Source organism: Antechinus flavipes, chromosome 1 (genome assembly GCF_016432865.1).
Source record: "Antechinus flavipes isolate AdamAnt ecotype Samford, QLD, Australia chromosome 1, AdamAnt_v2, whole genome shotgun sequence".
NCBI lineage: Eukaryota > Metazoa > Chordata > Mammalia > Dasyuromorphia > Dasyuridae > Antechinus > Antechinus flavipes.
In genome coordinates, this window is record NC_067398.1 from 223,317,594 (window position 1) to 223,374,236 (window position 56,643).

The 56,643-nt window shown below is 34.6% G+C and overlaps 1 protein-coding gene and 1 long non-coding RNA gene across 2 annotated transcripts; both read left to right on the forward strand.

Annotated features, from left to right (window-relative positions):
• Positions 1–23,718: 23,718 nt before the first annotated feature.
• ZNF367 (zinc finger protein 367) lies at positions 23,719–56,379 on the forward strand. The gene is made up of 5 exons (XM_051996830.1): positions 23,719–24,713; positions 37,053–37,203; positions 44,509–44,628; positions 45,244–45,382; positions 53,472–56,379. Exons 1-5 carry the CDS (start codon positions 24,264–24,266, stop codon positions 53,692–53,694), a joined length of 1,083 nt encoding a protein of 360 aa, XP_051852790.1. The 5' UTR covers positions 23,719–24,263; the 3' UTR covers positions 53,695–56,379.
• On the forward strand, positions 25,270–25,936 carry LOC127561652 (uncharacterized). Its single transcript, XR_007953502.1, has 2 exons — positions 25,270–25,375; positions 25,598–25,936. It is a non-coding gene; the product is annotated as an uncharacterized LOC127561652 (long non-coding RNA).
• Positions 56,380–56,643: the final 264 nt, after the last annotated feature.

Below are 56,643 nucleotides of genomic sequence, written 5' to 3' on the forward strand. Positions count from 1 at the left end.
ACAATTTACTTAACCATTCTCCAATTGATGGGCATCCATTCATTTTCCAGCTTCTAGCCACTACAAACAGGGCTGCCACAAACATTTTGGCACATACAGGTCCCTTTCCCTTCTTTAGTATCTCTTTGGGATATAAGCCCAGTAGAAACACTGCTGGATCAAAGGGTATGTACATTTTGATAACTTTCTGAGCATAATTCCAAATTGCTCTCCAGAATGGCTGGATGTGTTCACAATTCCACCAACAATGTATCAGTGTCCCTGTTTTCCCACATCCCCTCCAGCATTCCACATTATCTTTCCTTGTCATTCTAGTCAATCTGACAGGTGTGTAGTGGTATCTCAGAGTTGTCTTAATTTGCATTTCTCTGATTAATAATGATTTGGAGCATATTTTCATATGTCTATAAATAGTTTCAATTTCTTCGTCTGAGAATTGTCTGTTCATATCCTTTGACCATTTATCAATTGGAGAATGGTTTGATTTCTTATAAATTTGAGTCAATTCAATATATAGAGAATTTATAAGAAATTTTATTTGGAATTTATAATTTATAAGAAATCAAGCCATTCTCCAATTAATAAATGGTCAAATGATATGAACAATTTTCAGATGATGAAATTGAAACTCTTTCTACTCATATGAAAGGATGTTCCAAATCACTATTGATCAGAGAAATGCAAATAAAGACAATTCTGAGTTACCATTACACACCTATCAGATTGGCTAAGATGATAAGAAAAGATAATGATGAATGTTGGAGGGGATGCCGGGAAAACTGGGACATTGCATTGTTAGCAGAACCAGGAGATCATTATACACTTCAACAATACTGTATGAGGATGTATTCTGATGGAAGTGGATATTTTCGACAAAGAGAAGATCTAATTTAGTTCCAATCGATCAATAATAGACAGAATCAGCTACACCCAGAGAAGGAACACTGGAAATGAATGTGGACTACTTGCATTTTTGTTTTTCTTCCCAGGTTATTTTTACCTTCTGAATCCAATTCTTCTTGTACAACAAGAAAATGTACGGATTTGCACAAATATATTGTATCTAGGATATACTTTAACATGTTTAACATGTATGAGACTACCTGCCATTTAGGGGAGGGGGTGGAGGGAGGGAAGGGAAAAATTGGAAGAGAAGTGAGTGCAAGGGACAATGTAAAAAAATTACCCATGCATATGTTATGTCAATAAAAAGCTATAATTTTTTTAAATAGAGCCCCCATTGTTTTCTACTAGAGTGATGGCTATCACTTCTAAACTCACTGCCAAACTAACTCAAGCCTTCATTGATATCACCTCCCTCAGTTTCTTCTCCCTCTGATTGGAGGTCTGGAGGGCAGAACACAAAGTCTTCTACCAGTGCTTTCCTTTATGGAGAAGAGAAAGTGTTCTTTGTTCACTTCACTTGGCATCTGCTCCCCCTTTTAGTTTCGACTCTATGGGGAATTGGATACTTCCACACTGGGTACTCTCTGGTGTCCTCTCCCATTATCCCCCACCAAGTTCCACCCTTTTCTTCTATTTATATGTTGTCTCCCTCTTTAGATTGGAAGCTTATTGAGGGCAGGTATTGTTGTTATTCTTTTAAATAATTATATGCTGGGGATACTTAGCATAATGCCCAGAATAAAGTAGGCATTAATGGATTGTTGAATTATTGGAGTGGGTTGTTTTCTCCCCTCCATGAATATTTATACCTTGACTACAATTGGAAAAGATGGCATGGTGAGTGATATAAAAAATCATTTAGGAAGGAGTAAATTAGAAAGGAATGTCTTCTTGCAGTGAGGACTCATTTGAGATTGGGATAGCACTTGTAGTTTCAGAATACAATAAATTATCCAGTTCCATTCAAGAGCATGGCACATCACTTAGCTTCAGGTCTACATGTAGAAATTCTTACATCAATAATACTTTAGTCTATGATGTAGATGTTAGCAGTCTCATAGGCCATTAGAAACCCAGGATATAGCTGAAAAGAGTGAACATCCGCCATAGTGGGGAGAAGAATGGGTGCCAGTGTCTTAAAGCTGGGCCACGGGAAGACTTAACCAGAATCTATCTAATCTAAACTAATTCTGTATATAGTTAGCATTTTTCCTTCTTCAAGGTCAAATTGGTGTTCTTTTTGTCGTTGTTAGTTTTTGTTTTATATCATTAAGGTCTGGATAGTTTATAGACAAAGAGTACTTGGTCTAATTTGGGAAAAATTTGTAGGTTACCAATTAAAATTGGTTGTTTTAATGAATTTGTTTTATTTCTTTTAAATAGTAAAATTAAATAACTGTCTATAACTATATGCTTTTGTGAATTACTTCATTTGAAATTGCAGCAAGGTAGAAGACTTTTTTTTCTATTGGGTGAAGGACACTATAAGTCTAATGTCTATTTCAATAAATATACAATAAATTTTTGTTTTTTTTCTCCTGGTGATTATTACTATCTGCAAAAAAGATATATGAAGGGGAGAGAGAAAACAAATTCTCTGGCATTACCCTAGAGCATCCTCTGGTGTTGGGTGGCATGTATAACTGCTGGGAATTCATATCAGATTGATAGGATTTGTTTCTCATTACTTCTTGTGGTTATAAATGATTTAATAATAGTATTTATTGAGAAGCAACCTTGATGTAGTAGAGTATTAACAAAACTGTTTTGATCATGTATACCTACTGGTAAAAAAAAATTTAGAGGCACAAAATCTTAATCCTCAATCTTATTTCCTTCCTTCTGAGATTATCCTAAATTTATTCTATATTCTATACCTTGTTTGTATAAAATTGTTTGCATGTTGTCTCCATTAGACAGAGAAAAGATTGTCATTTTCCTGTCTTTGTATCACCAGCACATTATCTGACATATAGAAATTGCTCATTAAATGCTTGGTGAGTAGCACAATCCCAATATTTGTGTAATTATTTATGTTTTATTCATATAACTATATGGATTGTAACAGACATTATAAAATTATGTAAACATAATTTGAATTGTAGATGAAAAACTATTTACAGTTAACAGACATCTATTAGAACTTAAGTAGAACAGTGACAAGTTTAGAGCTATGGAACAATCTTGAAGCAGGGAGACCAATTGAGAGGCTATTTTAATAGTCCAAATGAGAAAGGATTAGGAACTGAACTTTTGAATGATAGGTCTATGATTGAAGATTAAGGCATGGATGTGAAAGATGTTGTAGAAGACAAAATTTGGTAATTGAGTTTGTGGAGTGAGGGATAAGGAGTTAAGGATAAAGATAGTTTTCAACATTTCAACATTGGAAACCTTGTGTTCCAAATTTTTGTCCCTCCTTTTTACTTACCTAGACAGCAAGTAATCTAGTATAGGTTAAACATGTACAGTCTTTCTTTCCACATTTATCCTGCTGCACCAGAAAAAAATTAGGAAAAAAGGGGAAAAAATGAGAAAAAAAACACAAGCAAACAATAATGGAAAAAAAAATGTGTTGCGATCCACATTTAGTCCCTATAACCCTCTTTATGGATATAGATGGTTCTCTTTAACACAAATCTATTGGAATTAGCCTGAATCATCTCATTGTTGAAAAGAGCCAAGTCCATCATAGTTGATCATCACATAATCTTGTTGCTATATATAATGTTCTCTTGGTTCTACTCAATTTACTTAGCATCAGTTCATGCAAGTCTCTCCTGGTCTTTCTGAAATCAGCCTGTTAGTCATTTCTTGTAGAGCAATAATATTCCATTACATTCATACACCATAACTTATTCAGCCATTCCCCAACTGATGGGCATCCACTCAGTTTCCAGTTTTTTGCCACTACAAAAAGGGTTGCTACAAATATTTTTGCAAACGTGGGTCCTTTTCATTTTTTTTTTATGATCTCTGGGATATAGATCCAATAGAGACATTGCTGAATCAAAGGGTATGCACACTTTAATAGACCTTTGGGCATAGTAATTGATTTCCAGAATGGTTGGATCAGTTCACAACTTCACCAACAAAGTATTGTATCCCAGGTTTCTTACATCCCCTCCAACATTATCATTATCTTTTCCTGTCATCTTAGCCAATCTGAGAGATATGTAGTTGTAACTCAGCATTTGTTCAGTATTTTGAGTGTGTTAAATATGAAAATGAAATCAAATCAAAACTTATTTTCTTATCAGGGAAGGCAAACACTAGTCATCGCCTGACTATAGTATTTTTTATTACTAAGTGTTCTAAATAAAAATCACTTATAATTACTTTCCAATAAAAGATCAAAATTTTTTAGAAATTCTGTTAACTTTTAATGATGTCATTGGGAGAAAATATTCCTCTGAACTTTCATAAGGGTTTTTATTTTGTCATTTTATTCCCAAAGTGAGAGAATCACAATTGTCATTAAAAATATGGAAAATATCTACTCCAAATGTATATGACTCCTCTAAATATATTTACTTTCTGCCCCTTGCCCCACCTGCACAAATCTTCTCAGTCCCTTTACTAAAAGCAATTCCAAGAAGGATATTATTAATTTAGAATAAATTGGAAAGGACAGCAATTAGATTATATAATTCCAACCCTAGCAATTATGAAGCATTTCCTAGAGTCACACAACTAATAAGTATCTTAGGTCAGATATGAATTCTATCCTTCCTGATTCTATAATCAGCACTATTCACTGTGCCATCTAGTAGCCTCAAATGGAAGATTGGTATTTTTCCCCATATTTTTCAAATGCCACTGTGTTCCTTCATTATGCCCCAAGAATAATATGAAGAATGGTTATTATATATACTATATGATGTTCAGTTAACTGGACAGCCGAAAGAGTTCATAGTTCATCTTAGTTTTATGTACACATACACACCCACACCCACCCACAACCACACCTATACACACCCCAGAAACTATAGTCTTCTCAATTGAACTAGAAAAACCATATATTAACTTTGATGTTTTATTGTATTTTTGTTTTATTAATTTCCCAGTTATATGTTAATCTAGTTTGAGTAGATTAATTTGAGTTGAGTTGAGTAAAATAAGTTGAGTAGAATAGTAGTATTATAGGTCCTGTATGTTTACTCGTACTTGTAGAGAAAAATTTTAAGTGAAGAAATTGTTCTATCAATGCAGATTAGCAACTCTTCTGCAAACCTGTTGTCTTAGAAAATTAGTTGAGACACTAAAAAATTAAGGATCTGTTCAAGACTACACAGCTAGCATGCAGCAGAACTGAGACTAGAAACTAAATCTTTCTGATTGTAGTCATCATTTCACTAAATCAAATGACTTGATAACAGAGATTAAAACTGTCAGAGTGATGTTGTAAAAGATGTAAGATTTAGAATCAAAAGATCTGGTTGCAGAGATCTGTTCTGACACTAGCTTCTGTGACTTTAGCCAATTCAATGTTGACCTCTTATCCTGAGTCTTCTAAGGATAACCAAACATCTTCATAAATTCTACATTCAAATGCCTATAATTCTTCACTAAGGCATTAATATAAATGCCTATTCTTCATTAAGGATCCATTCAATACAAGGTAGCTCTCCCTAATTTTCAAATGATGTTCGCTACCTAGGTTTTGTTGTAGTCTCGTTCCAGTATTTCAAGGGACTTTGCAAAAGCATCATATTAAGTTGATTGAATTGCAGGGTTTATTGACCCTAAATTGATTGAATTACAGGATTTATTTACAGTATATGAAATGATTCTATTCAAAAATGTTCCAGATGTGTATACTTCACCTTCATGCCAGGTATTTGATTTGGTCTGATGCAAGGAAATAAAGCCATACACACAGGTAACAATACCAGAAAACTTACTTGATCTGGGAAATTAAGGGATTTTGTTTATCCCAAAGGCTTTTAGCTTCCCCTGCCTATTCATGGTAGTTGTGGGATAGTTTTTGTTGGTAGTGATGAGGAATACAACCTTTTTTCCAAAAGGGTTGGATATGGGAGCTGGGCTGGAAGCCAGGCAAGTACTCTGGGGGCCACTGGTATTCCAAAAACTTTTCAATTCAAGTATCTTGGACTATCTTCATAAAGGTCTCAGATGAAGTGGTGGTTAAAGTTGTGACTGTAGTTTCAATTTAAGGTTCAGCTCACTTGCTAGTGCTCCCTTCCTCCTCATCTCTGTATTTTAGACTAAAGCTTCTTAAACTGTGGGTTGAGATCTGATATGAGGTGTGCAATTGAATGTGGAGGTCACAAAAATGTTGTTTCAGAACCCAATGATCAAAAATTAATTCAAAACCTAACAATGAATCTGAGGTGTTTTTGGAAGCACTTGCCCATGTTGCATTGCATGACTTCATAGTCATAACCTTGGTTCTGAACACACAACATGTATACTTTGCACTGTGCGTGTAGAATATTGCCAGGAACACCTCAGATCAGATTCTAGATGGGATAGCATAAAAATGTCTCAGGTGAAAAGGGGTCATGCATGGAAAAACTTTAAGAAGCCTATTTTTAAACAATCTATCAAATAACTCTAGAATTTAAGGTTCACCAGTTTTCAAATTCCAAGTCTCATCTGTTCTCTCATGTAAATAAGTGGATGGGGAAATGACACAAAGACAATGCTAAGCTTCCAGGACAAGGATACTGTTCTCCACCTCTTTGCTCTTTCATTAAAAATACCTTAAAATGGTTTTGTGGCCCATTGGGATGCAAGAGCCAAAATAGTATCCATGTAATGGTAAAAAGACAGTAAGAAAGCATCTTTGGATAGATCCTCTATGGGGAAATTGTGGAAATATTTAATCAAAAACTTCACAAGATTAGAAAGTGCTCATGAGCTTCCGTCTCTAACACTGAAAGAAGTACTTAGATCCATGAGAACACTGTGTATCATAGTATCAAATAAATTCTACAATTCTTCCAAGCTCAACTCAAAATGTTATTTTCTCATGAGTCTTTCCCTGATGGCCCTGAAACTAGAAGGGATTTTTTCCTGAAATTTTATTATCAGTGTTTATATCTTTCTTATCTACTTATAACACTTTCCTTTCTCTTCCCTTAATATCAACAAATGACTTCTGTTCCTACCTAAGGGAGAATATATGAGGCCATTCAAGAAAAAATCTATCAACTATATTATCTTCCTTTTCCCTTTCATCTCAAAGAAAGTGTCTTTAATTCTAGCCAAAGCACCAGGACTCCAAACAAAAGCCTTCCCTTGATTTCAATACTCACACAAACTATTACTCTATCTCTTATTTTTCACAATTGGACTACAAAGTCTTCATTTCCTGACCATTCATTACTAAAAACTGTACAAATTAGCTCTCCTCTATACCTAAAAATGATCTAATGAGCTCCTAGATATAGTCTCCTTTACTGAATTCCATGATACTACACATCTTTAGCTCTCCTCCCATTTCTCCTATTCTTTATTTCCTTTGCTGTCTTATCCTCAAATATTAGTGCTCCTCAAGGTTATTTCCATAACCCCTTTTCATATTTCTACATCCTCTTTATAAATTTCATCTAATTTTACCAATTTAATCATTGTCTCTCCTCAGAGCTCCAACTCTATCTCCATTATCTTGGTGGATATCCTTTTAACCCATTCAAAACTCAGTATGTTCAAATTTGAATTAACCAATAACTTTATCAAATATTCCCTTCCCCCTCCCTTTTCCATTCTGATAGTATTATCTTATCCTTTGATTCTTGAAGACATAACATCTTTTGATTCTTGTCCTCTCACTTCACATTAAATATTTCTACTTCCTCAAAAACATTTCTCTCATCATTTTGCTCTTTTCTACATTCATTGAAACCATTCTAGATTAGCTCTCCCATTGCTTTTCACTTAGGTGACTATAGGAGTTTCCTAAGTGATCTGTTTCTAGCTTATTAGTTTCCTGGTAGCATGAGCACAGCGGACTCAGGGAATCAAGGCTACTTCCTCAGGCTTTGTGTAAGGTTCTGAACAGGTACTGTGGCAAATGTGGAGAAAGGGAAGCTGAGAAGTGAACCAATGCTATTTTTTGAATTTTTTTTCTTTTAGTGTTCACTGCTCTTTAAATGGCTCATTTTGTTCAAATCTCAAACCTAAACCAAATAACCTGAATCAGGCTAGTTTTAAAACACTTGTTATTTTTCTACTCTTTCACATTTTCTTGCTTTTGCTTACACAAAAATCACATATAATACTCCTCTAGCATTTCCTCTACACACTTAATAATCAAGCTCAGTCCCCATAAAATGAACTCACTCCTTCCTTTGACATACAACTTAGTAGCTACTTCTAGGAAACTTTCTATGCCATACAGCTCCACTCCAGTGAAAAATAATCTCTGTTATCTTTTATTTCTCTTCATGCATTGCTGGAAACTCTGCAAACATCCTGCTTAAATATAGTGTTTTAGTATTTTTCTCTTCTCCAGTTACATGTAAAACATTAAAAATTTTTTTTTTAATTTTGAGCTCCAGATTATTCCCTTTCCTCTCCATACCTTGCATTGAGAAGACCCATGTGAAGTTGTGCAAAACATTTCCATAAAAGTCATGTTGCAAAAGAAAACCTAGTTCTTGCTCGCTCCTGAAAAAAAAAAAAAAACCCTTGAGAAAAAATTAAATAAAAAAAGTATGCTTCAGTCTGTATTCATATATAATCAGTTCTTTCTCTGAGTGTGGATAGCTTTTTCATCATAAATAGTTTTGGAACATTGACTGCTGAGGATAGCAAAGTTATTCACAGTTGATCACTCCACAACTTTTGCTATCATTACATATACAATATATTTCACTGCTTGATTTCATGGAGGCTTTTTCAGATTTTCCTGACAGCATTCTGCTTATCTTTCTTATAGAATAATATTCCTTGATAATCACATAATACAATTTATTCAGCCATTCCCCAATTGATGGGCATCCCCTCAAGGTTCAATTCTTTGCCCTAAGAGCTGCTACTAATATATGCATCTTTTCCTTTTTAAAAAAATCTATTTTGTGATTCATGCCTAGTAGTGGTACTGTTAAGTCAAAAGATATGCATGATTTGTAACTCTTAGGGCATTTTAAACTTTTTTGGGCATATCTTTTGATCATTTATCAATTGGCAATGGCTATTTTTAAAATTAATTTGACTAAGTTCCCTATACATTTGAGAAATGAGGCCTTCATCAGAGAAACTTGCTTCAAAATTCTTTTCATAATTAACTATTGCTAACTGTATATCCCCCTTTGTTCTATTTTTTCTTTCCTTTTTCCCTGTCCCTCTTCAGAGGTGTGTGCTTGACCAGTCCCTCTCTCAATTCATCCTCTCTTTTCCATCCCCCCTCCCTTCTCATAGACCCTTTTCATCCTATTTTCCTGAAGGGTAATGATGTGGTTAGTAGCAATGCTACTAAGTTGAGGAGTGAGAATCCCCTTCTGGTCAGCACAGATTCAACATGAAAGAATTCACGAACCCTAAATATTAGTCGCAAAAAAAGAAGTTTAATTGTTGGCGTTGCAGAAGTCAGCTTTTGCTAGGAAGACTGACTTCTGAGTGACAAGGTTCTGGTAGAGACATAACAAAAGGTTTATTACTGAGAAGAGAATGTCTCTTTACACCGGGCAGGGGTCCTGGCAGGTAGCTATGCCAGGGAGAAAAGTTCTTTGACAAGGCATAGTCCTGCTTCAGGCCTCTGCAAAGAAATGAGTTTAAAATTGCCCTTTAATAGAAAATCTGATACTGAAGTTTCAATTGAATGAAATTCCTTCAATGCTGTCACTGCACCTAGGCCTAGATACTTGGGAGTTTCAAGCCATATCAGACCCAGATCTTCCAATTAATTGAATGAAAATCATTTTGAAGGTTTTAGAGTTTCCTGAATGAGGATGCCCCAAAAGATTATTGGGGTGTGATTAACCCTTGAATGATACTGCTTATCTGTGTCTGGAGAATATGCCTTCTTTCCAGACTTTCTGGAGCCTGGGAGACCCCAATCTCTCTTTCTTTACAGATCAAAGGGGACACAGTTTCAGTGTTTATTTTACAGATTAAAAGGAACACAATTTTTTACAGAATTTACCCGTTTCAGTAAGATAGATTTCTATACCCATATTGAGTGTGTATGTTATTTCCTCTTCCAGTCAATTTTGATGACATTAAGTTTCATTTCCTCTTTCTTTCCCTCTATTGTAAAAGGTTTATTTTATTTATTTTTGCCTCTTTTATGGAAGATAATTTATACCATTCCACCTCTCCCTTTCCATTTCTCCCCATACATTCCTCTCTCACTTCTTGATTTTTAGATATACCTTCATATTCAACTCACACCTGTGCCCTCTGTCTACATATACTTCTACTATAACATTGAGAAATTTCTTATGAATGCATTACCACTGATTCAGCTTTCTCCAGATAGCAAGTAAAACTTCTTCTTCAGAATTCTCTTCAAGTTTCTTTACAAGATGAATTAAAAACAATTTGCTTTCTTTCTTTGTTGGCATTTTAATATTTCTATTTTCCCCAGTTTCACGTAAAACATTTTATTTTTATTTTTAAAAACTTGAGTTCTATCTAGATTCTCTCCTTTCCTTCCTACCCCACTTCCCTTGAGAAAGTCCATGTGAAGCTGTGCAAAACATTTCTATACAAGTCATATTGCAAAAGAAGACATAGCTCTCTCCCTCCCCCAAAAAAACTCTCAAGGAAAAAGAAGTTAAAAAAAAAAAACAGCACCATCTTTTCATGTCGTAATGTAAACAGATAAGCCTTGTTTATCCTTTTCTTGATTACTTCCTTATGCTTCTCCTGAGTTCTGTATTTGAAAAGTCAGATTTTCTATTCTGTTCTTTTCTTTTTATCATAAATGACTGAAAGTCATCTGTTTCATTAAATATTCACCCTTTCCCCTGAAATATTACCCTCATTTTTGCTGGGTAGATGATTCTCAGTTGCATTCCTAGCTCTATTGCTCTCCAGAATATCACATGCCAAGCCCTCTGATCCTTTAATGTAGAAGCTGCTAAATCTTGTGTTATCTGGAGTGTGGCTCCTCTATACTTGAATTGTTTCTTTCTAGATGCTTGTGATATTTTCCCCTTGATTTGGGAATTCTGAAATTTGAATATAATATTCCTGGGAATTTTCATCTTGGAATCTCTTTCAGGAGGTAATTGGTGGACTCTTTCAATTTCTATTTTACCCTCTGGTTTTAAAATATCATGACAGTGTTCCTTGATAATTTGTTGAAAGATGATATTTAGGGTATTTTTTTTTTTTGATCATGGCTTTCAGGTAGACCAATTATTATTAAATTATCTCTCCTAGATCTATTTTCCAAATCAGGTTTTCCAATAAGATATTTCAAATTGTTTTCTATTTTTCCATTTTTTTGGTTTTGCTTTATTGTTTCTTGATTTCTTTTAACATCATTAGTTTCCATTTACTCAGTTCTAATTTTTAAGGAATTATTTTCCATATGAATGACTGAGCTTTTGTACCTCTTTTCCCATTTGGCCAATTTTTGCTTTTTAAAGCAGTCTCCTCATTATTTCTTTGGATTTTCTTTTGCACCACCCATTTCTCTTCCCAGTTTTTTCTGTACCTCTCTTATTTGATTTTCAAAATTTCTTTTGAGCTCTTCCATGGCCTGAGACCAATTCTTATTTTTCTTGGAGGCTTTGGAAGTAGGAGTTTTGTCTCTGAATGTACATTTTGATCTTCTTTGTCACCATAGTAGCTTTCTATGGTCAGAAAATTTTTCTGTTGTTTGCTCATTTCCATAGTCTATTAGTCAGTTTTTAACTGTTTCTTAAAATAGGGCTCTGTTTCTAAGATGGAGGGTATAATGTCCCAAACATCGGGGGTTTTGTGCAGCTGTTTTCAGAGATCCTTTTAGGAACCTATACTGTGAGCCACCTCCTAGATCTGAGTATGAGCAAAACAACAGAGTCCAGCTTCAGTGCCAGAAAAAGAGACCCCCTCCAATCTCTTTTTCACCAGCTGTTGCAGCCCTCCTACCTGTGTGCTGAGATTTCCAGAAGTTGCTACAGTTGCGGTGCTGTCACTGCCACAGACTTTTTTTTGCCACTGCTGTTGATTCAGTGATTCCCAAAGCCTGATTCCTGGGCTAGGGTTTTCTTAACACCCTAGAATGACAAATCTTTCCTGCTGAGTTGTCCTTGGTCTCTGTGATCTGAGAGATTTTGAGTTGCTGTCATTGATGCCAATTTAAAGGTCCCAGGGCTTGTTCCCAGGAAATCTGGGTCTCAAGTCAACTACAATTGTGCTTTAGACCCATCCTAATACAACAGACTCTTCCTGCTGACTTTTCAAGTTTTCTTTGGCTGGAAAATTGTTCTACTCCATTTTTTGTGGGTTCTGACATTCTAAAATTTGTTTTGAGTCATTATTTAAAGGTTTTTGGAGAGATTTGGGGGAGAAGTCAAGCAAGTCCCTAATCTTATGGCACCATCTTGGCTCTGCCTCCTCAAAAACACTTTTCTCTTGACAACAAAGTTAGTCACTTTCCCTCTGTTCTCTGTTTCTTTCGATGTATCACTATTAATATTCTCCCCAGAATCATAGTTAAACTGTTAAGTCTCCTAACAGACTCCTCAAATACTGACAGTTAAACTGTAATTCTCTTAAGATTCCATCGACTCATATATGTATATAACTATCTATTCTAACTTTGGGAGAAGCTGTTGATGTTGGTGTTTCGGTTACATTAGAAAGGAAAAAATTGGCAAGACCTATTGGTTGTCCTCCCAGGCATTAAGTGATCAGAAGATACTTCTCTCAAGGAATAATCTCAAACAATTTGCAAGGATTTTGTGAGGTTTTCATTTATGCTAGTTTAGGTTTTTAATCAAAGACAAGGTTATATACTGGATGAGTCATTAATGAAATTTCCTGTATCCTGTAAGACCAGTTCCTACAATTGAAAAGCATAAATTACTCACATCATTGAAATATTGTCAGTAATTGCTTACTATAGTTTTATTTATATTCAAATTAAAATTATTTAAATTAAAAATTATTTATATTAAAAATAGGATGGCATCAAAGCCACCCTATTCTGAGTTAATAAAGCTGTTATAATGTCTTCTCAGATACATGAATTTGTCTTACAATATATCTGTGATTAAATAACGATGATTTAGTTTCATATAGTGATAGTTTTTATTTTTGCTGTTTCCCTCAGAAATTCTTTGATGTAATTTTCCTTGTAAAGTTCTCATTAAGGGTGCATATTTTTTGATAATGGCTTATGTATTGCCCATTTTAATTTAAAATGTTGGAGACATTTAGGCAAAATTCTATTAGGAGGCTCTTTAGTTTATGTTACTAAACTTTTGTAGTTTGCTGTAGGAGTTTATTCTGCTTCTCATCCAATCTCTCAGCCCTGGAGGAAAACTTTTCACACATTAGATATTTTTTTGAACACTAGTCAAAAACAAAAACAATCCAAAGCCCCCAAACAAAACCAAAACCAAAACCAAAAATCTAAAGTAAAAAGCTAAGAGAAATGCCAGAAGACTGTTGAAAGTTAGGTTTAAGCATACTGGAGAATATATCCATAGTAGCCATTAAACAAAACACTTAAAAGGGGAGTTGGGGAATATGTGCATGAAAATTCTTCATTTCTTACCTTTTTCTTCCCTGATCTCTGTTTTGAAATATCTGGCCCAACTTAGCTTAACTAGACTCTTTAATGTAGAAACAGTGCTTGTAATGTAGTACAGTAGAAGAGTGCTGGCTTAGAATCAGGAAGACCTGAATTCAAATTTAGCCTCAAACATTCACTGGCTGTGTGACCTTGGACAAGAGAGGGGGCATGGTACATAAAATGGAGGTAATAACAGCATCTGCCCCTTAGAGTGGTTGTGAACATCAAATGAACTAATATTTGTAAAACAGTTACCACAGCGTCTGGCATATAGTAGGTGTGATGATGATGATGATGTTTCTATCAGGGCCAATGAGATGATAATGATTTTAAAATCTATACAGGCAATAAGGGGTTTGCTGAAAAGTTTTAGATTTCTCAATTCTGTAAGGTCTTTACTTGCCAGAGGAGTACAAAATCTAGCTAACAGAAGGCCAACCTAGAGATGAGAGGGACTTCTGTGAAAATTAGCTAAGAGAATCAAGCTTCTTCAGGGAAAGATTAATCCAATGGAGGGAGCTAATTGCAAGTTATAAATTTTAGCAGGAAAGAGAAGCCCACTGAGATACATATGAAGAAAGCAGTAGTGTCTGAATGGGTGTGTTCAAAGATTGATACATTGTTTCCTCGTCCCTTTTCCTCCCAACAGCAAAGTATTTGTTTTCTTAATTATCACATTTGATGTATCAAAAATTTTAATTAACTGATCATGCTCTAAACATCAAAATACTGAACTGAAAGGGAAAGGGAAGGAATCCTCCACTCTCAACCCCAAAGAATAAGATAATGTTTTATTGTTTAAATGGCAAGAATTGTACATTATAAATCTGACTGAATTTAATAATTTGTTTAAAATTAGTCATGTCACTATACCAAGATAAGATTGAAATGGGTTCATGATTTAGACATAAAGGGTGATACTAATAAGCAAAGTAGGAGAACAAGGATAGTCAACCTCTCACATCTATGGAGAAGGGATGAATATCATCCAAGAAGAATTAGAAAATATTATGAAATTAAAAATGGATAATCTTGTTTAGATTAAATCAAAAAGTTATAACACAAACAAAACCAGTTTAGCCAAGATTAGAAGGAAGCTGGGGAAAATAATTTATACAGCCAGTTTCTTATAAAGGTCTCATTTCTAAAATATATAAAGTATATAAAGAATTGACTCAAATTTAAAAGAATACAAGCCATTCCCCAGATGACAAATTTTTAATGACAAAAATCATTAAAAGGATATGAACAGGGGCAGCTAGGTGATGCGGTGGATAGAACACCAGTCCTGAAGTCAGGAGGACTTGAATTCAGATCTGGCCTCAGATACTTAACACTTCCTAGCTGTGTGGCCTTGGGCAAGTCACTAAACCCCAATTGCCTCAGGGAAAAAAAAAAAGGAACAGGCAATTTTGGGACAAAGAAATTAAAGCCATCTTTGGTTGTATGAAAAATGCTCTAAATCACTATTGATTAAAGAAATGCAAATTAACACTCGGAGATACCACTTTATACCTCTCTGATTGGCTAAGATGACAGGAAAAGATAATGATAAATGTTGGAAATGCGGGAAAACTTAGGTGAACTGATGCTAAGTGAAGTGAGCAGAACCAAGAGAAAATTGTACACAGTAATAACAAGGTTATATGATGATCAACTGTGATGGACTTGGCTTTTTTCAACAATGAGATGATTCAAGGCAATTTCAATAGACTTGTGATGGAAAGTGCCATTGGCATCCAGAGAGAGAACTATGGAGACTGAATGTGGAGCAAAACATAGTACTTTCACCTTTGTTGTTTGTTTGTTTTTTTTACGTTTTTTCCCCTTTTGATCAGGTTTTTCTTGTGCAGCATGATGAATATGGAAATATATTTAGAAAAATTGCACATGTTTAAGTTAGAGTGGATTGCTTGATGTCTTTGGGAAGGGAGAGAGAAAAAATTGGAACACAAGATTTCATAAAGGTGAATATTAAGAACTATTTTTTCATGTATTTGGAAAAATAAAATACTATTAAAAATAAATTTATGTCTTAAAACAGTGTCATTTACCTGTAATTCAAATTTCTGTTAAGTGTCAACTTTAAAAATTTTAATTAAATAAGTTAATAGAGATGCTACTCACTTTTCAAATATATGAGCATTATTATGCCATAATCTCCTACCACAAATACACCTTTCCCATTTTCTTTACCTATAAAACTCGTACTCATTCTTCAAGAGCCATGTCCAGTTTTGTAGTCAGTATATATTAAATGCCTGCTATGTAGCAGGAACTGTACTAAGTACTGAATATACAAAAGGTAAAAGCTAGTCATGGTCCTTAAGGGGCTCACAATTTAATGGAAGAGACAAGAAGAAAACAAATTTGTACAAGCAAGCTACATAGAGAATAAACAGGAAATAAAAGAGGCAAGGCATTAGAATTAAAATGGATTGGTAAAGGCTTCATTTAAAAGATGAGCTTCCAGGTGGAACACGAAGCCTGGGAAGCCAGTAGGCAGGAATGAGGAGGAAAGGCATTTCGGGCATTGGGGAAAGCCAGAAAAAATATCCAGAGCTGAAAGCTAGAGTGTCATGTTCATGAAACAGAAAGGTGTCACTGGATCATAGAGTATGGGGTAAGAAGACTGCAAAAGTTGGAGAGGGCTAGATTACAAAGGCCTCTGAATGAATGTCCAAAAGAGGATTTTATATTTGATCCCGGAAGTGATTGGGAACCACTGGAGTTTATTGAGTGGTAGGGAAGGGAGGAAGATTTCACTAGAGATGTACTTTAGGAAAATCACTTTTGTGGCAGAATGGAAAATGGACTAGACTAGGAAGAATGTTTAGGAAGGCAAATCCACCAGAAGGCTATTGTAATGAGGGGGTGAGGGCCTACACCAGAATGTAATATCAGAGAGGAAAAAGAAGATGTCAGGATGAAATCAACAGACCCTGGCAATAGACTGATGGCATGTGAGAGATAGTAAGGAGTACAGAATAATTCCCAAGTTATAAATCCAAGGAACTGGGAAAATTCTGGTCTTGCTCTTTAGAGTAAGAAGGAAGATAGGAGGAACAGTCTAGGGGAAAAGATGAGTTCATTTTTGGAAATGTTGAGTTTAAGATGTCTGCTGGGCAGACTGAGATGACTGAAAAGGAGCTGGAAATGTGAGATTGGAGGTCAGATTATATCAAGATAGATTTGAGATTCATCAGCATAGAGATGGCAATTAAATATATTAAAGTTTATGAGTTCACCAAGTATAGTAGTATAGGAGAGAAGAAAAGGGTAGAAGATAGAATCTGGGGGCTATTTTCTGGATGAAGATCCAGCAAAAGAGACTGAAATGCAGCCAGATAGGTAAGAGGAGAACCAGGAGAAAGTGATATCTGCCCCACCCCCAACAAACAAACAAATAGGAAAGTATCAAGGAGAAGAGGGTGATTAATAGTGTACAAGACTACAGAGATGGGGAGAAGAATGAAGATTGAGGAAAAGGCCATTGAATTTGGCAAAGAGATCACTGGAAACTTTGGAGAAAATAATTTTGGTAGAATGATGAAGTCAAAAGCTGAATTTTATGGGGTTAAGAAGATAGTGAGGAGAGAAAGTAGAGGCCTCTTTAGTAGAAAATGAATGCATCTATTAGGGATGACTCTCCCGAGGAGTTTATCCACAAAGGGCAGAAAAAATATAGGATAAGAGTTAGAGAGGATGAAAGGACTGAGAGTTTTTTTTTTTTTTTCCAGGATAGAAGAGATATGGGCATAGTGTATTTTCCATGAAGCCTTTCTAGATTCCTCCAGTATTCACAGATATATCTCTTTTTTTTGAACTCTTATCAGTTGAGCAATTATCTACACAGGTGACTTAGAGTTACTTTTTTTTTTTTTCATTAATTAGTGCCTTATTTTGACTGCTAAGCTCTACCTCAGTGCTCAAGGTGCTAGTGAGTTTTGAATTTTGACTTGGAAAAAGTGAGGTAAAGTGATGGTTTAAGCCAGCAATATTACTATTATTATTAATATTATTTCTACTTGTATATTGAAACTGCAAGTTACTTCTTATATTTTAGGAGCTTTCTTTCCTAAGATGAAGAAATTTTTTTGTATTAAGATTTACTTATATACATGAAACCAAAGAATTTTAAAATATTGAATTATAGTAATAAAAGCTAACATTTGTACTTGTAAACTTTAATTTATAGTACATGGAAATACTCCAGTACATAGTACATAGAGATGATTACAATCCTTACACCCATTTACACCCATTGCAAGAAAACATTTGATGTGAAGTTACATGGCCAAGGTCACAAAGTCAGAAGTTGAACCCAGGTTTTCTGACTTGAGCTCAATGTACATCTCCAAGGGAAGGAGAACAAGAGGAAAGCACAAAACGTATATGAAGCATGGTTCAGAATATCATACAAGACTAGAAGTATATTTATTTTTAAGTATTTATACTTGATATATAAAGTATAACAAATAAATAGATTATATCAGAGAGGACATCTAGGTGTTCTGTCTGATCCTGGAGCCAGAAAACCTGAGTTTAAATTTGTCCTGAGACACTTACTAGCTGTATGACCTTAGACAAGACACTTAACCCTGTTTGCTTTAGTTTCTTCATATGGAAAATAAACTGGAAAAGGAAATGACATATCATTCCAGAATTTGCTGAAAAAAAAATGGGGTCATGAAGAGTTGAATATGGTTGAAAGAATCAAACAACAATTATATTATAGATTACAGAATATTTTGGATTCTATCTAAGTACATCCATCAACTAACTCAGTGATGAGCTCTTTCAAGTTTAATTAGGGATTTTTTTTAGAAAATAGACATATGCCTCTTCACTGAGCTCCAAGCACTTCCAGCTTATTAAGAGCTACTAGAACCTGAACTGATGGTAGTCTTCTGAAACCAAAGGTTACCTCCACAATAGTATCGGATATTGATATAGAACTTTAGTACAGAATTAACAAAAACATGCTTGAAAAGGCAAGCAGAGGACAAGTCTATATTTTTAGTAATTATCCATATTTTCTTGTTTTTAATTTTTGCATCTCTTATTTAATAACCTCATCAGCTTCCATGGTTGTGACTATTTTCTCTATGCAGGCAACTCTCAGGGTACTATATTCAGTTCTATTTTCTTTGTCCATAGGTGTCTTAAGTTCAACATGTTTAAAATAGAACTGATTATTTTTTGTGGGTTTCACATGACCAAAACAGAACCTAATCCTCTTCCAACTTCCCCATTATGGTTGAGGGTATCACTATCCTTGGCAGTTAGGTGGCACAATGGATAGAGTATTAGACTTGGAATCAGGAAGACATTTTTTGAGTTTAAATCTGCCCTCAGATTTAAACCTGAGCAAATCATTTAACCTTGTTACCACTTAACCCTGTTTGCCTCAGTTTCTCATCTATAAAATGAGTTGGAGAAATAAATAGCAGTGTATTTTTGCCTAGAAAACCCCAAAATGGATCATGGAGAGTCAGACATGACTGAACAATACCTCCATCCTTCCAATTATCAGGTTTGAGATCTTGTGTCATCTTTGATTCCTCAGCTCTCTCATCCTATATATCTTAATCAGTTGTCAAAAATTGTTATGTAACATTGCTTTGCACATCTCTCTTTTTCTCATATAGCTACTATCACAATTTGGTCTTTTGTCACTTTTCATCTAGACAATTGCATTAGCTTCCTAATTGGTCTCTCCTTTCTCCAATCCATCCTCTAAATTTCCCCAAGTGCATTTCTATGTCAAACCCCAATTGTAATCTGTTGCCTTTAAATATCAGATATAAACTTCTCTATTTAATATTTAAAATTCTTCACAAGTTGGCTACATATTACCTTTCTAGATTTTTTTTCTAACACATTACTACTCTTCAAACCATTCATAGTCCAGCCATACTAGTATTTTTCATTACAACTCTATGCTTTTGTATCAGTGGTCCCTTGTTCCTAGAATACTCTATTTCTGCCTCTTGAAAACCCTAATTTCTTTCAGATAAAGCACTATCTTCTGCAAAAGGCCTTTCTTGGTTCCCTAGTTACTATTGCCTTCCCTCCAAGATTACCTTGTATCTGCTCTGTATATATTATGTATATGTGTTTCTATGAACATATTGTTTCCTTAGTTAGAATGTAAACCCTTTGAGTATAAGAATTGTTGCACTTTCATCTTTGTATCTAACCACAAACACACTGCTTAGTATCAGGGCTTCTTAAACTTTTAACACTTCCAACCCCTTTTTGCCTGAGAAATTGTTATGTGACCCTGGATATATAATTCTATAAAATAGGATAATAAATTAAAATTTCATGACCCTCATATTTAATTATGACATCCCAGATGGGATGTTTAAGAAGCTTAGTATAATCAACAAATGATTGTTGATTAATTGGTCACAAGGGAGGGGAAGAGTTGCCTCTTAGACTTTGGCTGAATCACTCTTTTAAAAAAATAATAGCTTTTTATTTTCAAAATATATACAAAAATAGTTTTTAACATTCACCCTTGCAAAACATTGTTTCAGATTTTTCTCCCTTCCTTCTCCTACCCTCTTCCCTAGACAACAAGTAAACTATCATATGTTAAACATGTGCAATTCTTCTATACATATTTTCACATTTATCATGCTGTACAAAAAAAAAAAAAAATAGACCAAAAAGAAAACAAGCAAACAACAAAAAAGGTGAAAATGCTATGTTGTGATCCATATCCTCACTGTTCAATTTCTGGCTCCAATGGCTCTCTCCATTGGAACAGGCCTGAATCACCTCATTGTTTTAAAAAAAAAAATCCACATCCATCAGAATTGATCATCACATAATCTTGTTGCTGTGTACAATGTTCTCTTCTTTCTACTCACTTGATTTAGCATCAGTCCATGCAAGGCTCTACAGGCCTTTTTGAAATCAGCTTGCTCATCATTTCTTATGGAACAATAATATTCCATTACATTCATATACCATAACTCATTCAGCTATTCTCCAACTGATGGACATCTACTCACTTTCCAGTTCCTTGTTACTACCAAAAGGGCTGCTCAAACATTTTTGTACATGAGGGTCTTTTCCCCTTTTTTACTATCTCTTTGGAATACAGACCAAATAGAAACACTGCTGGATCAAAGGGTATACACAATTTGATACCCTTTGGGCGTATTTCCAAATTGCTTTCCAAAATGATTGAATCAGTTCACAACTCCACTAAAAGTGTATTAGTGTCCCAGTTTTCCCATATCCCTTCCAACATCATTATCTTTTTCAGTCATCTTAGGCAATCTGAGAAGAGTGTTGTGGTATCTCAGAGTTGTCTTAATTTGCATTTCTCTGATCAATAGTGATTTAGAGCACCTTCTCATATGATTAGAAATGGCTTTAATTTCTTTATCTGAAAATTGTCTGTTCATATCCTTTGACTATTTATCAGTTGGAGAATGGCTTGTATTCACATAAATTTGAGTCAGTTCTCTATTTTAGAAATAAGATCTTTAACAAAACCCTTAGATGTAAAAAAAAAAATTTCCCTCATTTTTGGCTTCTTTTCTAATCTTGGCTGCATTGGTTTTGTTTGTACAAAAACTTTTTAATAAAATACAATAACAATTATTCATTTTTGCATTTCATAATGTAAAACCACTCTTTTAGTCAGCCCAAATGAATGGGAAAAAAACTCCATTAGGCACTGTACTAAGCACTAGAGATATAAATAGAAAATCAAGATATATCTTGAGGAGCCCACATTCTAACAGAAATAATATTTATAGGAGATTTCAGTCACACATCAGATAGAATGCCCCACAGTCCTTACTTCTTCAATATTATTTCTGCTAATAAAATGGTAATCATCTGACAATGCCAAGGATATCCCCAAGGAGGCCAGAATACTAAGGTAGGCTGGAGGATTGCAGACACCCTACAACTGAGAGAGTACACTGTGTAATTTTGGTAGGAATAAAATTCATGACTTGTAAAGCATCTATGAGCAGCAGAGTAGCATGGCATACAAGCAATAGTTTGTTGGGGTCAGAGGAAGTCATGGGTTCAAAAGCTGTTTATAACAATTACTGGCAAAAAAAAAATAAAACAAAAAAAAATTACTGGCTGTGTGAACATGGTTGAATGACTTAAGTTCTCTGAGGTACAGGTGAATCTATCACTTATCTACAAAATTACAGGTTGAAATTGATTTTGGTGGAGGAAATTTTCAAACAGATGAGTTGAACATTTCTTATTTTGACTTCATAACTATACCTCCTAAAATCATTTCTGACATAACTTGGGGTATTAGCAACAGTTCAATTGAGTAAACATTACTTAAGTCTGCAGGTCTCTGCAATGGAGTAGTCTTAAATTACGCCTAGGATACTGAGGTTAAGTACTATGGCCAGAGTCACACAGTAATGTGTCATTTTAAGGACTGAAATCTAGAATCTTCTGACTTTCATTAAGCCATTCTTCCTCTTTATTCATTAGGTACACAACAATATTCCCTGAATTTTGCCAGTTTACTTTCTGTTGGGAATGTGTATGTGTGGAAATACATTATGAATACAAAGAAGTAAGCACAAAGTATGGATGTAATGTGTGTATGTGGGGGGGGGAAGGGAGGGAGGGAGAAAGAGAGAGAGAGAGAGAGAGAGAGAGAGAGAGAGAGAGAGAGAGAGAGAGAGAGAGAGAGAGAGAGAGAGAGAGAGAGAGAGAGAGACCCAATCCGGAAAAGACTCAGGCAGATAGCACTGAGCTTTATTTTGAAGAAAGTGAAGGATTCTAAGAACAGTTTATGCTAAGGTACGGATGAGGAGAGGAAACAGTCCCGAGGCCAATTTCACTGTAAGAAGGGAGTGCTTTAAGGAAAGTGATATGGAATAGGACTGAAAGGTATGCTGAAATAAGATTATGGCAGGCTGAGGATTTTGTATTTTAACTTAAAGGCAAATAAAAATCATTTTGTTTTTGTTTTTTAACAGAAGAGGGACATAAGATTTATGCTTTAGGAGATTAGTTCGATAGCTGTGTAAGGGATGTTTTGGAGAGGGGAGAAACTTCAATTAGGAGATTATTGCAATATTTTAGGGGAAAGAAAGATTATGAAAAATCATGTATTCGGGTACTGGTTATGAAGAATGCGAGATTTGGAAAGTAAAAGCTTAGAAATTATTATTTGGATACTGCAGGCTACATTCTATAGTTTAGATAGATGAAACCCAATTTGAAAACGAGGGATTTATCCTCGGTACTGAGACTGCGTTCTTTTAGGCTTTGTTAATGAAGGGAAAACTCCGGCAGATGCTAGCAAAGGAAAGAGACTTCGAGCGCGATCTCGAGGACAGAATCAACCAAGTGATCCAGGGAGAGATTCCAAAGAAAACGGATGACGACTAGGTGATGAATTCTTTGGTGACCCGCAGCCAGGAATTTTTTTAAGCTATTAAAATCTTCTTCTCCAGAGATAAGGAGGTAGCGACTCTTCGGGTAGGTTGCGGAAGAGGGGGAGCGGGCGGGGGCGGGGACAAAGAGAGAAAACCAGATGAAAGGATTCCATCACCATTATTGCCTCTGTCCCTTTAAACAGAGCACGTGACGCAGACCGTTCGCGCGGGAACGGCTTCCACAACAGCAGCTAGCTGTAGACTGGGCGGGGTCCTCGGCGCGCGGTTTAGAGCCAACCCGGTACAACCGCCTCGCTCTTTCCACTCGGACTCCACCTTTTTCCAACAGAGTTAACCAATCACCATCTTGCTTCTGATCCAGCCCCTCTTCACTCGCGCGGCCCCAAACTAGACAAACAGAACCCGAGGAAAAAAGAAGGTGGGGCTTCCGTAGGGGCGGGTCATTGAGGGCCGCGCGCTCCCCCAAAGTTTCGAACCTTGTTGGCCCGAGGCGGAGGACAAAATTAAGAGCAATAGCCAATAGCAAATCACAAACCAATCGCGCGCGCTACTCCAGGCCCTCCTCTATCTTCGCCCCGCTCCACCGGGAAAGCTTCGGGGATTGTCTATTGGCTAGAAGGGGCTGTCACTCAGCCTAGAGCCGCTTGGGTCCCGGAGCCTTAAGGTGATTGGTTCCGCCCAGGCGCGAAATGTAACGCGGGAAAAGCCGGATCTGGGACATCGGTGGTAGCAGCAGGTTGTTATTTTCCGGGGCTTGGGAGTTTGGCTTTATTGTCACTTCGGGGCAGCGTGAGAAGTCTGAGCTGACTGCGCTTCCCTTCCACCCCGCTATTGCGGGGGGATATCGGGGAGAAGGAGGTCAGTCTTGGCAAGGGTCCCATCTTTGCCGCGGCTTCTTCTAGGATCCCGAAACTCCTGATTAGGGAAATCTGCCCCCCCTCGACAACTACCGGAGGGATCCCAGGAATCGTCGCCACGGCCGCCGCCACCACTTTCTCCTCCCCTGTGATGAGTCTGCGACTATTCTAGTGTCAGATTCATCGGGGAAAGCGCTGCTGGGTCTGGAGCGGTGACCAGTTGCCGCAGACACCTCCGAGCCCTCCCTTGGCTCTACTTAGCCGGGAAGGAAAGACCGTGCGATTGTGGCCCCGCCGTCACCGTCAAGGGTGTGAAGCTCAGCGACCGAGAGGGACCGGGGCGGGCGTGTGTGCGCGTCGCGGGGACTTGGGGGGCTGGTTGGAGAGGAGGGGATGATTCGGGGGATCGAGGCAACTATGGCGGAGAACCAGTCCCCGCTGCTCCAGCAGCAGCCGCCGCCACCCCCAGTTATCTTTTGCCATGATTCTCCCAAACGGGTCCTGGTGTCGGTCATCAAGACGACCCCAATCAAGCCCAAGCGGAGCAGCGAGCAGGAGCCGCCGCCGCCGCTCATCCCAACCAGCCCGGGCTTCAGTGACTTCATGGTGTACCCTTGGCGCTGGGGCGAAAACGCGCACAACGTGACGCTAAGCCCCGGGGGACCCGGCGGAGGCGGCTGCTGCGGGGCTTCGGTTGTGGCCACCTCCCCCGCCTCTTCCTCCGTCAGCACCCAGCAGCCGCTCCGGGGCCGGGGAGTACCGGCCTCCACCGTGGTGGCCACGGCAATCTCTGGAGGAGAAGAGGAGGAGGAGGCGGGCAGCCCGGATAGCAGCCACCTGAGGGTGAGTCTCCCCGAGACCCGGGAGAAAGGAGGGGGTGTGTCGGGAGGAGGAACGAACGGGGGCAGCTTCGGACCCGTTAACGGGCAACCGATGCCTGCGTAAGTAAGGAGCGGACGGAGCTACGGAAAAGTGGACTTAGGATCCCGACCGGGCGCGGGGTGAGACCCATCCCGCACCCTTAATTCGCCCCGCCTGACACCTCCGGTGGGGAGACGAAAGGCCGGGTGGAGCGGGTCTGAGTCTCCTCCCAGCACCCCAGACCGCGGGAATGGAATAGGGCGGGGCGGGGAGGATTTTAAAATGCTGGGGTTGTTTCCTGGGCCGCCGGCAGCTGCGGAGGCGGCTGTCAGGGGCGCCGACGTCACAGCCGCGCGCCAAAAAACGGGTCTGGCTGTCACGCGCCCCCAACCTCTGGGGAGCGGGCGGCTTTGGGGGAGAGCGGGGCGGGGGGAGGGCAGGTCTGGGGGCGGGCGCATCGCGAGAGCGTGGGGGCGGGGCGAGAAACGGGCGCTGGGGTGGAGGCAGCGGCGGAGGCTGACAGTGGGCTGTAGGGGACAGGCGGGGCAGGGCGGGACGGGATGGTATGGCATGGCACGACACGACCCCTCTGGGGCTTGTCCTCGGTGCTTTCATTCCTGACCGCTAAGGCCGGCAGAGAATAGGTAAGAAAGCAGCCCTCGCACTGGGTACCAGGGGTGGGTGGAACGCCGGTTCAGTCCGAGCTGATCCTGCGGGAAGGTCTAGGACCTTGAGGCAGAGAACGAGCCTTGGGAGGAAAGCGCAGGGATCCAAGCTCCGTGCACCTCCTGGGGCCTCCCAGCCTGTGCCGAGTGGGAGCTTGGAGCGAGCGGGGTGGCTTCATTCATTTGCCTTGGTCTTTCCAGCTCTTAGCACGCAGAAGGCGCTTGTGAATAGAACTTCTTTCACCGTGGGTTGTCTTAAGCTTTAGTCTCGCGGCTTTTATCCTGGAAAGCAAAGGTCTTCCGAGTACTCAACGCAAGACACAGTATTTTTAAGATTTCGAGTTCTCCATTATAGTTAAGAAGTGAAATGTATAAATCTGGAAATTAAATCCCGGCTGCTGTGTTGCCACATAGTGGCAACAGTTGCCGAATTGAATGTGATATTTAAAAGTAGCACTTTATAAAATGCAACATGTATTTTTCAGTGTAACAGTTACTTTAGATTTATTAGTTTTTTTTTATTCAATAAATACTTGTTAAGAGTCTTGTCTACGTGTTAAGCCCTTTGTTAAGCGCTAGATGTTATAGGAACAAAAAAGATCACACTGCCTATAATGAAGAAATACAATAAAGGGCATCAAATTCTGGAAGGTGGTGGAAGGAAAGGATGTTGAGGAATGCTTCAGAATGAGATAAGCTGTTTCTCTCCCCTTTCCCCTCCTTCCCCCCCCCCCCCTTAAATGGGTAGGATATTGTTTTTAAATGGGACTCTGAGCAAGGAGATAATTAATATGTGAAAAAACATGGAGAATGGGAATGAGTATGCTACTAAGTTGCCTAAAAAGGTAGGGTTTATAAAGAGAGAATAATGGGAAGATAAGGCTGGTACAATATATAGGCCCAAACGTGAAGAGCATTAAATGCCAGGCTAAGCAATTAGGGCTATTGGAGGGATTCAATCAGGAAAATTACACGATCAGAGCTGTTAGAGATATTAATCTGGCAGCAACGTGAAGATTTGGAGGAAAGAGGGTTATTCCAGTAGTTGAGGTAAGAAGTGATGAGTATCTAAACTCAGATAGATGGCTTGCAATGGGAAATGGAAAGGAGATAGAAAAAAATTGAGAAAATTTTCAGAAGTATATAATAGCTCTTTTACAAACTGATTGGGTGTTTATAGGCAAGGGAAAAATTCAAAGGTTTCAAATCTGGGTGACTTCATGAGTTGTGTGTGGTGACCAAAGATTTTTAGCGAGGTATTGGGTTAGTATAAGTACACCTTACATTTGTGATGTTAGTTGGGCATGTAGGTGGGAATGCCTGGAAGAAAAAAAATTAGAGAAATTAGGAAAGGGCAGTATTATGAAAGAAGTGATTTTAAAAGGTGTGGATTAGTGGTGTCACATATAGATAAAGGTAGAGAACTCTGAAAGTTATTGGATATTATGTCTGAAAAACAGTTAATGTACTTTAAAAACTGATAGTTTTTGTCAGCAGACAACTATCAACAAATACACAAAAGTATACATTCTTTAGGATAATAAATTTCAGCATTAGAAGGGTACCTAGGAGGTTTTCTAAAAGTCTGACTACTATGTGGAAAAAAAAAATGCAAATCATATTTGGAGCTCTCTGCTAATAAAACTACTACCTCAAGTTACACAAGACTGAAGTCTTCATAAAGACTGATGTAAAAGCAATTTTCTTGGTAAACTTATCACAGCAACCAGGTCAAGCACTTTAAACACTTTTAGATGACTGCTTAAAATATTAAATTTCTTTAAAGGTTTATTTGATTACTGATAAAAGGAAAGTGATTAGCTTTCCAAAAAATAATTATATTTTAATTTCTGTAAAATCTCTCTTCTAAAAATGTTTTATCAGTGCTTTTTTTTCTTTGATAATTAACTTTCTAGTGATCCAATCCATCATTGTAACTAAGTGCAGTTAAATAAAACACCAGCCCTACAGGTTATGCTTAAAATACCCACTCTTAATTTTGTTTTGATAGTTCCATCCTCACCTGTTGCCTATAATTTCACCGAGAGAAGAAAAACAAACTCCACCTTCATCAGTTCTCTGAAGTCACCACTGATTACTGCATCGATAAAGAGATCTGATATCTTACAGTATTTTTCTTTGATTATGGTGGTTATTATGTTGTTTTTCTCCTTATTTTGCTCATTTCATACTGTGTTCCTCTTTCTCTGAATTCTTGAGAAACAGCAATATTCTATATATCATATAGAATAATTCATTCTCAGTTGATATATACTCATTTTGTTTCTAATTCTTTGATGCAAAAACTGCTTCTATACGTGTATATGTATATATAACAAAGTTAATTATATAGGAACTTAAAAATTATCTCTGACCTCCTTGGAGGGATGAAGATAATGTCATGGTGATGTGGAAGCTTCCAGCTAAACTGAGATCTCTTTAAACCACCTCAAGTACAATAGAAAACAAAACAAACAAAAAAAATTAACATCAGCCAACCGGACTTTAACTTCCTGCTCTGTAATAGGCACTGTTCAAGGTTCTGGGGATAGATACAAAAAGTACAACTCATGTCTTTAAGGCACTTATATTCTACATATATACAATATTTTCATTGATAAGTAAACAGGAGATACAAAAAATATAGTGATTGGAGACGGGAAATGCTACTAACAAGGATGGGGAGGATCAAAGACAGGTTTCTTGAAGATGGGTGTTCTAAAAATCCAAACGCTACATTCCTTATCCTTCCTTCCATTATAAAACAGATTTGCTTCTTTCTCTTAACTTTTGTCTCCTTTTTTTGGTTTTCCTGTTAACTTAATAGTGCAGAAGAGGTCATGATTATAGCATTAACCTATGCATTACTATAAACATAACTAGTGGCAGAAAAATCAGTTCCCAAGTTTAAACTCTTGTCATTGCAACCCAGTCTGCTTTGGTATCTAGATAGTTGGAACAAGCGACTGAATTTGCACTGCTGATAGCCATTATTTGTCCTTTCCAACCCTCTCCCAATCCTTGATATTTGTTATATCACCTTATTGTAAATGTAATAAAGGACCTTTTGACTGTCTACTCTAACCCACATTTTTAAAAAAGTTACTGTTTAATTGGTTTACAAAGATACTTTAAGATCTAAGATAAACATAGTAGGAGAGGGTTTTTTTTTTGGGGGGGGGGGGGAGAGGGGAGGGGAAGATTGATTATATAGCTCCAGAGTAGGTAAAAACAAAACAAAAGCTATGGTGAGTGAATCTCCATGAAGGTAACAAGTGAAAGTCCATTTGGACTTTTTTCATTGGTGAATTCCATTTTTTTAAAAGCTAGTTTAATATTAGTATACTCTAATATTGTTAATTGAAATTCCTATGTATTGTGCTTTGCCTTTTAAGGATATGTGTTTTGCCATGTATTTTCATATGTATTCAAGCAATATAATCTTTTATGAACACTGTTGGAGTATAACATTTCATAGGAGAATATTTTCTTAATAGGTAAGCACATAAAGAACAGCAGTGTAATTAAAAGCAGCATATAACAAAAAAAATTGAGTGGTAGAGGTAGCAAACAATTTTAAGTTCAAGAAAGCTATTATTTATAGAAGTTGGAAAATCTTTGTGGTTGGAGTTGCATTTTGATAGAATATGCGAACTAATTATATTCTTTTGAGTTAAATGCTTTTCTTTAGGTAAACAAACACTCTGGGCAAAACCTATTTATCACCTTACTTGAGTTGCTTTAATCTGATTAACATCTAGTTGAAATTACCTTCAGCATATTAATAAGTTTGATTGCATAGGTCTGATAGCCATTCTGTTGGTCCAAAATGAGCCATCACCTCTTGATTGTCTACCAGGGGTCCTCAAACTACAGCTTGTGGGCCAGATGTGGCAGCTGAGAACTATTATCCCCTTCATCCAGGGCTATGAAGTTTCTTTATTTAAAGGCCCACAAAACAAAGTTTTTGTTTTTACTATAGTCCGGCCCTCCAACAGTCTGAGGGACAGTGAACTGGCCCCCTATTTAAAAAGTTGAGGACCCCTGGTAGCCCCTTCTCTCCGACAAAACAAAAATAAATATGAGAATTCAGGCTTATCAAAGGTAGAGGCTGGGAGAGGTTTGTTTGTTGTTTGATGTGGATGGTAGTGATTCTTGGTGCTGTAGAAAATAAAAGAAAAACAAAACAAAACCTTAACAGAACTCAGAATTTTGTTGTGCTTACAGTTAACCTATGAACATTTCCCTTTCTGTAGGCAAAACAAGTCTGGTTTTCCCCCTTTTATAATTCTTGACTCAACTTTCTCCTTCCCCAAACCCTTTATTTAAAGAGGCTAGTGCTATAAAATCATGGTTTCTTATTCATACTTCAGCATTTCAAAGGTCTGTGATTTGATTAGTGTGGGCTTTCAGCAATATAAATGACAGACCCATTGGAGGGAAAATTCCTCAAATTTAAACTGACTTAGTGAAATTAAATGTCTTTGAATCTTTTTAGGGAAAAATTTAAATGAGAGCTCTGTATTCCATCACTGAATCCTTATTTGAAACCTTTACATCTTGTTAGAAATTGTCAGAACTTGTACTTGGCTGACATTGCTTTGGAGAGCCCAGGTTTGCCACTGCTAAAATAAACTTGGTTGTAGGATTTGATACTGTATAATTGTTAACATTTTTATTCTAGCCAAAAAGAAAAAGTTCATATTGAAGTGAAACTCTGCTTATTTTTTGATATAATGAATTGAAAATGTTTCATGTTTATTTTTTCTTATTTACTTTAATGGAAAAGCATGGCTTGCTTTTTGGCTCACTTTTCCTGCTATAAGAATATGCCTTTTTCCCTTTTGGCAGGGAATTTTGAAAAGTGATACTGTAAAATTCCTCTGGATTTTATATCTACACTACTGATGAGAATATTCACTGACATACAGATATATACCTGCTGTTGAGACTTTTTAGGTTTCCAAGTAACTTCAAAATTTGATTTTTAAGATTGCTTATACAGATGAGTATTAGATTCTGTTTTATAATTTATTGTTGCAAAATTTTAAATGATAGGATATTAAAAAACAAAATATAATTCAAAGCTTAAAAATATAATTAGTGAGGCAGTTAATTAACACAGTGGATAGAGCACCAGCTCTGAAGACAAGAGTACCTGAGTTCAAATCCAACCTCAGATACTTAACACTTCTTAGCTGTGTGACTCTGGGCAAGTCACTTAACCTCAATTGCCTCAGCCAAAAAAAAAAAAGTCATTTAAAAAAATATAATGAGTATTATGGAATCTGACTGGTTTTCAGTGCTATTATTACTCTAAAGATTAAAGTCTTAATTTCAAAAAAGGAATGCTTTTTTTTTTTTAAGAACATAGGTACAAAGTATTTTATTCAATACTTTTTTTATATTTTGAAATGATCCTATCTTGATTTCAGATCCATTTTGTTACTTCCCACAAAGAATTAATTTTACAAATCCCTGATTCCATACTTTTCTGTAACAGAGATTTTAAAACAGAATTAACATTGTTAAATATCTTGTCAGAATTTATTATTTGCTATTGCCTTAATGTTTGTGTTCTTTGCTTCGAACAAGTCTTAGCAATTTTTTAGCATGCAAAGATGTAAAATCCAGTTAATGAATACCACTGGTTGTCATTAGCAGGTCTGAGGTATATTTAAGAGAAAGGGAGGGGAAAAGTGGAAAAAAGCTAATAGGGAATAGGAGATGGGCAATAATAATCAGATAGTTCAGATGCCACATTTTTGCCAACTTTTGTGTAATACTGGCTTAATTGAATAACTACTTAAGAATTTCACTCCTCCTTTACTTAGCAAAATGGGAAATTATTTGCATTTTTAAAATGAATTTATTCAATTTGGCAGAATAGAAGTGTAACCTACTTGAACTCTCCTAATATTCTCCTTCAAACAACTTTAAAATAATGTGTCAAATTGAATTGTGGAGTACCATAGCCAACAGAAGGTCAAGAGGAGACATTTTTCCAGCTCAAGATAATTTAAAAGTTTGGCAGGCAAGCTTTGTGATAATGGGCTGGCTGTATGCAATGTCAACACTAGCAATGGACTTTGGTGGCCTTTGTGAGACTGGAGGTCTCTCAGTCCAGCAGCAGGAAGAGAATTGGACAACTGGTCAAAAAGAGATTATACTCTTAAGGAGAGATATTTTTTAAAAATTATTGGGCTATCTGAAGGCCATTAATTTTAAAAAAGCCTAGATGTCACAAGTTAGGAAATTATAAAAGAGAACTGCTTCATTAACCTAGAATCAGAGAATAACATATAAATTGAAAGAACTCACCAATACCTTAAAGAGATCTCAAAATGAAAACTCTTAGCAGTATTTTAGCCAAATTCCAGAGTTTTCAGGTCAAGGAGAAAATATTGCAAAAGATCAAAAACATTCAAATATTGTACAGTCATAGTGAAGATGCATAAGATTTAGTAGCTTCCATGTTAAAGAATCAGAGAATTGGAATATAATATTTCAAAGGGCAAATGAGGTGGAATTGCAACCAAGAATAAGCTACCTAACAAAACTGAATATAAGGGTGAGGAGATGGAGATGGTGGGGGATATGAAGGGAGAGTAAGGGAAATGGATATTTAATGGAAAAGGTGACTTTAAAGCATTCCTGATGAAAAGACTAGATAGAGTGAATAGAAAATGACATTAAAACACAAGGCTCAAGCGTACAAAAGTAAACATGGCAAAAAAAAATAAGGGACTTAATAAGGTTAAGCTGTTTACATTCTTATGTGGGAAGATGATACATGTAACTCCTAAAAACTTATCATTTTTAAGGCAGGTAGAAGGAGTCTATACATAAACAGAGGATACAGGGTAGATCAAGGTGATTACACTGGGATGATCTTTAAAATAAAATGAAGCACTGGAAGAAGGAAAAGGGGAGAGGACCAACAAGGTAAAATTACCACACATAAAAAAGGAAAAACTTTCACAGTAGAGGAGAAAATAGTGGTTAATATTTGAACCTCACATTGAAGTTGATACACACACACACACACACACACACACACACACGTTCAATTGGAGGGAGAAGGCAGATTAATAGAAGCAGTGATCAGAAGCAAAATAGATTTTTTTTTTTTTTTTAGGAGGGACATGGTTTAAAAAAAAAAGGTTGGACAGGATAAAAAGAAAATAGGATGAATGGAAATATACACTCATAAGTCTGAATGTGAATGGGATTGACTCACCTATAAAATGATAGCAGAATGGATTAGAAATCAGAATTCAACAATATGTTACAAGAAACACATTTGAAAGAGAAAGATATGCACAGTTAAGATAAGGGAATAGAACAGATTGTTATGTTTCAGCCAAGTTAAAAATGTAGAGATAGCAATCAGGATTTCAGAAAAAGCAAAAATAAAAAGTAGACTTCAGAGAGAGAATCAAGGAAATTACATTTTGCTAAAAGCAAAAGTAGATGAAATGATATAAACAGTAAACCCAAAGAAACCATATGGCAAGCATCCAAATTCTTTTTTTTTTAAATTGTAACTTTTTATTGACAGAACATATGCCTGGGTAATTTTTTACAACATTATCTCTTGCACTCATTTCTGTTCCAACGTTTCCCTTCCCTTCCTCCATCTCCTCCCCTAGATGGCAAGCAGTCTTATACAAAGCATCCAAATTCTTAAAGGAAAAATTAAATAAGTTATAGGAGGACATTAAAAAATTAAACTATATTAGTGGAGACCTCAACTTTCCCCTTTCAGAATTAGATAAATTCAACCATAAAGTAAATGATGACAAAGTTAAATACATGAGTTAGAGTTTAGAAAAGTTAGAGATAGAGTTCTGAAGCAAATTGAATGGAAATAGGAGTATACCTTTTCTTCAGTTGTGTATGGTATCTTTCAAAAAAGTATTAATGTATTAAAAACCTCAAAAAAAGGGGAAATATTAAATGCACTTCTTTGAGACTCTAATGCAGTAAAAATGATATTCAATAAGGGGCCTTGGAATCATAGATTAAAAAAAATTAATTGGAAACTAAATGATCCTAAAGCATAAGCAACTTAAAGAACAGTTTCATTAAAGATAATGACAACAATAACACAGCATAACAGAATTTGTGGGATACAGCTAAACAGTGCTTAGGGAAAATTTAAATCTCTCAGTGCTTATATCAGTTTTTTTTTTTTTTTTTTTAAGAGATTGGACATGTGATTAAAAAAAAAAAAACACTAGGAAAAGAACAAATTAAAAATTCTCAATGTAACATCAAAATGGAAATACTGAAAATCAAAGCAGAGATTAATAAAATTGAAAGAAAAAAAAAAAGATTGAACCAATAAAATAAACCATTGATAAATTTGATTTTAAAAAAAGGAAAAAAAACAAGTTACCAATATTAAAATTGTAAAAAAGGAAAATTCACTAATAAAGATAAAATTAAAAAGATTATTAGGAACTATTTTGCCTAATTATGTGCCAATAAAATAGATATTTTAAAAATATTAATTGTCCAGATTAACAGATAAAATAGAATACTTAACTCTTAAGATAATGAACTCCCTAAGAAAAATCCTCAAGACGAAATGGATTTACAAACGAATTTTACCAAACATTTAAAGAATTTTAATTCTTTACTACATAAATTGTTTGGAAAAAATAGGTAAAGGAGTCCTGCCAAACTACTTACATGACACAAATATAGTTTTGATCTCTAAACCAGAGAGAACAGGGAAGAAATTATAGACTAGTTTTCCTAATGTATGCTGATTAAAAAAATCAAACTAAAATGTTAACAAGTAGATTATAGCAATATATTACAAAGATCATACACTATGACCAAGTGAGATTCATACTGGGAATGCAGGATTGGTTCAGTATTAGACAAAGTATAATAATAACAATAACAAAAATAAAAATATACATAAACATATATACACACAAAATGGAACTTTTCTTAAAATGAGTATCTAAAATGAAGAGCGAGCATTATTTAGAATGTAGATAAACTAGATGCCTTCCCAGTATTAGGGATGAAGCATGGATGTCCATTATCACTTCTATTTTTCAGTATTTTACTAGAAATGCTATGTATAGAAATGAGACAAGAAATTTAAAGAATTAGAATAGGCAATGAGAAAATAAAACAAAACAAAAAACTCTTCAGATTGATAAAATTGTATACTTAGAGAACCCTAAGGAATAAACTAAAAAATCGAAACAGTGAATCTTACCACAGTTACTTGATATAAAATAAACCTTCATAAACCATTAACATTTTTATATATAACCAATAAAACCCAAAAGGAAGAAATAGAGAAATGGCATTTTAACTGAGACAAATACTTGGGAGTCTGCCAAGAAGAACCCAAGAACTTTATAAAAACAATTTTAAAATAATTTTCACAAAAATAGGTATCTAACAATTGGAGAAATGTTAAAATGATAATTCTTATCAAAATTAGTTCAGTGCCATGCCAAATTATCAAAGAATTACTTTGTACATCTTGAAGAGTAATTAATCTGGAATTACAAAATATCAGAATATCAAGAGAATCAATGAAAACAATCCGAAGGGAGGAAGGCTAGCAATATCAGATTTCAGTTTAGATTAAAAAGTGGCAATCATCAAAACACTTTGACACTAAGAAATAAAAATAGTAGATCAATGGAATAGATTAGGCACACAGTGTGCAGTAGTTAATGACCATAATAATCTAGTGCTTGATAAACTCAAAGATCCAAATTTTGGGGACAAGAATTTACCACTTGACAAAAATTGCTGGGAAAACTGAAAAGTTTGGCTGAAAGTAGGCATATAGGCCAATATCTCCCATAATCTGCCAGGATAAGGTCACAGTGAGTAAATAATTTAGACATACTAATTCTGCCTGTCAAATCTTTGGAAGGAAGAGTTTATAACCAAACAAAAGAGAGGATCCCAGGAAGTAATGAATGATTTTGATTGCATAAAACTAAAAGTTTTTGTACAAGTAAAACCAATGTAGCAAAATAAAAAGTGAAACGTGAAACTGGAATTAATTTTTACATTAAATTTCTCTGATAAAGCCATTCCTCAAATATGTAGGGATTTGATTCAAATTTATAAAAATAAGAGCCAGTCCCCAATTGATAAGACCAATAAGTTTTCAGAAGAAATAAAATCTGTGTACTCAAATGAAAAAAAAAAAATCTCTAAATCACTGTTGGTTAGATAAATGTAATAAAAGCAATTTCCCAGATTAAACAAAATTAAAATTAAAACTTATCAGATTGATCATTTTTCCTATTCTGTCATATTAGCCATTGTTGGAAGTGATGTGGAAAAAAATAGGGATACTGATGCATTGTTGATATAATTGTGAATTAGTCTAACCATTCTGGAGAACAATTTGGAATTATGCCAGAGGACTATAAAACTGTGCCTATCTTTTGACCCAGAAATACTGTATTAAGCTTGTATCCCAAAGAGATCAAGGAAAAAGGAAAAGACTTAAATTTACCAAAAATATTTATAGTAGCTCTTTGTGGTAGCAAAGAATCGGAGGGAAATGACTGAACAAGTTGTGGTATATGATTGTGATGGTATAGTATTTTACTGTTAAGAAATTTTAAGAGGGATTGCTGCAGGAAAACTTGGGAAGAATTATGTAAATTGATGTGGAATGAAGTGAGAAAAACCATTTGTATATAGTAATAGCAACATTATAGGACTTAGCTATTCTGATACAGTGATCAAAAGTAGTTCCAAAGAATTCATTATGAAAAATGCTATTTTCCCCCAGAGAACTGATGAGCTGAGTGCAAGCTGAATCTTTTCACTTTATTTTTCTTACTTTTTTATTGCTATGTGGCTAATGTAGAAACATTTTGTATGATTTTACATGCATAAGAATATATTTCTTGTCTTCTCAATGGGTGAGGGAAGGATGGAGTTCAAGAGCATTTGAAATTCAAAAATTTTAAAAAAGAAATAATTTTTAAAAATATTCTACCAAACCACTTATGTTTCATTTATGTAACTTGTCTAGTAGGGAAACTGTGTATGTACAGCAAGTTGATGATTTTTCCGCTCTTTCCAGGCAAAATTGATGATTGTCAATTTAACCCTCACTTTGTTATTAATAAATTATTCCTATTTAATAAATTTTAGATATTGCCCTCTTGTAGATTATTGTATGAGGAAAAATAATCATTTAGGCTTTTAAAAGCTTTTTGTGTGGTGTTGCAGCCAGAATCAACCAGTAGTCAAATATACAGTCAATCTGGTTGTCCTAGGATTAAATAGATAATTGAAATCTATTGGAAATAACTTTTTATTCCAAAGTCTTTTGTCATAGGAAAATAATATATTCTACAAGTTAACTGGGGAATCTCAATTAGTCACCTATCTGTTAATTGATTTTAGTAGCTTGGGCTTTAACCAAGCTTGGTATTTGAGCTAATCATTTGTTTATATCACCTAAATGTTTTCTGATATTACAATTAGGTTGAAGGGTTTGTAACTGCAGCCTTACATATAATCATTGAATGCCTAATGTGATTTCTTTTGTGTGAGACGAAGAGGAGTTTTGGCTTTATTGTTAAGTGATTCCATATAAGTTGCATTTTACAGGATTTTTTTTTTTTTTAATTCCTTCTTAACACAGGATGGAATCAGACGTGGTCGACCCAGAGCAGATACTGTCCGGGATTTAATAAATGAGGGAGAACATTCTTCTAGCAGAATCCGTTGTAACATCTGTAATCGAGTATTTCCAAGGGAAAAATCTCTACAGGCACACAAAAGAACTCATACTGGTATGTAAGAGCAGTTTGTACAATAGTAAACATATTTTACCTGAAGTCCTTAAAAATCCCTAGGCATCAAGGTAGACTTGAACATACTTTTTATTGAAAAACACATCTTTCCTGTATTTATTACCATAATGATATATTAAATGAAGGGTAATATATTCATATGACTAGAGGGCAATCTTGGAATTAGTAAGACCCAGTCTTGTTTCTGAAACATAATAGCCATTGAGCATGGGTAAGTGATTTTAGCCTATTTCCCTCTACCATTTCCCATTTTAAGATTTATATATTATAGAGAAGTTGTTTCCAGCCTGTACAGGATGTTCCTTACTTCAACAAAACAATGTATACATACAAAAAAATGGCAAAGCTTGTATGGGAGTAGGGAAAGATTTATTTATAGAGGTAAGAAGAGGATGGTTTCTAAACCCTGGTAATAGATGATTTATATTGCTAGTTCAGGGCAATTCAATAGATATTGTACAGGCATGTTGTTAATGCATCTCTGAAACTTCCCAATCTTGGGATTTACTGGCTAGATTTCTTTCTTAAGGACCATGCCTTAAACCAAAACCAATCTGATTCTTATTGGCCAATTATAAGTACTAGGCCAAGCTTCATGTGTTCATTGTTTGGGTTGCAACAGACTCAGATTGAATGTAAATAGCAATCTTTCCTAATTTGTCCAGAAACTCTGAACTTCTGTCCCCTTCTTCTCCAACTAGTGCCTCCTCTGGTCACATTCTACATTCTGTACTCTATTATGCTTTGGTTTTGCTTGGTTACCAGATTCCTGTTCAGCTATGTTTCCTATTATGAGAGTCTTCCCCTCCAAGATTCATTTATTTAGATTTTTATCTTTTTTTTTTTTTTTTTTTTGGATTAGGTGACAGAGGAGATTCTTTGCCCAAATTGCTACTTACCCTTAATCACTGAATGTGCCCTCAGTCAAATTGAGACCTGTTGAAGATCTTAGCTTAAAAAGACCAAAATCTCCTACTGCATCCAGGACATTTCCAATCGTCTTGATCTGTATTTTGCCACTGGACTCATATGGCTCTGGAGGGGAAAGTGGGGCCGGTGACCTTGCATAGCCCTCCATCACTTAAATCCAATTCATTTGCATGTCATAGCATTACCTCCCTGATGTCATTGTCCTCTTTGAGAACGAAGGACAGATAAGACTAACAGGCATGTTGTTATGTAAAAGTGTCAGGTAGCTCAAACTACATATTTTCTAATACTCTGCTAAATCCATCTGTATATACATGTTGCAGTGAATTATTTATTTGTAAACAAAATATGAAAATAGATGACAATTTGGATAGCCTTTTTAGTTATCAGTGCCCCTGAAAGGAATATATTTGTTGTATATCAGTTTGTAGGTTCAAATTTAAAAATATTACTTCAATACTCTTATGTTTAATCTAGGACACACACACACACACACACACACACACACACACACACACATTTAAATATATGATTTTCTACTCTTCCACTCACTGATATGTCACACTCTTCTCTTCTGGTTTTTGACTTTATTGCTTAGTTGAAATTGCACATTCCAATTTTACCAATGAACTTTAGTTGCCAAATCTGATGGCCTTTTCTTAATCCATCCTATTCAACTTCTTGGTGGCTTTTGACCACCCTGTCCTCCTGAAGAGTATCTGGTTTTTTGTGATATTGCTCCCTTGCTTTTCCTCAGATTCTTTTTACTTTTCTTTGTCTTTGTTATTGGGTTGTCATTCGTACCTTATCCCCTAACAGTGGGTATAACACAAGGTATTATGGACCCTCTTTTCTCTATGTATTTTCTCTTCTGTTGTTGAACTCATCAATTCCATGGATTTAGTTATCATCTCTAAGCAAAATGACTACCAGATGTATATATAGTAAATCCTAGTCTCCCTTTTGAGCTATAGTCTTTTCTCACTGTCTATTGGACCTTTCAAACCGGATTCCAATAGATTTCTCAAATATAACACATCCATATATTTTCCCCCATACTCACCTCTTGCCCCAGTTCTCCATTTTTTGTCACTCACCACCATTCTAATTACGCAGATTTGTGACAGTGGAATTTGGACTGTCGCCTAAGGTTATCAAAATTTTTACTTCTTTTGTATCCATCCTCTTCTCTCTACTTACCTGGCCACCATCCTACTTCAGAACCTCATCACCTCTCACCTGAATTACTTCAGTAGTCTTGTAATTGGTTTCCCTTTTCAAATCTCTCTTTAAAGGTTTCTTTCACATCTTTCACATAACTACCAAAATATAATATTCCTAAATACACATCTGAACTTGTTGATTATCTTAGAAAATTACAATGGCTTGTCATTTAAAGCTTTTTACAACTTGGCTTCAGCATACCTTTCTAGCCTTATTATATATTAATTCCCTTCAATGAGTCAGCCAAACTTGCCTTTTTTTTCTTACTTAACACATTTTCTCTTATCTCTGTTTTTGCATAGGTTATCTGTTATGTCCTTCTCTCACCTCCATATCTTTTTTTAAATAATAATAGCTTTTTATTTTTAAAAATACATGCAAAGTGGTTTTCAAAATTATCCTTGCAAAATCTTCTGTCCCAATTTTTCTGCCTCCCTCCCCTAGACATCAAATAATATAAGTTAAACATATGCAATTCTTCTAAACATATTTCCACATTTATCATGCTGCACAAGAAAAATTGGATCAAAAGGGGGAGAAATAAGAAAAAACAAGCAAGCAAACAATTAAAGGTGAAAATACCATGTTGTGAGCCATATTCATTTCCCACAATCCTGTCTCTGGATGCAGATGGCTCTCTCCATCACAAATCTATTGGAACTGGCCTGAATCATCTCATTGTTGCAAATGAAAATGAGCAGAGGCAAGTCTATCACAGTTGACCATCACATGATCTTGTTGCTGTGTACAATGTTCTTTTGGTTCTACTCACTTCACTCAGCATCAGTTTACATAAGTCTTTCAAGACCTTTCTGAAATCAGCCTGCTGATCGTTTCTTACAGAACAATAATAGTCCATAACATTCCAACACCATAATTTATTCAGCCATTCCCCAGCTAATGGACTTCTACTCAGTTTCTAGTTTCTTGCCATTATGAAAACAGCTGCTATAAATATGTGAGTCCTTTTCCCTTATTTTATGATCTCTTTTCTTACCTCCACTTCTTAGAATCCCCAGCTGTGTTTAAAGCTCAGCACCAATGTTATACTTCCTAGTTGGCATCTTTCTTGTTTACTGTTGGCTGCTAGTGCTTCCTGCATCAAATTGTTCATTTAGAGTTAGTATAATCTAGTGGATAGAATGTTGGATTTACAGTTAGAAAGAATTGGGTGTTATTCAAACCTTCTTTTGGTCTCAAGTTTCCTCATTTATAAAACAGGGATAACAATGGAACCGACAGAGGGGTTTGAGTAGGGATTATAATACATAATAGTAAAGGATTTGTAAAGCTCTGTATAAATGTTAGCTATTAGTATCTGTATATATTTTATATCATCTTATATTGTACATCTCGTTTTCCTCAATAGAAGGAAAGTTTCTTGAGGGCAAGTACTATAAGCTTTAGCCAAACCAGCTTCTTGAAAGATTCAATGCAAGTAAAACATCACTAATTAAAAGGCAAGTCATATGTTAAAATGAATACTCACTCTTTTTGAAACAATATGACAAGTCAAAGTAAGCCTTTAAATTCATTCTTTTGTGATAATCATATTTATGTAGCATTTATAATTTACAAAGCATTTTTTATATAATTCTATGAAATTAGTATACATATTACTATTTTCATTTCATAAATGAGGAAACTAAAGCTTAGGTGAATTAAGCAACTTGCTCAGTCATATAACTAGTAGGTGGTGAAGTAATGGACCCAGAACTTATCCCTGTTCTGAGTCCAAATCTACTATTTATTCCACTATATGACATTTTTCTTTTGGATGATATGTTTTATTAAATAGATGAGACTGATTTATAAAGAGATTTTTCTGTTAATAATCTGAGCATCTTCACATAACTATTTTTATTATTAGTGTGTATTGTCTATAAGGAAAAGGATTTGCTTTTTAGTTATAAAAGATTTTTAAAGGTATTCTTTTTTAAGACATTTTTGATTTAATACTTTATTTTTCCCAATTACATGTAAAACAATTTTTTAAACTTTGAATTTTAGATTCTCTCCTTTCCTATCCCCCATAGAGAAGGTACATGTGAAGTTATGCAAAACATTTCCACAAAAGTCATGTTTTGAAAGAGAAATAGATTTCCCCCAAAAAATCAAAACCCTCAAGAAAAATAAAGAAAACATGTTTTAATCTGTATTCCAACACAATGAGTTCTTTCTCTGGACATGAATAGCATTTTTCATCATAAGTTCTTCAGAGTAGTCTTGAATCATTGTATTGCTGAGAATAGCAAAGTAATTCATAGCTAATCAACTCACAACATTACAGTTTATTTACCTGTTCAACAATTGATGGGCATCTCCTCAATTTCCAATTCTTTGCCTTGAGAAATTACTTTTCCTTTTTTTTTTTTTTTTTAAAATCTCTTTAGGATACATGCCTTCCAGTGGTTTTGTTAGGTCAAAGGATTTGCATGATTTGGGGAAACGTTGGGGCATAGTTCCAATTGCTCTATATAAAGATTGAATAAGTTTACGATTTCACTAGCAATGCATTATTAATGTCTCATTTTCCCCACATTCTTTTTCTGGCCCATTAGCCTATCTAATGGATTTGCGATAGTAACTCAGAATTCTTTTAATTTGCATTTCTCTAATAAAAAGTGAATTATTTTTTATATAACTATAAATATCTTGATTTGTTTATCTCAGACTTATATCTTTTGATCATTTTTCAATTGAGGAGTGGCTCTTGTTATGAATTTCACTCAATTCCCTATACTTTTGAGAAACGAGGCCTTCAGAGAAACTTGCTTCACAACTTTTTTTCCACAATTATTCTTGCCAACTACATTTCTCCTCTTCATTTATTCTTCTCTCCCTCTCTTTTTATCTTGTCCCTCCAAAAGTTTTTTTCTTCCAGTCACTCCCTCTTCCAATGTGCTCTCCCTTTCTCATATCCCTTTCCCCTCTTATTTTCCTTCAGGATAAGATAGATTTCTATAATCATATTGAGTGTGTATGTTATTTCCTCTGTGAGTCAATTCTGATCGAAGAGTAAGGTTCACTCATTCCCTCTTTCCTCTTCCTCTACACTTGCCTCTTTTATGGCAGATAATTTATACCATTCCACAAATCTCTTTGCTTTTCTCTCAGTGCATTTCTCTATCACTGTTTAATTTTATTTTTTTAGATATTATTCCTTCATATTCAACTTATACTTGTGCCTTCTGTAAGAGTTATAAGTATCCTCCCATGTAGGAATATAAGCAGATTAACTTTTATGAAGTTCCTTGTGATTTCTCTTTCCCAATTAACCCATTATACTTTTTCTTAGTCCTATATTTGAAAGTCAAATTTTCTATTTCGCTCTGGTCTTTTCATCATGAATGCTTGAAAGTCCTGTATTTCATTGAATATCCAATTACACTCAGTTTTGCTAGGTAAAGGATTCTTTATTGCAGTTCTAGCACCATTGGTCTCCAGCATATTATATATCTCAAGCCCTCTAATCCCTTAATGTAGCAGCTTCTGCTGCTAAATCTTATGTTATCCTGAGTGTGGCTCCACTATACTTGGAATTGTTTCTTTTTGGATGCTTGCAATATTTTCTCTTTGACCTGAGAATTTTGGAATTTGGCTATAATATTCTTGGGAGTTTTCATCTTGGAATCTTTTTCAGAAGATGATCAGGAGGAATGAATTCTTTCAATTTCTATTTTGCTCTCTGATTTTAAAATATCAGTTCAGTTTTCCTTGATAATTTTTTTGAAAGATTACAATTAGGGTCTTTATTTTTGATCATGACTTTCAGGTAGACCAATGATTATTAAATTAGCTTTCCTGGATCTATTTTCCAAGTCAATTTTTTTTTCCAGTGAGATATTTCACATTGTTTTCTATTTTTCCATACTTTTGGTTTTATTTTATTGTTTCTTGTTTTCTCTTAAAATCATTATCTTCCAATTGTTCATTTCTAATTTCTAAGGAATTATTTTCCTTATGAATGAGTGCCTTGTGCCTCCTTTTCCATTTGGCCAATTTAAAACATTCTCTTTATTAGCTTTTTGGATTTCCTTTTTTTTTTTTTTTTTATCACTTTCACTTTAAGAATTCTTAATGACAACTTAAAATTTTAAAAAATACATCTGTCCAATGAAAGTATTGATTTTTTTTGTTACATTTTATCTAAATGTTACTCTTCTTGGGAGTGATGTTAATACACCCAAATGCTAAGTATTTATGGAATATCTACTATGTAACAATACTTGTAAATACTGTGGGCAATAAAAAAGTAAATGATAGGGTCTCTGCCTTCAAGGTTGAGGTAAGATTAAAACACTGAATAACTGAAAACAGTAAAAGCAATAACTCGTTTGATACAAAGTATTACTGGAAAGAAGTTGAGAAGTGCGTGGTGGGGTAGTAGAATCCACAATTGGTTAGATATAAGGTTTAAAGGAGAGTGAAGAGAAAAATGACTCTAATGTTTTGAGCCTGAATGCCTGGAGATAATGATGCCCTCAATGGAGAACAAACTTCTTTTTTGGAGGAGGGACAAATTTGGGATATGGGATAGGACAGCAGAGGATGAGCAAGAATTATATTTATGTTGGAAAGTTTGAGATGTCTGTGGGATATCCAAATAGCAGTGTCCAATAGACAGTTGTAAATGTATGGGCTCAAAATTCAGGGGAGAGAGAGAGTAATTTAGATATTCATGTCATATAATAAGATTGGTGGTATTGGAATGTTTTCCTGGCATGATTATACAAGATGAGTTTGAGAAGAGAGTGAAGGGAGCCACAGAAGCAAGGGTATTGTTCCCCCACGTAAGATGATTGAGGATTTAGACCAGAAAAGGGATGGATAGAAGAAAAATGTCTTAGGAGTATTCAATAAAATGTGATGACTGACAAATACAGAGAATGGATGAAGAATAAATAAACGATGACTCAGAATTTTGAGTCTTGTTGCTATGAAGATTAAACCTTAATAGAAATATTGCTGTGATCATAGGTAGCTCCCTAACATTACTAAAGTGAATCCTTTGTGCTCTGGTGTGTGCTACTGGTACCCATTTAGACTAAGAAAAATCATGTTTGTTATTATTTATACTTATTTATACTGGGTGAAATTATTTATTTAAAAGTTCCCTTTGTTTTGTAGGCGAAAGGCCTTATTTGTGTGACTATCCAGACTGTGGGAAAGCCTTTGTTCAAAGTGGACAGCTCAAAACACATCAACGTCTCCACACAGGAGAAAAGCCTTTTGTTTGTTCTGAAAATGGTATGTTTTATTCTTAGATCTTAAATTGATAGAATGTTTAGGGGATGGGTATGATTACATGTAATATGAATTAAGATTTTAAAAGAATGTATTTTTGGTAGTCTTTTTAGTTAGTTTTATCAAAGACATGTTGCTTTCCTTGCTTTGACATATGCATATTTAAAATTAAGCTTTTAATTCCCTTTTTTTTTTTAAAAAAAATAATGCTACATTTGATTGTAGGTGATTAGAATAACCATAGCTGATATTTAAGTAGAACATTAAATTTTCAAAGCTCTTTTCATGTAAGCATGTTTATTATGATCTGTATGGAAAACCTTGTGATAGTTATATACTATAGGTTTATTATCTACATTTTACAGGTGAGGAAAATGAAGCTGAAAGGGATTAAATGGCTTTTTCATATAGCTATACAACTGTTAAGCATTAACTGGATTTGAACCTAGGTCTTCCTGATTGCAACTTCTTTGTATTACTAAATTCTGTATTGTCCAATATAGGATAATTCTGAGAAAAGTGGGATGTTAACAGATTTCTTTTTCTTCCCATTCCTCAAAGTTTTTATTTACATAATTCTGGTTCTGATTACTTTTCCCTCAAACTTGTTTGTTTAAGGATGTTTAAGTCGATTTACACATGCAAATCGACATTGTCCTAAGCATCCTTATGCAAGGCTGAAGAGAGAAGAACCAACTGATGGACTAAGTAAAAATCAGACTGCTGACAACAAGGCTGTGGCTGAGTGGCTAGCAAAGTAAGTTACCTAAAATTCAGTGTATGAAATTTGTAATAAGCTGTATAGTAAAAGAACAAAAGCCAGAGACAAAGAATCAGAATTTAAGTTTATAATAAAAGAGGCTCTCTTCTTGTATGAACTATTTTTTCTTAAAATATTTCAAAATTCTGTTTATAACATACAGTATCTATATATAGTATGCCAACATTATGAATGACCTTTATTTTCTTTATACTAGTAAATGCTTTGATATTAACAATGATAGAAGAGAGGAGGTTTTCTGAAACAAGTTTCTAAAAGTCACCAGAAATATATTTATATTTGAAATAACAGTAGAAAAATTTGATTTGGAACAATAACTCACAATCTTTTTATATATAAAGTCCCCTTTTTAATTTCAAAAAATTTCACAGAACATCTTAAGTGATAATATGTATACTATTGCTATCCACTGAGTGAGAAAATATATAATGTCAAAATATTTCTATGAATTCAGTAGTGCTTAAATGAATTTGTATTTTATCAACTGCAAAAATATCTATATATATTTGAAAAATAGCAAAATGATGCTCAATATTATACAATTTTATTCTTGGAAATATACTTTGATGGTAAATGAATATAAACTGCTTGCATTTTTGTTTTTCTTCCTGGGTTATTTATACCTTCTGAATTCAGTTCTCCCTGTGCAACAATAAAACTGTTCAGTTCTGCACACATATATTGTATCTAGGATATACTGTAACCTATTCAACACGTAAAGGACTGCTTGCCATCTGGGGGAAGGGGTGGAGGGAGGGAGGGGAAAAATCAGAACAGAAGTGAATGCAAGGGATAATGCCGTAAAAAATTACCGTGGCATGGGTTCTATCAATAAAATGTTATTTAAAAAAAAAAAAAGGAAATATATTTTGAATTACCAAAAAAGAACTGTTTAAAGATGTTTATTAACAGCCTTATTTGTAAATGCAAAAAACTGAAGTTAATTAAATGTCTGACAATAGGGCAAATGCTTAAGTACATTGTTATGCATTAATGTAATATAATACTTTAATTACACAAGTATGACAGATATGATCTCCAAAGGACCTTCATGAAATAATGCAAGATAATAAAAGCAGAACTGGAAAAGTTTTATATACCAACTTATGGTACTGGACAGGAAAACCTAATGGAGTCTTGGAGGAAAAGTTATGAAATTGCATGCTTCAAAATTCTTTCAATTTAAGTTAAATAATGGTAGAGCAAGTTTAATATATCATTATTGTTGAATATTAAAGTTTATAAAATTCAGAATAATAAATGAGATATTAAAAAACTGACATGTAAGGTTTGGTATTCTAGTTGGGTAAATCTATGTGAATAAGATGTCTGAATATTATTTTATGTTAATTGAAATATAATCAGTCATTAATAGATAATATGAAGTTTTTTTTATGTAGCATAGAAGTAATATAAATGTTCACCAGAACATAACTCTGGTGCTGGAAAAGACAGACACCTGATCCTACCTTCACATTTTATAGCTAAGAAAAAAACTAGATTTCAGAGAAAGATAAGTGGCTTGACCAAGTTTACACAGAATTCAAACTCAGGTCATGTAATTTCAAAATTAGTTCTCTTTCTACAATACTGATAACAGTTTTCTGCTCTGATATCCAACAAGTTTTATACTAGAATCATACTTATCAGAACTTATATTATAGGAAAAAGTAGCTTCATGCTCACATGCCATCTAGATTAATATTCTCTCATTTAAAGGAGAAAATCTTTTGATTTTCTGGCAAATTAAAGATTTTAAACATTTTTAGATCTAAATGTATATACCTTTTCATTTAGAATATTAAAAAAAATCATGTTTCTGATGGTGTCATTAATTGATATTTTATGGTAGACTGCTATTGTAGTTGCCCTTTAATGGTGTCTTCTTCTGAGATTAGGTATGTATTCTTAATATCACTAAGTCAATAATAATATTTACCTTTGAGAATCTTATTCTGACTTTGCAACTTGTTATCCTTTGTTATCTAAAATTTCAAGATAGTAGAAAGTTTTATTCTATCAGTTCTTTTGATAATTGAATTGAAAGAAATCCCAGTGGTCATTTTGTTCAAGTTATGCCTTCCAAGAATCTCATTTTCTAACATTACTAAGAAATGTCCTTCTAGCCTTTATTTTGAAACTATTGGAGGAAGAAACTCCTTCCTGAGGCAGCTCATTCTAATTTTCATTAGCTTCTACTCACTGTTTCTACTACTGACTTCTGGTCCCAATAAGACCAAATCTAACATTCCTTTGACGGTACAAACTTTAAAAAAATTTTTTTATTTTCCTAGTTATATATGTTCATTAATTTTTTAAAAAATACATTTTTTTAATGAATCATGTTGGGAGAGAAAAATCAGAATAAAAAGGAAAAATCAAGAGAGAAAAAAAAGTCAAAAAGAAAAAAGTGAACATAGTATCATAGCATGTGTTGATTTATATTCATTCCCCAAAGATCTCTCTTTGGAGGCAGATGGCATCTTCTATTCAAAGTTTATTGGGATTGTTTTGGATTACTGAACCACTGAGAAGAACCTTATCTTTTATACTTGATCAGCACACAATCTTGCTGTTACTGTAAACAATATATTCCTGGTTCTACTTGTTTTGTTCAGCATCAGTTCATGTAAATATTTCCAGGCCTATCTAAAATCATCTTGTTATTTTTTCTAGAATAATATTCTTTTATTTTTATATACCATAACTTATTCAGCCATTCCCAATTAATGGGCATCTATCTACTCTCTTTTTATTAAAGCTTTTTATTGACAAAAGATATGTATGCATGGGTAATTTTTCAACACTGACCCTTGCAAACACTTCTGTTCCAACTTTTCTCCTCTTTCCCTCTACCTCCTCCCCTAGATGGCATGCAGTCCAATACATGTTAAATATGTTAAAATATATGTTAAATCCAATATATGTATACATATTTATATCTTGCTGCACAAGAAAATTTGGATAAATAAAATAAAATCGGATAAATAAAATGAAAAAAAAATACTTGAGAAGGAAAACAAAATGTTAAGCAAACACAATCAGAAAGCGTGAAAATGCTATGTTGTAGTCCACACTCAGTTCCCACAGTCCTCTCTCTGGGTGTAGATGGCTCTCTTCATTACTGAACAATTAGTATTGGTTTTGAATCATCTCATTGTTGAAGAGAAGATGGGCCTCTGCTCTCTTTCTAATTCTTTGTCACCACAAAAAAAGTCATTACAAACATTTTTGCACATGTAGATCCTTTTCCTTTTTTTTATGATTTCCTTGGGTTACAGAACCACTATTAACACTTTTAGATCAAAGGGTAGGCACAGTTTTTTAGCTTTTTGGACATAGTTCCAAATTATTCTCCATATAGTTATATCATTTCTCACAGCTCCACCAACAATGTATTAATGTCTCAGTTTTCCCACATCTCCTCCAACATATATCATATTCCTTTCCTGTCATCTTAGCCAGTCTGAGATGGTTGTTTTAATTTGCATTTAGAGCATTTGATTTAGAGCATTTTTTCATGTGATGTAGTTGATTTTAATTTTATCATTTGAAAAGTGTCTATTTATATCCTTTGATCCTTTATCAATTGGGAATGACTTGTATTCTTCTAAATTTGATACAGTTATACATTTTAGAAATAAGGCCTTTAAAGAAGCCTTGGCTGTAAACAGTTTTTCCCAGTTTTGTACTTCCTTTTTATTCTTGTATCTGTTGGTTTTGTTTGTGTAGAAACCTTTTAATTTGATGTAATCAAAGTTGTCTATAATGTTCTCTAATCCTTCTTTGGTCATAAATTCCTCCCTTCTCCAAAGATCTGATAGGCAAATTATTTCTTGCTCACCTAATATGCTTATGGTATCACCCTTTACACCCAAATCATATATTCATTTTGACCTTATTTTGATATGGGTTGTGAGATGTAGATCTATGCTGAGTTTCTGACATATTATTTTCCAGTTTTCCTAGCAATTTTTGTGAACTTTTGTGAAGTTTTTTCCCAGAAGTTTTTTGATAAAATACTAGATTAGTATAGTCATTGATTATTGTGTTATGCATATCTAACATATTCCACTTATTCACCATTCTATTTCTTAACCAGTACCAAATGGTTTGGTGACAGCTGTTTTACAATATAATTTTAGGTGTGCTGTGGTTAGGCCATTGTCCTCTGTATTTTTTTTTTTAATTGATTCCCTTGATATTCTTGACTTTTTTGTTCTTCTAGGTGAATTTTGTTATTTTTTCTAGCTCTATAAAAACTTTTTTTTCAATTTGATTGGTATGACACTTGAACACGTAGACCAATTTAAATAGAATTGTCATTTTTATTATACTAGCTCAGCCTACCTATGAGCAATTGATATTTTTCCAATTGTGTTTAGATCAGACTTTGTGTGAGAAGTGTTTTGTAATTTACAATACAAACTTTAGAATATTTAAAGACATTTCCCCCCCCACCTCATCTTTTTTAGTTCCCGTATTCCCCATTCCTTTAACCAGTATTAGGAATATGAAGATAAAGCATGTTCTTGAGCTTCCTATTTATCCTGGTCACAGTCCTGGATGCTCTCTAATTTAGTCAATGTCTTTTCTAAAACACAGTACACAGAATCAAATGTTCTTCTGTAAGTATGCTATGACTACAAAAAATCATAGCAGGATTGTCAATATGATCAATATGTTTCTTTTTGTCCAACCAAGATTACATGAATTTTTATTGGCTACTAAATTGCTCTATTGATAATTAAATCTGAAGAAGTCTAAAATTTCTATGTTTTTTTTTTCATGTTTAATACACCTCTCTGCTGTTTTTTTTCCCCTGCATTTAGAAGCAATTAGGGTTAAATGACTTTCCTAGGGGGTCACACAGCTAGTAGTGATTTTGGGGCCCCCCTTTATAACAGAGAAGTCTGAATTTTTATGGTATTAAAAGATAAAAATATGTTGATATTATATAATATACTTGTATTTCTAAACCTTTTCTATGTCATCTACTGGTTTTTTGAATGTCATCTTCATTTTCCAAAAAAATTCCATTTAATTTTTTAAATTTTAATTTAATTTGTGACGTGGAAGGGATAACTACTTGAAAAGTCAATCTTTTCTGTAGGATTTTGTAGATATGTCCATTTTATTTTATGTGATCATTTTAACTTGATAGCAATTCAACCCTTTATTTCAGTAGTTTTAGTTTGGGCTTTGGAGACTGAGTCTCCTTATCTTGCCCAGGATGGAAGTGCAGCAGCCATTCATGATCTCACTTCTAATTGCACAGGAATTTTGACCTCTTTCTGACTTGAATCATTTTGCTCTTCTTTAGGAAACTTGGTACTCACCCTGTCTGCTCCTAGGGCTTCATCATATTGGTGCCAGATTTAGTTTGGATGCCTGAGTAGCTTTAGCCCATTGCGCCTCAGATGTCATGAACCCAGGAGATCCACCAACCTTGACTTCCTCATTAACAGGGATTACACATTCACCAATACTTGTGCAATCTTGATAGTTGACATTTTCTACTTATTTCTTAAGATTGGGGTGAGGAAAAGAAATATAAAACCTACAAAATTTGTTTTTGAAGTTTTGATCTTTTCCCCCCTTTCTTAGCAATTAGCAGGATTGAGAATATTATATAAGAGAAATATTCCAAAATAAGAAAGGGCAGAGTGCCATTGTCTTTTAGGAGATTGTAAACTTTTTTGATGAGAGATGGCATATTGAAGAACTAGCCTTTAGTAATGAAGGCTTGGGTTCAAGTTCTATTACATCTTGGATGTATGACCTTGGGAAAGTGATTTGATTTCTTAGTATCCCAACTCTAAGATTCTACATTACAGAGTTGGTGCTCACATGCAAAATGCAGAAGGGAATTTTTTTTTTCTGTAAAGTTTTAATTTATTCCCCTCCCAAGTATCCAGAATATATATATGTATGTGTGTGTGTGTGTATGTATATATATATATATATATGACAATGAAAGTATGAACAGAACTGTTCCTGTGGAAGGGAAAAGAGAGTACATACAAGCTACATAGAAAACATCCCAATTTTTATTTAATGGAGCAGCATACATTAACAACATGTGTCTGGCAATATTAACTTTCATTGGATTTATGTTTTGGAAGTCAGGGTTAGAGCTGAAGTGAAGATGGGTCTATGATGTATTTTTCTTATTAAATATTAATAGGATTTAAAAAAGTTAATTACCCATCAAGCCATATAATTTGAGTCAGGGCAATTAAAAATCCAAACCTTTCTATTAGTTTTTTTTCCCCGAAGGTAAAAATACACATAGAATTAAGAAAACATAAGTTTACTATTTTCACTACATAAGTTGATGATATTGTTTGAAAGGTTTGCAATTTTTTGTTCAAGTTTTTGAAGCTTATATCGATCCCTCAATAAGGTAAAGCTATATTCACTGGGTGTAAGTTTCTGGAAGAATTCTCTGGTGGACTACTTCCTACATCTTGAGTGTGTTGTCCATGGACAACATAAGTGGGATCAGGACCATGATGGAATTCTCATGCAATTTTCTTGAATGAAAGTCTAATACAGATTGCTTAAGCTTGTTTGGAATTGATAAATCCTTGAAGTCTTGAAAGACATTCATGTTCCTGAAGCTGTCAGTGGTTGTTACAGGGCAATCTGCTGGCGTTTTTTGTATATGCAGAAGTGGGTGTCTACATTTATCACAATCAGATGTCAAAAGTGTATTGTACTTTTTTGCTTATTAATTGATGTGCTACTTCATTTTGGAATATGTCTAAACTCTTGTATCCTCTTTTGTATAAAAAAGTATAAGAAAAGATAGTTTGGTCAATTCTCCATTTTCAAAAGTTATTTCCTGAATAAGAGGGACACAGTTATCTTGAGTCCAAGCATAAGCTAAGTCAAAATTAGTTAGAGATCCCAGGCATACCATATCTGGAACATTTTCCCCTAATGGTTTGTAGATTATGTTGTCTCCACTAACTCTTTCTGGTTTGAAATAGATCCAGATGGAGGCAGCTAGATGGCACAGTGGATAGAGCACTGGCCCTGAAGTGAGGAGGACCTGAGTTCAAATCTGGCCTAGCTATGTGACCCTGGGCAGGTCACTTAACCCCGCTTTTCTCAGCAAAAAAAAAAAAAAGAAAGGAAAAAAAAAGAAAGAAAGAAAGAAAAAAGAAATAGATCCAAATGCAGAAAAGAATATGAAATCATCATGCAAAACATTTGCAGTTCTTTCAAAAGTTCTATAGTTGTCTGAAACCTTTTGTTTAAAATAGTCAATGATTGTTCTTTTATTGTGATCAAGAAATTTTATTTCTTCCAAGTCATAAACTTTTTGAATAGGTTCTCTTAAGTTGAGACTCTATTGTTATCTCCTAATTCCCTGTAATACCTCTGATTTAATCAAATTGAACTGCTGTCTTCTAAACATAGTCTTACTAAAATTTTTTACTAGCTTTTGCTAATCAACATTCTGTTATCTTTCAAATGAAGCTGAAATGCTACTTCCATGATATCTTCCCTTAAGCAGCTACATTTTAAGCTTCTGGAGTATAGATATCATGTCTTAATTATCTCTTTTTATTTCCCAGAGAGACTAACACAGTGACTTTACACTTAGTTAACCATTTAATAAATGGCTGATAAAACAAACAAATAAATGGCTGATGAGTTTATGGGGTGAATCATCTCAGCCAGGGATTTTTGCCATTACTATATTCACTCATAGCATTTATAATATATTTCTCTACTTGTGTATGTCATATTTTATTACTCATTGAAATCTAGTGGACAAAGGAACTATTAACCTAAATGTCAACCAAGAAACATTAAGTCCCTACTATCAAGTACTCTGCTAAACACTAGGGATAAAAAAAAAAAAAAGATAAAAAAAACCCAACAAAAACAAAAATCAGTATTCCCCCTCAGTGCCTAGAACTATTCTTGCTTTGTGGTAGACTTCAAATCTATCAAATCAATGAATATTGATTGGTAATTTTAAATATGTTTAAAGCAAATAAACACATATTGAAGGTATACTGTGAAATCAATGTATACTCATTTTTTTAAGGTATTGGGAAACAAGAGAACAGCGCACTCCAACCTTGAAAGGAAAGCCCATTCAGAAGGCAGATCAAGAACAGCAAGATCCCTTGGAATATATTCAATCTGATGAAGAGGATGATGAGAAAAATGGGGCTCGTCGACTCCTTCAAGAACAGCGGGAACGCCTGCATGGAGCTCTTGCTCTCATAGAGCTTGCAAACCTGACTGGAGCGCCGCTTCGTCAGTAGCATGAGAACTTAAATCTTTCAATGTACAAAATGTACTGCCCAGCTTACTTAACAAGTAGATCCATGGGCATAAGCTAAGCACCTTAATTTGCTTATCATAGGCTGCTATTCTGTAGAAATTTATGAAGAATGTTATTGCCCCAGAACATGGGGAGAGAGAATTGCACTTTTTGTATGGAAATGAATTAGATGTAAAGTTTTAAAGTATTTTGTAAATATGGAACTGCACAGTGCAGTGTTAAAAACCACATAGTGTGGGAAGCTAGATTTTGCAAGTTTAATGCATTCATTTGAAGCAGTTCTCACAAAAAGCACTTTCCAAGTATGACACTTGTCTGAAGAACAGAATGGTACACATAGCCAAAGAAGTTTGAAATAGATTATTTATCAAAACATTAAAAATGTATATTAGTATTTTAAAAAATACTGTAAACAGTGAAACAGGCAAGATAGTACTATATATATGTACACATGTACGTATATGTGCATATATATACTTATATATACATGTAAGATATATTTTTAATTGAAAGATAGTGTGCCTAAGGGGGGAAGAAAAATTGGGCCATTTTGAAGAAAGTATTCTAATTTATGTGCTAGGAAACAACTAGTTTTTTGAGGGGGGTGGGATTAACAGTTCAGGATCTTCACTGTAATAACAAAATCAGTCTGACTTTATTCATCTGGGGCTTTAGAACTCAGTCAAATTTCTAGGCCTGAAAAGCACTTGTAAAGTTGGGAACTTTTGCACATTACCAGAATTCTCATTTGCTAAAATTGAATGATTAGTCTTGCAAAGTCTAGGTGATGTGATAACAATTGGTAATATTTTTCATATTACAGGCCCTGTAATGAGATTTGGCACTTGGCTTTTGTTAATAAAAGGGAATATATACAGGGTTGTTTTGATTTATAGTGAACTATTTTAATAGATCTGTTAGCAAACACTAAATGTTAACTGTACTGCTTATTTAGAGATATTAGTAAATAGAAGCCTCCATATTTACATTTTCAGTGCATTAAGTCACCTTATTGCTTTACTTCAGAATAACATGCCAAGTTATCTTGTGTTCACTAAATTTAGCTACCAGTTAAACACTGCAGAAAAATATTAATTACTCAAATAAGTAGGCTTCCAGAGATAATCATTACTGCAAGTGTATTAAAGTTACATAGTGGTTTTTATGCCATTTCCCCAAATAGATTAGGCTTTGAAACATCACTTATTGTACTTAATTAAGCATAAAGAGAAAAAACCAAAAGCTAAGCAGTCCATATCTTGTGTAAGTTTGATCATCTTAGCTTTTGTTTTAAGCAGTGACTAACAAGTATAGCACTGTAATTTTAGATTGCTTTAATTGGTTAACAGAGTAAGCATCAGAATAATAGATAAAGTTGGCTATTTCAGCTTTTTTTTTTCTTAATTGAAATATCTTGCAACTGTAGTTTAAATATTTTAGGCTTCTTTTTCCAAAATCCCAGTGTGTTGCAGTACATAGACATCCTGACACATGGCCATGGGGAAGGGGATGCATTTAATTGTCAAGACAGATAGCTAAAGAATACAAAAGGAGTTATGATAGTAGCAAATAATGTTTATGATGAGGACATATTTTGAAAATGTAATTCCTCTGTACAGTAGATTGCCAATCTTGAGGTTGTGGGGTTTTTTGTAATAGAGAATTTATATTTGTAATGGTATGAGAATTTTGTTTGTAATCTGGTACATAGAATTTTAACTTGTTGGAGCACTTAACCTAAGCAGTAGTAAGAGAGGCTGTATCATCTAAGTCATGAAGATTGTTGTCTCAAATGTTACCTCTGGAATTTTCCCCCTCAAAGTAAACAATTAAAATTGGCCAATTGAGAATTAGTTTTAAAAGAACTGAAAAGCAACACTCTTTTTTTATCTTGGGACATTTAAACTACAATAGATTTATCTGGCAGAACATGGGTGATAACAATGTAAACCCTAGTGCCAGTATCTGACATTGCATAGGAAATAACATTTAAAGCTTTCAAAATTAAACTTTTTTTGTTCTATAGTTTCTCCAATCAGTTCTTGCTAATTTTAATAGTTTATTGGCAACCATATTTTAATTGTATAATTGGAACAACTTAATAAATTATTTTAAGCACTTGACTACAGTAACATTAAAATCTTCCTTTTTTGATATAAGCTATATTCCTTGGCACAATATTAAATTGAGATCTAAAATTGGAAGTGTATTAAGTCTGCTTTTTGTTTTAAAATATGGTTTACATTAAATTTTTTGAAGTTTTTTTATGCTTCACATGGCAAAGTTTATTTTAGCATGAGTTAACAGCATAAAAATGCTGTAATTTTAATAGGTGTTTGAATAAAAATTCATTTTCACTTTAAATTTAAAGCATATGGCCATTCTTATCTAGTTTTTGGTAGGTAGGTTTTCCTTTATGGTTCATTATTAAAACTGTTAAACTGAATTTTGTTTACTATGTTACCACTATTCTCCCTAAAAGTATTGATAAAGATGATATAGATAACCAAATGGTTAAAAGTTTGAAACTGTTCAACTATACACTTTAAGAAAAGACTTTTATGTATATAACCCATATTTCATCAGCTGGAAAAATACACAATGTATTTACCCTTTTTTGGCCCTCTCAAAACAGTTTGCAATTTTAAAAAAGTGTTTCCTTTTACCTTATTTTCTTTTCTGGTCATTCATAAATTATAATCAATTTTACAGAAAGTTGTAAGATTTTAAAGTCCGTCAGGTACATGATCTCATTTGATCATCACAACAATTCTGTAAGATAAATATTGTAGGTATTAACTCCGTTTTGCAGATGAGGAAATTGGAGTTCAGAGACATTAAGTAATTTGCCTACCATCACACATCTCATAAGTATCAAGATGGGGTTTAACAAAGGCTCTCCTTAACTGTTAGATCCAGCATTCTTTCT

Coding starts and splice junctions, on each gene's coding strand:
- ZNF367 (XM_051996830.1), top strand. CDS start 24,264: ATGATTCGGGGGATCGAGGCAACTATGGCGGAGAACCAGTCCCCGCTG. Junction 37,204..44,508: donor ACACAAAAGAACTCATACTG/GTATGTAAGAGC, acceptor TTTGTTTTGTAG/GCGAAAGGCCTTATTTGTGT. Junction 44,629..45,243: donor TTTTGTTTGTTCTGAAAATG/GTATGTTTTATT, acceptor TGTTTGTTTAAG/GATGTTTAAGTCGATTTACA.